At 41.9% G+C, this 72,089-nt stretch overlaps 2 protein-coding genes and 1 non-coding gene across 3 annotated transcripts; all 3 read right to left on the bottom strand.

Annotated features, from left to right (window-relative positions):
* Nucleotides 1-13,735: 13,735 nt before the first annotated feature.
* On the bottom strand, nt 13,736-20,168 carry LOC104654313 (spermatogenesis-associated protein 31D1-like). The gene is given in 9 exon segments (XM_030920089.1): nt 13,736-13,990; nt 13,992-14,130; nt 14,132-16,105; nt 16,107-17,351; nt 17,353-17,689; nt 17,692-18,230; nt 18,521-18,591; nt 19,175-19,219; nt 19,983-20,168. Coding segments are annotated over 9 exon segments (4,743 nt in total). The 3' UTR covers nt 13,736-13,783.
* A 10,765-nt stretch (nt 20,169-30,933) lies between these two features.
* Nucleotides 30,934-35,502, bottom strand: LOC104654315 (spermatogenesis-associated protein 31D3-like). The gene is given in 6 exon segments (XM_010353440.2): nt 30,934-32,909; nt 32,912-33,636; nt 33,913-33,973; nt 34,529-34,574; nt 35,313-35,432; nt 35,434-35,502. Coding segments are annotated over 6 exon segments (2,997 nt in total).
* Nucleotides 35,503-64,055: 28,553 nt separating this feature from the next.
* LOC115894083 lies at nt 64,056-64,123 on the bottom strand. The gene has a single exon (XR_004054131.1). It is a non-coding gene; the product is annotated as a small nucleolar RNA SNORD95 (small nucleolar RNA).
* Nucleotides 64,124-72,089: the final 7,966 nt, after the last annotated feature.

The raw sequence follows: 72,089 nt of genomic DNA, 5'->3' as shown, positions 1-72,089 counted from the left end.
CAACAAAGGAATAAATGAAGGTAAAATAAAACTTTCATTGTTCTTATTCTTAATTGCCGTAATAAGAACAACGCCAAAAACAACATTTTTGTGATTATAGTATCATGGATGAGTAAAATGAATGACAATAATATTATAAGTGAGAGGAAGAAAGAATTGGAAACCTTTTATTTTAAGGTACCTGTGCTACTACACTGTGAAACAGTATAGTGTTATTTGAAAGTGAATTAAGATTGGCTGTAAATGCAATATATTACAAACTAGGGCAACCACTAATTTTTTAAGAAATGTAATTTATGGCTGGGCGTAGTGGCTCATACCTGTAATCCCAGCACTTTAGGAGGCCAAAGCAGGAGGATCACTTTAACCTAGGAGTTCAAGACCAACCTAGGCAACATAGTGAGACTCCAACTCTGCAAAAAGATTTTTTAAAAATTAGCTGGGTGTGATGGCACATTCCTGTTATCCCAGCTACTTGGGAGGCTGCGTGGGAGGATTTTGTGAGCCCAAGAGGTAAAGGCTGCAGTGAGTCATTACCATCCCACTGTACTCCATCCTGGACAACAGAGCTAGACCCTATATAAAAAATAGTCAAATATAATTTATAAGCTAAGAGGAAAGAGAATAATTGAATCGTATAAAATGCTTGTTTTAAAAAAATCCTCAAATCATTAAGGAAGTTGGTAAAAGGAACAAAGGAACTACAAAACAGAAATTAATAAAATGGTCATAGTAAGTCCTTACATATCAATAATTATTTTAAATGTGAATCTCCCATCAAAAGACATAGAGTGCCTGGGTATTAAAAGAAAGATATAACTGGCCAGGCACGGTGGCTCATGCCTGTAATCCCAACACTTTGGGAGGCCGAGGCAGGTGGATCACCTGAGGTTGGGAGTTCATGACCAGCCTGACCAACATGGAGAAACCCCGTCTCTACTAAAAATACAAAATTAGCTGGGCATGGTGGCACATGCCTGTAATCCCAGCTACTTGGGAGGTTGAGGCAGGAGAATAGCTTGAACCCGGGAGGCAGAGGTTGTGGTGCGCCAAGATCGCGCCACTGTGCTCCTGCCTAGGCAACAAGAGTGAAACTCCATCTCAAAAATAAATAAATTAATTAATAATATTAATATATAACTCTTATGCTGCCTATAAGAGATTCATTTTAGCTTTAAGAATACACATAAACTGAAAGTAAAGAGGTGGAAAAAGATATTTCATGCAAATGGTAACTGGAAGAGAGCAGGAGTGGCTATACTATATCAGACAAAATAGATATAACGTATACCAAAAGAAAATGAAATCACTACCTTGTAGAGATAGCTACACTCCCATGTTCATTGCAACATTACTCACAATAGCCAAGATATAGGAACAACCAAAGTGTTCATCAGGTAATGAATAACGGAATTGTGAGATATATATATCAGCCTTTAAAAAGAAGATCCTGTCATTTGCAACAATGTGGATGAACCTGGAGGGCTTATGCTAAATGAAATAAGTCAAGACACACAATGAAAAATACTATATGGTCTCACTTGTATGTGGAATCTTTTTTATAAAAAGTCCAATATAAAGAAACAGAGTAGAATAGTGGTTACTGGGGTGGGAGCAGTGGGAGTGAAGGAAGGAAGTGGGGAAGAAGTAGGTACAAAGTTGTAGTTATGTAGGATAAAAAAAGTCTGGAAACTTGATAATGTACAGCATGATTTTAGTTAATATTGTATTGTATGCTGGAAGCTTGCTAAAAGAGTAGATTTTAGATGCTCTTGCCACAGAAAAAGTAACAGATGACTATGTTAATTGGCTTGACTGTAGTAATCATTTCACTATGTTTATGAAAACATCATGTTTTACACCTTAAATATAAATAATTAAAAATAAATAGTATAAAATTCTTGTTTAAAACCATAGAAGGCAAAAAAGTGAGGAAGAAAAAAGGAAAGAACTGGTACAATGAATAGTAAGCAGTTGCAGAAATGGTAGATATTAATCCAACTGTATTTTAAAAATTACTTTAGTATAGTTTGAAGTCAGGTAGCATGATGCCTCCAGCTTTGTTCTTATGACTTAGGATTGTCATGGCAATGCGGGCTCTTTTTTGGTTCCATATGAACTTTAAAGCCATTTTTTCCAATTCTGTGAAGAAACTCATTGGTAGCTTGATGGGGATGGCATTGAATCTATAAATAACCTTGGGCAGTATGGCCATTTTCACGATATTGATTCTTCCTATCCATGAGCATGGTATGTTCTTCCATTTGTTAGTGTCCTCTTTTATTTCACTGAGCAGTGGTTTGTAGTTCTCCTTGAAGAGGTCCTTGACATCCCTTGTAAGTTGGATTCCTAGGTATTTTATTCTCTTTGAAGCAATTGTGAATGGAATTTCATTCATGATTTGGCTCTCTGTTTGTCTGTTACTGGTATATAAGAATGCTTGTGATTTTTGCACATTAATTTTGTATCCTGAGACTTTGCTGAAGTTGCTTATCAGCTTAAGGAGATTTTGGGCTGAGACGATGGGGTTTTCTAAATATACAATCATGTCATCTGCAAACAGGGACAATTTGACTTCTTCATTTCCTAACTGGATACCCTTGATTTCTTTCTCTTGCCTGATTGCCCTAGCCAGAACTTCCAACACTATGTTGAATAGGAGTGGTGAGAGAGGGCATCCCTGTCTTGTGCCAGTTTTCAAAGGGAATTTTTCCAGTTTTTGCCCATTCAGTATGATATTGGCTGTGGGTTTGTCATAAATAGCTCTTATTATTTTGAGGTACGTTCCATCAATACCGAATTTATTGAGCGTTTTTAGCATGAAGCGCTGTTGAATTTTGTCAAAAGCCTTTTCTGCATCTATTGAGATAATCATGTGGTTCTTGTCTTTGGTTCTGTTTATATGCTGGATTACGTTTATTGATTTGTGAATGTTGAACCAGCCTTGCATCCCAGGGATGAAGCCCACTTGATCATGGTGGATAAGCTTTTTGATGTGCTGCTGAATCCGGTTTGCCAGTATTTTATTGAGGATTTTTGCATCGATGTTCATCAGGGATATTGGTCTAAAATTCTCTTTTTTTGTTGTGTCTCTGCCAGGCTTTGGTATCAGGCTACAGTAACCAAAACAGCATGGTACTGGTACCAAAACAGACATATAGACCAATGGAACAGAACAGAGTCCTCAGAAATAATACCACACATCTACAGCCATCTGATCTTTGACAAACCTGAGAGAAACAAGAAATGGGGAAAGGATTCCCTATTTAATAAATGGTGCTGGGAAAATTGGCTAGCCATAAGTAGAACGCTGAAACTGGATCCTTTCCTTACTCCTTATACGAAAATTAATTCAAGATGGATTAGAGACTTAAATGTTAGACCTAATACCATAAAAACCCTAGAAGAAAACCTAGGTAGTACCATTCAGGACATAGGCATGGGCAAGGACTTCATGTCTAAAACACCTAAAGCAATGGCAGCAAAAGCCAAAATTGACAAATGGGATCTAATTAACTAAAGAGCTTCTGCACAGCAAAAGAAACTACCATCAGAGTGAACAGGCAACCTACAGAATGGGAGAAAATTTTTGCAATCTACTCATCTGACAAAGGGCTAATATCCAGAATCTACAAAGAACTCAAACAAATTTACAAGAAAAAAACAAACAACCCCATCAAAAAGTGGGCAAAGGATATGAACAGACATTTCTCAAAAGAAGACATTCATACAGCCAACAGATACATGAAAAAATGCTCATCATCACTGGCCATCAGAGAAATGCAAATCAAAACCACAATGAGATACCATCTCACACCAGTTAGAATGGCAATCATTAAAAAGTCAGGAAACAGCAGGTGCTGGAGAGGATGTGGAGAAATAGGAACACTTTTACACTGTTGGTGGGATTGTAAACTAGTTCAACCATTATGGAAAACAGTATGGCGATTCCTCAAGGATCTAGAACTAGATGTACCATATGACCCAGCCATCCCACTACTGGGTATATACCCAAAGGATTATAAATCATGCTGCTATAAAGACACATGCACACGCATGTTTATTGCGGCACTATTCACAATAGCAAAGACTTGGAATCAACCCAAATGTCCATCTGTGACACACTGGATTAAGAAAATGTGGCACATATACACCATGGAATATTATGCAGCCATAAAAAAGAATGACTTTGCGTCCTTTGTAGGGACATGGATGCAGCTGGAAACCATCATTCTTAGCAAACTATCACAAGAACAGAAAACCAAGCACAGCATGTTCTCACTCATAGGTGGGAACTGAACAATGACATCACTTGGACTCGGGAAGGGGAACATCACACATCGGGGCCTATCATGGGAGGGGGGAGGGGGGAGGGATTGCATTGGGAGTTATACCTGATATAAATGACGAATTGCTGGGTGCTGACGTTATGCACATGTACCCTAGAACTTAAAGTATAATTTTAAAAAAATTACTTTAAACTGTAAATGGCCTAAATTAACCAATTAAAACACAAACTGTCAGGGTAGATTAAAAAATAAGACCCAACTATGAGTTGTCCACAAGATACCCATTTATTTTATTTATTTATTTATTTATTTATTTATTTATTTATTTATTTATTTTGAGACAGAGTTTTGCTCTTGTCGCCCAGACTGGAGTGCAATGGCGTGATCTTGATTCACTGCAACCTCCATCTCCCGGGTTCAAGTGATTCTCCTGCCTCAGCCCCAACAAGTAGCTGGGATTACAGGCACCTGCCACCATGCCCAGCTAATTTTTTTATTTTTAGTAGACACAGGGTTTCACCATGTTGGCCAGGGTGGTCTCAAACTCCTGACCTCAGGTGATTCACCTGCCTCGGCCCCCTAAAGTGCTGGGATTACCCCTCAGGTAAGCGACCATGACCGGCCCACAAGATAGCCATCTAATATATAAAGGCACAGATAGATTAAAAGCAAAGGGATGGAGATAACCATACCATAATAACAGTAATCAGAAGAAAATAAAGGTAGCTATATTAATTTAAAACAAATCCGATTTCAGCACAAGGAAAATTGTCAGGGATAAAGATGGGCATTACATGGTAACAAAGGGGTCAATTTTCCAAGAAGCCATAATAATTCTTAATGTGTACACATCTAACAACAATAGTGTCAAAATATATGAGGCAAAAAGTGGTAGAACTGCAAGGAAAAATAGATAAATCCACTATTATTATGGGAGACTTCAAAATGTCTCTATTAGTAATTGACAGATAAAGCAGAAAATTTGTGAAGATATAGTTGATTGGAACACCAGTATTAATCAGCTTGATCTAATTGACATATATTGAATACTTCATTCAACAGCATTCTGTTCAAGCTCACATGGAACATTAACTAAGGTAGATCACATTCTGGGCCATAAAGCACACCTTAATAACTATAAAAGAAATTATATAATGTCTACTCTTAGACCATAATGTAGCAAAACTAGAAATCAATAACTTAAAGATATCTGGAAAATCCCAAAATACATGAAGATTAAACAACATACATGGGCAAAGAAGAAGTATCAAGAGAAATTTTAAAATATTTTAAACTAAATGCAAATGGAAAAATCAAAATTTGCTGCAAAATCAAAATTTCGGCAAAAACAGTGTTTAGAAGGAAATTTCTAGCATTAAATACACATGTTAGAAAAGAATAAAGACCTAAAATCTCTGTGCAGCTCTGGCTCACTTAACTGACAGATGTCTGTTTCCAAAATATTGGAAAACACAGATTCCTCTTTCGGTAGCACAGAGATAGAAGGAGGAACCCCATCCCACACAGGAAGGCAAGGATAAGAATACCCAGAAAGTCAAGCTGGAGCTCAGCCATGGTGCAGTAAGGCTTCTGAGACAAAGAAGGTAATCTTCATTATCAGAAGCTGAGTACTGAGTCACTATTCCAGATCAGAGTTCCAGGCCCATATCATGGAGCTTTAACACAGACACCAGAAGTTCTTGAGGGTGGAGCAGGGACAACAAATGGAAGATGAACCCACAGTTCTTCCCCTTATCATCTAGCCCAACTGATCTGTCCATTTCCCTGGGTCCCTTTAGGTCTTCCATGTTACCCTCCAACTGCACCCTTTCATGATACTATATGTTTACATTAGTAAAATTTTCTATTTATTCCTATTGCCTTTTACTGCTTCATGATCCCCCTTTGGAACCCACTATCTTTGAAAGTGATGTGGCCATGGATTTACTCCTTCAAGATCTACTCTGTCCTCAACTATAACCTCCCCACAAACACAATGGCTTTTTTTTTTTTTCACGTGTACAAAACCAGGAATATACTCAGCAGCAACCTATCCTCTCCATATTTCTTCAAAAAGATCCATGTTTACCAAAAGCCATTAAAGAACAGAGTAACCTGTACAACAAAGAGGGAGACAAAGGCACAGCCCATCTATGGCAAAAACCTTGGAACTCTTTTAGTAATTTTTTCTCCTCAAATCTCTTTTAGGCTATTGGCCCCTAAGGGCTCTCAAATCTAGCTGCCTCTAGCTATACAGTATTCTATTCTAGGCACCTGCTTTCTTCTCTCTACCAAACCCCCTCTCTTCTTCCCAGCATTTTAAAATTCTGCCTCAATTTCACAGAGAAACTGTGCTGAACCACAACCCACATAACCAAATCTATCCTGATTTAGGAAGCAGATTTATCCTTAGTGTAATATAGCCTATAATGAGCACAATTGAAACTTAGCATAGCATTTTGTTTTGAATTACACCTATGATTACTTCTTTTATGAAAGTTTTTATGATTTTTTTCCATCTACTTTCTAACTTTTCACCCCAATTCCTTTTGGCTCCTCTATACTTTTTAAAACAATGTCAATTTTTTTGTGGCATATACACATTTATCTCTTCATGTTAGCCAATCATTTAACAGTTACAACCCTTGAAGCTTCTCTACTTAGATTATGAACTGCTGAAATTAAGCCCTGTGTCATTGCCTTACGCTGCTTGCCTAAATTCCCTCATTGAGTCTGATGATTCCATCTTGGCCCCAGGTACCCAATCCTTTTCATCTGATGAGGGCTTACTGCTGATGACAGCTTTGCCTGTCTTCTCCTGTATCCACAGCTTCTCCATTTTCTCTACCCAAAAGGAGATAAACTTTAAGCCTGCCTCCTCACGTCTACCCTCCCTTGACTACAGGAGGTCTCTCTGTTGAGAAATATATCTCTATATAGCATTGCATCTCTGATGGTTTTTGTTGTTTTGTATGTTTGGTTTCATTCTGTTTATTTATAATGTCTGGTCCTAACAGCCTGTATGGTCCCTAGAAGTCAGAAATATAAAAATGTCTTTTAAAGTCAGAGCAAGATAAGCTCCACCATAAACTTTCTAAGAAGATGGGATTATAAAAATTACACATTGAATATATTCTTCAAAAAGGGTGATGCCATAAAAAAAAAACTGTTGAGAAACTTCTCTAGGTTAGAGACAAAAACACTTGAGAACTAAATGCGATACATAATTCTAGGCTGGATCCTGTAGTGTAGGTTACTTTTAAGCCACAAAGGATATTACTGACAAAAATGGAATATGGATAAGAGATTAGTTAAAAGTTTTACACCAATGCTTAATTTACTGAAGGGGATAATTGACTATGTACAAGAATATTCTTTTCTTAAGAAATACACAATGAAATAGTCAAGGAGAAAGTGGATGATGTATGAAATGTATTCTCAGATGTCCAGGAATTCATGTGTGTGTGTGTGTGTGTGTGTGTGTGTGTGTGTGTGTGTGTGGAGAGAGAGAGAGAAGAGAGGAGGTAGGAGGGAGGGAGATTGGAGAGCGATCACAATGGGTCAAAATGTGAATAGGCAAATCTGGATAAAGGTTATACTGTTGTGATAGGGTTTGGATGTTTCATTCCCTCCAAATCTCATGTTAAAGTATGACCACCAGTGTTGGAGGTGGGTCTAGCGGGAGGTGTTTGTGTCAAAGGGCTGGGTCCCTCATGAATGGCAATAAATGAGTTCTCTATGAGTTCATATGAGATCTGGTTGTTTAAAAGAATGTGCCACCTCCCCCACCCTCTCTCTTGATCCTTCTCCCACCATGTGACATGCTGGCTCTAGTCTTCCTTCCGCCATGACTGAAAATCTTCTGAGGCCCTCTCCAGAAACAGAAGTTGGCGCCACCTTTCTTGTATAGCCTGAAGAACTGTGAGCCAAAATAAAATTCTTTTTGTTATGAATTACCCAGCCTCAAGTATTTCTTTATGGCAATGCAAATGTAGCAATATATTGTTGTTTACCATCCATGCAACTCTTCTGCAAGTTTAATTACATTAAACTCCAAATAAATACATTTTTAAATGAACCATTGACTATATTTTTATATAACGTTTGAGATTTTTGTCTTTGATTCCCACAGTTGCCACCACCACACCTAGACCTAGTAGTGTACAAAGTTGGCATGGTGTACTAATACACCAAAGTAGTATGCTATGCCAACTTTAAAACACTTGTTTCGGGTTCTGTTCCAGGCAAGAACCTGGGATTCCCTTTCCACATTTGAAGCATGCTAACATTTCAACAGGGTTTTACAATATATTGAAAAAGAACTCCTCCAAAAAAATTTTTTTAATTATGTGTAAAAAATTTATACACTGTGATATGGTTTGGCTGTATCCCCACCCAAATCTCATTTTTTTTTTTTTTTGGAGATGGAGTCTCACTCTGTCGCCCAGGCTGGAGTGCAGTGGCATGATCTCGGCTCACTGCAAGTTCCACCTCCCAGGTTCATGCCATTCTCCTGCCTCAGTCTCCCAAGTAGCTGGGACTTCAGGCGCCCGCCACCACGCCTGGCTAATTTTTTGTATTTTTTAGTAGAGACAGGGTTTCACCATGTTAGTCAGGATGGTCTCGATCTCCTGACCTCGTGATCTGCCCGCCTTGGCCTCCCAAAGTGCTGGGATTACAGGCGTGAGCTACCACGCCCAGCCCCAAATCTCATCTTGAACTGTAGTTCTCATAATTCCCATGTGTTGTGGGAGGGACCTGGTGGGAGATCACTGAATCATGGGGGCAGTTTCCCCCATACTGTTCTCATGGTAGTGAATAAGTCTCACAATAGCTGACTGTTTTATAAGGGGTTTCCCCTTTCACTTGACTGTCATTCTGTCTTGTCCATTTCCATGTAAAATGTGCCTTTCACCTTCTGCCATGATTGTGAGGCCTCCAAGCCACATGGAACTGTGAGTCCATTAAACCTCTTTTTCTTTATAAATTACCCAGTCTCAGGTATGTCTTTATCTGCACCATGAGAACAGACAATGTAAAACAAAAAAGAATCAAAATTTCAATGAACCTTGTTTATGGCATATAACTCCTAATTTCTTGTTTGATTCCATCATGTCACTTGTATCCTGCAGTTTTGTGGTGTGATGTGGTTTGACTCTGTGTCCCCTCCCAAATCTCATGTTGAATTGTAACCTCCAGTGTTGGGGGAAGATCCAGTGGGAGGTGATTGGATCATGGGGGCAGTTTTTTCCATTGCTGTTCTCGTGATAGCAAGTTTTCACAAGATCTGATTGTCTGAAAGTGTATAGTACTTCCTCCTTAGCTTTCTTTCTCCTGTGCCATATAAAGACATGCTTGCTTTCCCTTTGCCTTCAGACATGATTGTAAGTTTCCTGAGGCCTCCCCAGCCATGCCTCCTGAACAATTTGTGGAACTATGAGTAAATGAAACATCTTTTCTTTATAAATTACCCAGTCTCAGGTAGTTCTTTAAAGCAGTGTGAAAATGGACTAATACATGATGTGAATTGGTTTGCAGGCACTAAGTCAATTACCTGTCCTCTACCAGATTTCCACCTTCCAAAAATGGGTTGACCCTTTTTGTTGTATCCTCTCCTGTCCCTGTCATGTCAAGCATTTATTTTTTAAATCCTTCAGTTTTTAAAGCAGTTTTATTGAAATACAGTTCACATACCATATAAGTCACCCATTTTAAGTGTGTAATTCAGTGATTTTTATATTCACAGAGTTGTGCATCCATCACTAGTCATTTTAAAAACATTTTTATGACTTCAAAAAGAAACCATGTATCCTTTAGCTATTACACTTCTTGCACCTCATTAACCTAGTTCTAAATATACTTTATTTCTGTGTAAATGTCTCTATTCTGGACATCGGAATGGAATCATTGTGGTTGTTTGTGACTGACCTTTCACTCAGCATAAAATTTTCAAGGTTTATCTATGTTGTACCATGTGTCAATACTTTATTCCTTTTTATGGCTGGATAATAATCTGTTATATGGATATACCACATTTTGTTTATACATTCATTAGTTGATGGACATTTGAGTTGTTACCATCTTTTGGCTATTTGAATAATGCTGTGATGAACCTTTGTGTACAAGTTTCTTTGCATGCACATATTTTCATTTCTTTTGGTATATACTTAGGAGTGGATTTGCTGGGTTACATGCCAATATTTTGAGGAACTGCCTGTTTTCCAAAGCAGCTGTACCATTTCACATCCCCACTCTCAGTGTATGAGGCTTCCAATTTCCCCAAATTATCTAAAACACTTTTCTATTTTATTCCAGCCATCCTAGTGGGCGTGAAGTGCTATCTCATAGTGATTTTTATTTGTATTTTTCTGATGATTAATGATGTCAAGCATCTTTTCATATACTCTTTTACACTTAATCACACTATGGGAAGGAGGGTAGATAAACATTTATATTTGATTCAATTTATATAACTGGAAACATGAAAACTCATTTTAAATATGTTATAGAAAAAAATTTCTTTTAAATATTTGAAAACACTTATATGGCAATCTCAAGTTTCAGCAACATACACTGTTTTCTACTGTTATTTTCATGTTATAGTTACTGTGTAATTAAGGGACTGCAAAATTGTGCACTGAATTTGCTTTGTAAGGTTGCTTCTTGTGTGGACTGTGGGTAGAAATTCAAATGACTACTTGGGATTGACTTAAAGGAGAAGTTTAAGGAGAACTGATTGCCAAGGCCGCTAAAGCTCAATGTGTTTGTCACCAATGCTGTGTACATCTGTTGTACATAAGTGTGTTCCTCGTGTGATCCGTATCAAGGGAATGTGACAACATTGACATATGGCACATGGCATATCTTCTAAGAGATGAATGGCAAGATGTTTAAATGGACTTTTGCACTTTAATCATAGTGTAAAAGATGGGATTCATTATCCATACCAAATGATAATTGTGAAATTTAGGTGGTGGGTACTTGGGGAGTTAAATTGTTGTACCTGCTCTTGTATGTGTTTAACCATCTCTTCAATGAAAGGATCGAAGAAATAAAACATGCTCAGCGCCTCATGAAGAGAAGGAAGCAACACTAAGGACAGCTGGTGCTTTGTCTACTTTGCTAAATCAGCTTTCTCTCCTCCACCAGGTTTTCATCCTCCAAAAATGTGTGAACTTCTTTTGGTGTATCCTCTTGCATTCTTATTATCCTCAAGCACTTCTTCTTTTAAATCCTTTAAGTTTTATTGCAATATAGTACACATACTACAAAATTCACCCATTTAAAGCATATACTGTGTACCTATTACAAAACAAGAATGGATCAGTCCATCAAGACTAAAGTTTAGCTACCACTCAATAGAGACATTTCAGGAAGTATAATTCCTCTGAAGATAAAAACCTTGGAAGGTGGCCGAGAGCAGTGGTTCACACCTATAATCCCAGCACTTTGAGAGGCCAAGGCAGGCAGATCATTTGAGGTCAGGAGTTCGAGACCAGCCTGGCCAACATGGTGAAACCTTGGCTCTACTAAAAAAAAAAAAAAAAAAAAACGGCATCGTGGCATGTACCTTTAATCCCAGCTATTCAGTAGGCTGAGGCAGGAGAATCACTTGAACCCAGTAGGTGGAGGATGCAGTGAGCCAGGAATATGCCACTGCACACCAGTCTGGGCGATTGAGCAAGACTCTGCCTCCAAAAACAGAGGTGTTTCTGATGATAACTTTTAGATGTTTTTGATGATCTTGGGTGTGGCAGTAACTAAACAGGATTAGAGGTAGAGTCATTCCATCTCTAAGATGGAATGACAGAGGAATTAAGAGACCAGGTTATTGGGAAGCCTATCCACATGGATGATTGGACGCTCCATGTATTCTCCACCTCCTTAAGTTCTTTGCCCTGGACTTCATCCCAATTTTGTCCTTCTTAAGGCCTTCACGAAATCTGAATTATTTCTGCAATCCTAAGCTTCAGACACAACGGGGTCAGTGGCCTAAGCATGGACAGGAAAAGAGAAGGATGGTGAGGGAGCTGTAGTGGACATCTGTTTTGTTTTGTTTTGCTTTAGTTTTCACACCAAGCATTCACAATTTTTTCTGGAAAACCTACCTCAACTGCCCTCTAGAAAACTCACCTCATTTATTAGTCCCAGTCTGTATAAGTGGAGTTGCCTTCTCTTCAGGCCCCTAATATTTTAAGGGTGTATATATGCACACTCTTAGCCATAAGGAGCATTCTGTAAAGATTCATAGCCAACCTCCAAATGTCTGTAACCCTCATGCATAATCAAGGACTCACCTCTGGACCATGAGCTGCAGGTGTTCTACATAATATCTATTATATTCCACTAAGCCCATGAAGATCATAGGTGACACCTCCACCCTGATAGGTGCACCATATACACTAAGGGGAGATCTTGCATGTTGCCATCAATGTGGCTAGAAAGAAGGCACAAAGATCACCTTCCCTAAAGAGAGGGATGCCATGCTTCACAACATCCCTGCAGATACTGTTTTCATCCTGAAACAATAGCCCCATGGACACTTCTGCCAAAATGGCATCTGTCAACAGCACCCTGGTAAACCTCAAGGGAGTGGTGCCTAGATCCAGATTGACAAAGGGTTGTGATATGGGCATGATGGGACATAAACCTTTTTCCACTACCATGGTCATCCTTTCCTAGCTTCACTTTTTTCTTACTTTCTCATTCATTCTAAGGCATCTTTGCCTTACCCTCAGCTCTATTTTACCCTAGGAGGTAGGTGGTTGCCTGGTCAACATTCCTGCCACAGACAGCTAGGTGATCTTTTTGCTCCGTAAAAATGCCATCAATCCAGGCAGCCTGGAGATATACACAGGGAGGGGAACTACTTCCCCAAGTGACTTATTAGTAGAAAGACCTCAACATTGAGGTCAAAATATGCTTCGCTAAATCATGAGGATGCCCTGCTTTTCAAACTCTTAAGCAGCATCCACAGTGTTCCTGACACCCTACCCCAACCAGCAATACCCCAAACACTCCCACCAATTTATATGATCCTGTGATCAGTGACAACTTTTTTTAAATAGTGATTAAACCACTATTTCTGAAAAATGTGCCTTTCCTTGACCCTCTCTTCAGATCAGAAGGCCTGCCTTCCTTACTGTTCTAAAGGACATGAAGCCGTGAGTGGAGAGGAAGGTGCAGGCTGCCATACGGTATCGGTAAGTCTCAAGCAAAGAGATAGAAAAGAGCTCATCTCCTCAGACTTCACCAGGGAGAGAAGGGGCTTTTGGAGGCACATGATACTCTTTCCTCCAGAAGAGCTCCAGGGGATTAGTCACCTTATAAAAGTCAACTGAGGGACTCAGTAAGAGCTCAGCTAACTCTTACCTTTCCATAACCACAAGCTTCGGTTACCCAAAACTTATTCCCCCCAACACAATACACATAAAAGACATCCTTCCTATTAGTACATTTATTGGGGAGAATCAAGATTCCCAACAAGGAGTGAATTATTTTGTAGGGGGAAATTTTCCTCCCTGGAAATGTTTCGGAAGCATTTTCTGTCCAGTTAGTAAAGGCACATCACTGAACACACTGCTTTTAGCACTGGTCGGGAGGGCTGGACACACCAGGCTGACCAGACGCCGACAAATGGGGTTTGGATGTGGCATAGGCTTCCTATGGGGCATGGACTGGGGATGCCTTTGACACAATCAATATCTTCCCCTTAAATGCCTCAACTTTCTCAGGCTGTCTGTCCTTGTCTGTGATCTGTCTAATCCTTGTAGGATAATTCTGGCCAACAAAGATAGCTTGTTGGCTGTAAGATTTGGTACATGTCACTTTGCAGGAGGGAGCAGGGATAGCCCAGGACAGGCTCTGCTCTGACCTGCACTTCTGGGTTGTGCTGAGCTTTCCCAAGCTCCACTGGGAAGGAAAGGGGCTCTTGGGGACAGGTGACATCTATCCCACACCTATGCCCCAGCTTCTCCTCTAGGGAATCCCTAGTGTCTTTCCTAATTTTCTGACCTTCAGTGGTCCCAATAAAGGCAGCTCTTCTTGTAGCTCGACCTCTATTCTGCACAGATGATGACAGGGAACTACCCTTTGCCCGGGAACTTTCTTGTTCTTCATATGCTATGCTGGGTTTATTAAACCGCTGCAAAAAGGTCTTCATCCATTTTCTGAAAAGGTTTTCAGGAGGAGGCTGTGTTTTCAAGGTTGGGGAAGATTTGCTCCCAAGCAACTCCTTTGATGTCTTGTTATGAATAGCGTGTCTCTTTCTCCTGAGTTGGGATGTCCCCAACCCTGCATCCCCTCCACCAACCTCTCCTCCCTTGGGTCTTAGAGGACTCACTCTCTTTGTAGCTAATGAAAAATTCTTAACTTGGCATTTCTGTAAGACATGCATAGGGACCCTGGGCTCCTGCTGCTGTGCCACACGGATCCCTCTGTCCTCCAAGTGAACATGCAGCACCTGGGAAGTGTCCATGTCCCAACTTGAGATGCCCTGGGGATGAGTCAGTAAGTCCTTGGAACTCAAGTTCTCGAAGGCAATAGATGTGTCAGTGAAATGGCTCTGAGGTTGGCTATCCTTCCTCTGGACCAACTTTAACTGGCTCAGCATCTGATTTTTAAGATATGATGATTTAGGATCTTGGGGAACTGATACCCTTGGTGGGAAAATTTCAGTTTCATGAGATGTGCTTGTTTTCACATTTGTCACTGAGCAGCTTCCTGACTTGCTGGATGTCAAGTTGTTCCTAGTTTGTGATTGAAGAGCACAGATCTCCTCTTCCTTGAAAATCTCCTTCGACCCATTGGTGACAGGAAAGGTCTCTCTACTGCCCTGAAGCCTGTTAACATTATTACTGGCACTCTCTCTCTTATCCCTTGACTCATGGCCAACTCCAGCTTGCATTATGGGCAGCTCTGCGCTGCATCTACTGGCCGGTACAGTCTGTCTCTGACTGGCTTCGTCTATGATGCTGTGTGTGGGAGGCAGAAAAGTCTGTCTGCCATCCTCAGTTGTCAGGACACTTTCTATAAGATCATTGTCAGTATCAGCGAATTCTCTTTTCAGGGTCTCCTGCTTTTCTTGATCAACAGGTGAGGTGACCAGCTGAGGATGACCCAGGATGGAGAATGAGCTTGTGGTTTCTAACTTTTCTCCTTGATAATCTGTAGTGCCTCTTCTAAGGGCTGGGGAGGCCCCATCTTTGGAATCTGTCTCTATAAGGTCATGATCAGTATCAGAAAATTGACTTCCAAGAGTCTGCGGTTTTTCTTTGCCAACAGGTGAGGTGACAGGATGAGGACAATCGAGGACAGGAACTGAGCTTGTTGTTCCCAGTTTTCCTCCTTGAAAAGTGCTTTGTCTATTAGACTTAGAGACCCCATCTTTGGAATCTCCCCGAGAAATAAAGCTGGCTGAGGAGGGAAGGTCAAAATGGGAAAAGGAATTGGAAAGGTCCTCTTTCGATTTGAAGATTTCTATGGATTCAAGGACCTTGCGGGGAAGGCCCCACAGCATCCTCATGCGAAAAGATTTAATATGGGCTTCCAACACCTTTTGTTTGTTGGAACTAAGGAAAGAAATCTCCTGCGAAGTTTCAACGCAGTGGTCCTCACTCACCAATGCTGCCATATTTCGATGTTTTATTTGGCTGTGGGACTCCTCAGCAAGAGACATTGTCTGCTTGACTGAATGCCATGAACTATGCACAGTCCCAGGCATTCGACCCTCATTGATTTCCTCAGATTTCTTGCTCAAATGTACTGTCAGGACATTTTCAAGTTGTTTCTGACCTAGGCTCTCGCCTGAATGATTCCGACAGATGCATCATATGAGTGTCCAGGTCTCTCTCAGAGTTAGACCTCAGATCCTCATCTGAAGATGTCTCTGGATCATGCAACAGATAAATTTTTGGACCAGTCTCCTGGCTGTACCCCTGAAAATTCCCCACATTCTCCAGGGAAAGCATATTTGAACTCCTCTCATGGAAGGTTCTAGGGATGATTGATCCAAACTTCTTTGTAACATTGAGGCTCTGACCCTCAACCGAAGAGCTATGTAAGGGTCCTTGAATGCTCTCTGACATAGATAGCTCCGAAATTTTGCTCTGAGGACGTAGCAATGACAGAGACTCATGGATTCTACGGGGTAGGCCCCATCTGTGCTGGATGAGCCTCTTTCGAATGTGTTGCTCTAGTTTCTTCCTTACCTCAGAGCTCAGTGGAAAATCTCCAGGAATGATGGAGATGGGAACATGAACCTTGAAGGACTTTCTGACCAATGTAAGATTGGGAGCTGGAGGACAAAAGTCTTCCTGGGATTTTTGAACCACAGAGGGTAAACCCCACACACTTTCCTGCAACACGTTACACTCCAGATGATTAATTTCAGATGGCGTAAGAGACTGTGCCTCATTTTGGGGTCTATGAAAACACAGTCCACAGATCCTAATCAGGAATGGAGGACTAGGGAGTAGGGCTGGGAGTGGAGATTGATGTTGAGCCTGGGACTGGACCTCAGTGAGATGTGGGGACTGACCTCAGGTCAGGGTTTGAGGCAAGGGTAGAGCTTGGGTATTGGGCAAGGACAGAGGTTGGGGAGGGGGAAGTACTGGGGATTTATGGAATATAGATGTATTTGTAATGCCATTGAAGAATACAAACATGGAGGAACAGCCACGTTGGACAAGAACATTAGGATGCAGAGACTTGCTGTGCAGAGATGGGAGGCCCCAGAAGAGCTACACATATTTTTGTTCTAAATGGTCCTCAAAGCACTTAGAATATGGGGGCTGCTGATGGATGTGCTGCCCCTCTAGTTTGCCTTTACTGGCCCCAAAAGGAAAGAATTCTGCCATGTCATGCTTATCAGCAATTGAGGCTAACACTTTCCGTGAAGAATTTAGTTGGTAGTTTTGTCTAAGTTGTGTTGGGAAAGATCCTGGTTTCTTTCCATTTTCTTTCCACATCAGGAAATCACACCTTTTTTTGACTTGTCTCTCCAGGAGTGCCAGAATGTCATGACTGACAAAAGAGATGTTAACAGGCTGTATGACGTTGGCCAGAGTGCCCCCCTAAAGAGGCCTCAGAAGAATGAAGGGTAAGAAGCTCCTCCATGAAATCAGATGGCACAAAATTGAAGGAAAAAGAGCCCTTGGCATGAGGCTGCCACCAGGAGAATTCTGAAGATGTAGGGCATGAATGGTCAATGCCTTTGATTATTGGGGCATAGGTGGATGTCCCACCAGAGCCACCTAGAGATAACATCTCTGCAAAAGGCTTCAAAATGGTGAGTCTTGATTTCGACTGAGTCACTGAGCAGTCTTCCAGTGGTAAAGCAGATGGGATTGGTGGTTTGTGACGATGAGCACATGAATCAGTGGGATTCATAGCCTGGGAATATCTTGGCATTGGGTAGAGTCAAGTGAAAAGATGGTTTTCAGAGACAAACTGGCCACAGGGTGGAGATTGGGCTCCACTCTCTGAATGTGATGTGGTGGCAGAAGGGGAAAGGGAAGCTGTTGGGGTGGGGAATGGTCTACGGGGAACTTGGAATCCAGGGGAGAAACAGGCTGTGGTGGCGGAGGGTCCCTCAGTGGTGAGGGTGAAAACAAGTCAGCTAAGGAGGTGATCAAGTCAGGTGAGAGAATTAACTGGGGTGGTGGAGACAGCTTAGGCCGAGGGGACAATATTAGGTCTTCTGTAGGGGTTGCTGAGGGGGTGGAAGACAGAGTGAACGATGACTCAGTCGCAGAACCTGCAGAATCCAAAGGGGACACAGAGGGAGCAGCATCTTTCAGGGACTCCCAAGACAGCAGTCGCTGGATATCAGCAGTTGCTCTGTTACACACCTGACAGTCGGGGTCTGGGCATAACAGTCGACGAAAGTGGGTGGTATCATGATGCTGGCCCAGGGGACTGCAGGAAACAGGAGGTCCAAAGCTGCAGCCAGGACCAAAACAAGGAAAGGAGGGTCTGTTAGCTTGGCAGGGGTGGGGCCCCCTGAATCCTGCTACCCGCTTTGCATCGCCCCCCACCCATGACCTCACCATATATGAGGTCATATGACCTCACTATAGCCACTCCCCAAAGCATTCATTCACATACCAGTTCCTATGGCTACCCACTCCCAAAACTACAGCAGGCTACAAGGAATCCCTGAAATGAATAGAACGTGCTAGGAAAAAAAAAGGAGGGGGTGGGAACAGGACATAAGGGGAACAATTAATCACCTTTTCAGAATAGAAAGTAGCTTCTTTTCCTCTTCTGCTTCCCTCTGGAAACTTTTCTGGTCTGGGAAACCAGAAGAGTATGTTATATGCAATGAACGTAGAGGCACAGGGCTCATACAGAAGTCACTCTGTGGAAGACCCTTGGGATATTAAACTCTGATAGCCCCAAGAATCAGTAGAAAAGGGCAAATAGTCATTGATAATTTTCACAAGTTCACATGTGTATGTGGAATCATTAGTAAACTTTCACATACATTACCCTATGTGATGCTCAAAAGCACCACGTGAAACACATCAGTGGTTACCTCCAGGAGGAATCCGAGCATTGAGGAAGTCAAAGTACTTATGCAAAGTTCTGAGGCAGAAGTTCTGACTCCAAGTCAACCGGTAGTCCTTCCTTGATATCTCAGTTGGCCACCAGTTGGGCAACACCCATTGGGCAGGTCCATCACTTGTCATGCACATGAATGGGCAGAGCAGGGCCTATGAGTAGTGTCTCGTGTCTGATTGCTTTCCCATGAGCCTGTCTTCTGAGGGCTCTGTTTTCTGAGACTGTCTAGTAACTGACATTCTAAGAAATCATGGGACTGAGTTCCTCATGAAAGAGACAGGAAGGGTCACCCTGAAGCTCAGATAGAGGAGGCTGGCATTACCTTTAAATGTCACACTTTTCCTTCTCCTCCTGGCTCTGCCCTGATGCTGAGAACAAAAGAAAGATAATGACAGACTGGGACTCACTTCTCTCACACTCTATGAAACTCATTCATTCATTCATTCATTCATTCATTCATTCATTCATTATACAAGAATGATATGACTCCCTAATTAATAGAAATATGTTCTTTTTATCAATTTTTAAAGGTGATAAAATATTTCCCATTTTCCCTTCTCTGAAAACTGAAAGATGATTTCTTCTGTGAGAGCCACACTTGATGTGCTGAGTTAGAAGTCCTCATCCAGGGCTCAGAGTCCAACAGTCACATCTGTACTGCCTCACAGGACAAGTGTCCCAGAGACAGAGCTCTGGCTCCAGCCTCTGCTCAGAGACTCTCAGCATTACTCCCCTGGTCAGCCCAACATGAAGGAAGGCTTTGTTGAATGACAGGTGACATGGGAATGTGACTCATGATCAAATTTCAGCAGAGACTGTTCTCCTTCAGAGAGCCCACACTCTCTAAATAATCCCATGTGGGACCACAGAATTACTGTGTTTGGGATTTTATCCTGGAACTCTACACCACAGCCAGATAGGTAGTCTATGAGCTACAGATGGAAACCTTAGTCCTCCTGAACCCCTATGTCTGCCAAACCTCTGCCACAGAAGAGTGAAGATCTATCCTCTCTTCAGACTTCCCATGTAAGACATGTCTCTGAACCAACCAAACTTATTTAGAAATGTGGGAATAGGATTGGGAAACAACAACAGTGCATCTCTCTTGGGTGTTCACCCACAGTTCCTTACCTTTTGGATGTCATTATTTTTTTCGGTGGCTGACGAATACAGGGTCAATACCACGTAGAACAAGTACAGTATAAACAACCCCAACCCACTCAAGCAGATGAAGTTGGGGTCAATATCCAAGCAGTGTGAGTCAGGGCTCAGCCCTGTCTCAGTATAGCTGTTCAGAAAACAGAGGATATTCTCCATGGTCTGAATAGCTCGGCTGCCTGAAGCAACTGAGCACTGAGGGTGCCCAGGCTTAACTATAAACCCAGGCCTGCATCACAGAGCATGGAAGAGTCACAGAGCGTTTCTGAGGGTGGAGGGAGCAACAAAAGGAGGGTGTGTCCACAGCCCCAACCCCACCAGCCAGCCGACTCTCCTGGGCTCTCTGGGTCCCTTTGCCCTATCCTGCCACTCCATTTCCCAAGTCCATCCTTTTTCATGTCATATATTTATCTTAGTGGAATTTTCAGTTTGTTCCAACAGTAAACTAGGCATTACCCAAGTCCCGCTTTGCTGTTTGGAACCCTTAACTTGGACCCCACCAAGTACACTCCCTTGAAAGCCTGAAATACTGCCTAGAATATTTGTTGTACCCAGGCATTGCCACTCTCAGGATCACATATGTCCTCAAATCCGTCTTATCTGCAGAATGTTTTGCCTTACATAGACACAGATATAAAACTTAAATTTCCTTTCTACTTTGTTTTGTGAATGTCGAACATTACATTCTTTGTTTTGAAGTCAACCTTTACTATTTCCAATCAGAGAGACTGACTCAAATGATTAAAACTAATGTTCTCAAGGGAAAGAAGCTCACTGCCCAATTTGGGTTTTTCAGAAAAGAAGATTTTTATTGTAAATAAACCAACAAGGAGACAGGAGTCCAGTTCAGACCTGTCCTGTGTGCTAGCTTTCATGCAGTCATTTTATGAGAAAAGGTTTAGAGAATGGCCTCTGGACTTAATAGTTGGTTGGTGGAAGGAAAGGGGAGGTCTGAATGTCCTCGGCATGCACAGTTTTGTTTAACGCTGCCTCATGTATCACGTGTGCACATTCGTGGGGAGTTGGTTGAAACGTGGCAAAAATTTGGGCTGTGACGGTGGCCAGCTTGTTCTGTGTAAACTCCAGTTGGCCTTAATAGTTTTAATCCATTTTAGCCAGATTTTAAATCTCAGAAGCAGGGAGAGTTTTTGCACTTTAGCAAGTTACTGTTGTTGTTGTTGTTTGATCTGCTATCCTGTAAACTGATTAATTTCATTAGTCATGGGTTTCTTCAACTCTCTGGGGCATGGTTTCACTAATAATGCATTATTTAACATCCACAAAATGAAAATAAGTGTACAATAAATGTATATCATTGAAACTTCGAGGGACCTTAGGGGTAAATTTATAGAACTTATTTTTCTGAAGTTAGTGAAGTTTAAACTGTTCAAGCACTTTTGGAACATATTCTATACACAAACACACATACACATCAATCTAAAAGGAAGAAATTAATGGAAAATTATTATAAGTAGGGAGTTCATTTGGGTCAAGCTTGAGGATTGTGACCTGGGAACACAGATGCAAGTCAGCCTGAATATACACTCCAATTAGCAGTAAATACAAGTGGGTTTTTAAAGTTGAAAAAGGGAACAAGTAGTGGATTGACACAAAGTTGTAATCAGGAATTCTCATTGGTTTACAGAAGCAACATTGCTTAGTGATTGCCTATATATTGTTAAGCTATAGGGGGTGGTTTGTAGTGTCAGGTGTGGCATTACTGGGTTACTATATAGCTCCATGTGGCAATGGCAAGCAATTTCAAGAGATGAATACATAGCTCAAGGAGGAGATACGGCTGTGATTTCTGTCTAATTTTAATGTCCCACTAGGCCTGATAATTTAAGAGGACTCACAGTCCTCAGATAAATGTTATTTTCTTAACAAACACACCCACACACCAATCCTGTGACAAATCAATCAATATCTTCAAATCCAGAATCAATTCGTTCCTCCTTTTATTTCAATCCCTTATTTGTCATTTTGACCCACATTTTCTAACTCTACCTCAAACACAGACAGTCCCAACCCTCTACATCAATTTGGTAACAAGTATGCAACTCCCTTAATCCAGGGATTAGTTACAGTGTCCTAAGCTGTTGTGATCTAAGAGACCAAAACAGATGCCCCTTTATCAACTAAGACAGACCCTAAGGTTAAGGAAACAAAGTTACCTGTGGGTGGAGGGTTCAGGGCCTGGATGGCAGATTCCTGACTTTCTATGACTAAACTCCCTCTAACCAAACCAGCTCTCAGCTCTGATCGGACAGAGGACCGGCCTTACAAACCTTCTTTTCTGATAAGCTACTAATATTAGAGGTTGCCAGTTTCTACCAGCTACAGACGCTGCACACAAACCGCCTGTGTCCTGTAGTTCACCTTATGATGTAAAGGGCCAAATTCTACCTCATTTTAGCGCTAAACCCCATTCCAAAGTGAACGTGGGATGTACGTTACATACATTTACTCATTATGGTGTGCTCGGCACCCGCATAAATATGTATAGCTTTTCCCCCAAACTTGTTGAATATGTATGAATATGAATATAAAACCCAACCTGTCCTTCCCCTATTCCAACAGAGAGCATCTTCAGTCCACGTTGGATGCTTTCCCTTCCTGGCTTGCAAACTGATGAGAGCAATTAGGCTCTCCTTTCTACTATTTAGCCATCTTGGTGGTCTTTTGGATGATACTACTGATGCCATCAGTCTTTGGTAGCAGAGTGGGACCCACGCGTGTCAAAGCCTTAGAGCAGAATGGAGTCTTAGGCAACCTCACCTGATTACACTGTGGGCCTTGTAAATGTGATCTTTTCCTGAGTGCCTTGGCATCTAAAAATACGTGAGAACGTCTGTTCTCTATTCTACATAATCACCCCTGCAAATATCCAAATACCAACTACCTGTCATACTTTATTCAGGTGACTCTTATCAGGTTTAAATGATCCCAATATCACCCACCCCTGACCCATCTTCCTACACATTCTTTTCTAAACTCTTTATCATGACAGCTGTCCTCTGAACTGGCTCTTAACTTCTCATGTCTTTCTTAAACTATTGTGAAAGCAAACAAATGTGGCATGAAAAGGACTCTATACTTCTATATTTGAGTCCTTGCAGATGAACTGTAACCTAGCCTAGTAGTTAGACAAATTGAAAACCTAACTCAATAGTATGGACCTGTAACAATAGCTGAGTGCTGGCCAATCCCAGCGGCCATAATTCAACCACTCACAGACTGCTGAATGTTCAAACTGTGTTCAAATAAAGCAAATGCCAAGCTTTAACCAAGCTCACTCTTTCTGTACCTCACTTCCGATTCATTTTACCTTTTTTGTCCATAAATTGGTTCTAACCACGAGGCACCCCTGGAGTCTCTGTGAATCTGCTGTGATTCTGGGGGCTAACCAATTCACAAATCTTTCATGCTCAGTTAAACTCCTTTAAATTTAATTACTCTTAATTAAAAGTTTATTTTAATACTATAAAGCTCCTTATTAGACACCCATGGGCCACCAGTGTTACTGATATCTTTGGAAAGGTTAACAGCTTTCAACTCAGGCCAGGTCTCCTTTCATTTATGCAGGAGCAGGTAACCTGCTTTGAGGATAAAATCTGCCAAGAGATGCCCCTTCCTCTTCTCTTTGATATGTAGCCTCAGCCAAGTTTTCATCTAATAAATATTTACTGCTGGAAACTAGGAGACACAAGCACCTGTAAGCCACGGGCTCTGCCCTTGACCTCTTGTGCCTATTTTATCAGTGAATGAAACCAAAGCCCAGAGAGGGTAAGTGACTTCTCTAAATCAGACAGTAGTAAATATCAGAGCCCTGATGAATAAATTGTCTACATTCATAATGCTTTTATTTTACACATATTAATATGTAATTTCTTAAAGTAAAAAGTATGCCCTAATACTAAAGTAGTTGTATGGTTAAGAATATTCACTTTGTCCGTTAAATGCTGACAAAATTGGAAAGTAAGGGAAAAGCTATTTTTGGTACTCTATCACCATTAGATAACTTTTCCTTTCCACTCTTAGCATCAATGTCTTCATAGTTTTTTTCCCTAGCCCCCTCTTAAAATCTGTTTTCAAGAATCATATTACTTATGACTTCCAGTAATGTATAAAATAAAAGTTCAAAATGCCATCTCTCCCAGGAAAACATTTCACATATTGTACATACATCTACCTCCAAGCCTTCCAGTAAGCTCCTACCAAAGCATTTTAGGCAGCCTTTGAGAGGTGGCAGAGGTGGCTTCTGGTAGGATGAGACTGTCTCACCATTGGCCCCATGACATCCTCCCAATTTACCTACATTGCTGCCCCGAAGGCTGTTCTTGGATTTCACACTGTGCTTGGTTTTATTATCTCCACGGAGGAGTCTTTTCCAAAAGCTCTTAGAGTAATATGCCACCACTTGAGGATGCTCAGTATAGATAAACTATTCGTTTAGGACTTTCATATGTTCCCAATTTCCTAGGAAGTTTCCTCAATGCTCATGCCCTCACATCCTGACCACTGTCCCTAGGATAAGGGACAGTGGTCAGAAGGGGAGGTTACAGTGAGATGAGATTACACCACTATACTCTAGCCTGGGCGACAGAGTGAGACTCTGTCTAAAAAAAAATAAAAATCATAGAACAGTAGCTATAAAATGTTCTTCATACATTCACACAACAAATATTTATTGAACTTTACTACGTAGTATTCCTACTACTGTAAAAATATCAGTAAAATAAAACATTGCCTCTGCCCTTGAACAGGTCATAGTTCAGGAAGTGAGACCTGCAAACAAGTATAATAAAATACGCTACAAAAAGCTGTAAAACAAGCAAAAATAATACACAATGGGAAGACAGATAAAGAAGTAAAATTCTTCTGCCAGGAGGAAGGGAAAACAGGGTTCAGGGAATACTTCAGAGAGTTGATGCCAACTCTCTGATGTTGGGCCTTGTGAGATATTAACAACCTCCTCCTCCTCCTGCTGCTCCTCCTCCTCCTCCTCTTCTTCTTTTTAATTGACTTTTATTTTTTACAGAGGTTTTATGTCAACAGGAAAAGTAAGTGGGAAACTTCCCACATACCATCTATCCCCACACAGGCACAGCCTCCCCAACTGTCAACATCCCATACTAGAGTGGTACATTTGTTACAATTGACGAACGTACAATTACACATCACTATTACCCAAAGTCCATAGTTTACATTAACAGTCACTCTTGATGTTGCACATACTGTGGGTTTTGATAAATGTATAATGACACGTGTCCACTATTGTAATATCATATAGAATAGTTCACTGCCCTAAAAATCCTCTGTGCTCTGTTTCTTCATCCCTCCCTCCCCACTAGCCCCTGACAACCATTGCCCTTTTTACTGCCTTCATAGTTTTGCCCATTTTCGAATGTCATACAGTTAGAATCATACAGCCTTTTCAGATTGTATTCTTTCACTTAATAATACACATTTAGGTTTCCTCCTTTTTTGTGTTTTGCCAGTTTATTTCTTTTCAATGGCATATGATGTTCCATTTTTGGATATACAAAAAAAAGTTTACTTACCTACTGAAAGACATTTCTGTTGCTTCTGATTTGGACAATTATGACTAAAGCTGCTATACAAACTTTCTTTTTAAAAAAATTTTTATTGAAACATAATTTATTTACTATACAATTCACTCACCGAAAGTATACCACTCAACAGCTTTGAGCATATTCACAGTGTTGTGCATGCATCACCACAATCAATTTTAGAACATTTTCATCACCCCAGAAAGAAACTCTGCTTCACTTAGCCTTCACCCTTCAATATTTGCATTCCTCTCTATGTTACCAGTAATCTACTTTCTGTCTCTAGCTATTTTTCATTTCTAGACATTTCATCTAAATGGAATCATACAATATGTGGATTTTTGTGTCTGGCTTCTTACCATGATGTTTTCAAAGTCCATTCATGTTGTACCATGTATCAATACTTCATTTCTTTTTATGGACAAATGACACCCCATTGTATGGATATATCACATTTTGTTTATCCATCGATTTAGTTGGTGAACATTTGAATTGTTTTCACTTTGGGGCTATAATGCTGCTGATACAGGAGTTAAGAAGAAATTACCTAGGCAGATAATAAGGGTATGGGAGTCCTCAGTAATCTTTTCTTTTTAAAGAGAAGCAGCCCCAAATCATTTTCTAACAAAGAGCAGCCTGTAAGTTCAAGCTGCAGACATAGACAAGCAAGCTGGGAGCTTGCACAGATGAATGCTGGCAGGAACTAGGGGACTAGACATGTTCAAGATGGTGGCTCCATCTTCTTTTCTCTGTCAGCCACATGTACAGTAAGGAGCAGACAAGATGGCGCCGATCAACTGGAAAGCCCATTTGTGTAATAAGATTTGGTTGGGTCAATCAGCCTTGGCTCGTACACTATGTAAACATCATACCTGATTGAACCAATCTGTGAGCCCTATGGAAGTTAGACCACTGCCTCCTCAAACCTGACTACAAAATTTGGTGCATTCGCTGCCAGCCAGTCTTTTCCACTTGGAGACTCTTCTTGGTCTATAGAGAGAACTGTTTCTCTTTCTCTTATCTTCTGCCTATTAAACCTCTGCTCCTAAACTCCCCATGTGTGTCTGTGTTCTAAATTTTCCTGGCACAGGATGATGAATGCCAGGGCATATACCCCAGATAATGTAGCCCCTTCAAACTGGGGGCTCATGTCTGATACCAAGGTACAACCTTCATCGACATGCTGAGTAGAGGAGCAGACTCCAACTCTGTCCTTTCATTTCAAGGCTCTCGGCCTTCATTTTAGAACCAAATCAAACCAAATACTGGGCCCCCTTCAGCCATTTTAAAACAATTAGCATAGCTTCCAGCCTTACAAGACTTAGGGGATAGGCTTACAGAGAGGAACACGGAGAATCCCCCAACATCGACGAGTGACTGATTCTCCACCTCCACAAGTTCTTTGCCCTAGGTTTCATCCCAATTTTGTCCTTCTTAAAGTCTTCACGAAATCTGAATTATTGCTGCAATCCCAAGCTTCAGACACTTCAGGGTCAGTGGCATAAGCATAGGCAGGTACAGAGAAGGATGGTTGAGTGAGGGAACTGTAGTGGACATGTTTTGATTTGTTTTGTTTTGCTTATGTTTTGATACTAAGCATTCATAAATTTTTCTGGAAAACCTACTCAAGTGCCCTCTAGAAAACAAATCTCATAATTGATTAGGCACGGTGGCTCACGCCTGTACCCCAGGACTTTGTGAGGTCGAGGCAGACGGATCACGAGGTCAGGAGATCCAGACCACCCTGGCTAACATAGTGAAACCCCATCTCTACTAAAGATACAAAAAAGTTAGCCAGGTGTGGTGGCGGGCGCCTGTAGTTCCATCTACTCGGGAGGCTGAGGCAGGAGAATGGCATGAACCTGGAGGCAGAGCTTGCAGTGAGCCGAGATTGCACCACTGCACTCCAGCCTGGGTGACAGAGCGAGACTCCGTCTCAAAAAAAAAAAAAAAAAAAAAAAAAAGATAATGTTTTAGTCCATAATGAACAGCCCCATGTACACTTCTGCCAAAATGGCATCTGTGAGCTCTGCAGCACCATGGTAATCCTCAAGGGGGCGGTGCCTAGGTCCCGACTGAGAAAGGATCGTGATATGGGCATGAAAGGCATAAACCTTTTTCCACCAGCAGCCTCATCCTTTCCTAGTTTCACTTTTTTCTTACTTTCTCATTCATTCTAAAGCATCTTTTCCTTACTCTCAGCTATATTTTACCTAGGTGGTTGCCCGGTCAACATTCCTGCCACAGACAGCTAGGTGATCTTTTTGCCCATTAAAAATGTCATCAATCCAGGCAGCCTGGAGATATACACAGGGAGGGGAGCTACTTCCCAAAAGTGACTTTTTAGTAAAAAGATCTCAATATCGAGGTCAAAATATGCTTCCCCAAATCATGAGGATGCCCTGCTTGTCAAATTCTTAAGCAGCATTCACAGTGTTCCTGATACCCTACCCCAACCAGCAATACCCCAAACACTCCCACCAACTTGTATGACAACTTTTTTAAAATCGTGATTAAACCACTGTTTCTGAAAAATTTATCTGTCCTTGACCCTCTCTTCAGATATGGAAGCCTGTCTTCCTTATTGCTCTAAAGGAGATGAAGCAGTGAATGGGGAGGAAGGTACAGGCTGCCGTACAATATCAGTAAGTCTCAAGCAAAAAGGTAGAAAAGAGCTCATCTCCTCAGACTTCATCAGGGAGAGAAGGGACTTTTGGAGGCACATGATAATTATTCCTCCACAAGAGCTCCAAGGGATTGGCCACCTTTTAGAAGTCAAAGGAGGCCGGGTGCAGTGACTTACACCTGTAATCCCAGCACTTTGGGAGGCCGAGGCGGGTGGATCACGAGGTCAGGGTATTGAGACCATCCTGGCTAACATGGTGAAACCCCGTCTCTACTAAAAATACAAAAAAATTAGCCGGGCGTGGTGGCAGGCGCCTGTAGTCCCAGCTACTCAGGAGGCTGAGGCAGAAGAATGACATGAAGGAGGCGGAGCTTGCAATGAATGGAGATTGTGCCACTGCACTCCAGCCTGGTGAACAAGCGAGACTCCGTCTCAAAAAAAAAAAAAAAAGAAGTCAAAGGAGGCAGTCCGTAAGAGCTGAGCTAACTCCTACCTTTCCCTAACCACAAGCTTGTGTTCCCCAAAACCTATGCCCCCCAACACAATACACAGAGAAAATATTATTCTTACTAGAATATTTATTGGGGGGAATCAAGATTCTCAACAAGAAGTGAATTATTGTGGGGGGGAATTTTCCTCCCTGGAAATGCTTCGGAAGCATTTTCTGTCCAGTTAGTAAAGGCACATCACTGAACACAGTGCTTTTAGCACTGGTCGGGACGGCTGGACACACCAGACTGACCTGATGCCGGCAAGTGGGGTTTGGATGTGGCACAGGCTTCCTGTGGGGCATGGGTTGGGGATGCCTTTGACACAATATCTTCCCCTTAAAAGCCTTAACTTTCTGGGGCTATCTGTTCTTGTCTATGATCTGTGTAATCATTGTAGGATAATTCTGGCCAACAAAGATAGCTTGTTGGCTATAAGATTTTGTACATGTCAGTTTGCAGGAGGGAGCCATGTAGTTACAGGGATAGCCCAGGACAGGCTCTGCTCTGACCTGCACTTCTGGGTTGTGCTGAGCTTTCCCAAGCTCCACTGGGAAGACAAGGGGCTCTTGAGGACAGGTGATATCTATCCCATGCCTATGCCCCAGCTTCTCTCTAGGAACTTCCCAGTGTCTTTCCTAATTTTCTGAGCTTCAGTAGTCCCAGTAAAGCCAGCTCTACTTTTAATTTGACCTCTATTCTGCACAGATGATGACAGGGAGGTACCCTTTTCCCAGGAACTTTATTGTTCTTCATATGTTATGCTGGGATTATTAAACTGCTGCAAAAAGGTCTTCATCCATTTTCTGAAAAGGTTTTCAGGAGGAGGCTGTGTTTTCAAGGTTGGGGAAGATTTGCTCCCAAGCACCTCCTCTGATGTCTTGCTTTGAACAGGATGGCCCTTTCTCCTCGGTCGGGATGTCCCCAGTCCAGCATCCTGGACACCAAGCTCTCCTCCTTTGGGTCTTGGCAGGCTCACTGTCTTTGTAGTGTTTGTGGGAAATTCTTTTTTTTTTTTTTTTTTTTTTTTTTTTTTTTTTTTTTTTTTTTTTGAGGCAGAGTCTCACTCTGTCACCCAGGCTGGAGTGCAGTGGCGTGATCTCAGCTCACCGAAACCTCCGCCTGCTGGGTTCAAGCAATTCTCCTGCCTCAGCTTCTGGAGTAGCTGGCACTACAGGAATGTGCCACCATGCCTGGCTAACTTTTTTTCATATTTTTAGTACAGACGGGGTTTCACCATGCTGGCCAGGCCGGTCTCAAACTCCTGACTTTGTGATTCACACGCTTCAGCCTCTCAAAATGCTGGAATTACAGCATGAGTCACTGTGCCCAGCCACTTGTGGGAAATTCTTATCTGGACATTCTGTAAGACATGCTTAGGGACCGTGGGCTCCTGCTACTGTTCCTCGCGTATCCCTCTGTCCTCCAAGTGGACATGCACCACCTGGGAAGTTGACATGTTCTCACTGTAGATGCCCTGAGCATGAGTCAGTAAGTCCTTGGAAACTAAGTTATCTAATGCAAGGGACATGTCAGTGAAACGGCTTTGAACTTGGCTATGCTCCCTCTGGGCCAATTTAAACTTTAACTCGCTCAACATCTGATTTTAAGGTATGATGACACAGGATCTCGGGGAACTGATATTCTTGGTGGGAAACTTTCCGTTGTAGAAGTGCTTATTTATGTATTTATCACTGAGCAGCTTCCTGACTTGCTGGTTGTCAAGTAGTTTTAGATGGTGTTTGAAGAGCACAGAGCTCCTCTGCCTTGAACATCTCTTTAGACCCATTGGTGACAGAAAATGTCTTTCTGCTGCCCTGCAGCCTTTCTTCATTATTACTGGAACACTCTCTCTTAAGCCTTCCCGTACAGCGAGCCCTTGCTTGCCTTATCGGCAGCTTTTGGCTGCATCTACTGGCTAGTACAGTCTGTTTCTGACTGACTTTGCCTATGAGGCTGTGTGGTGGGTGGGGCAGAAAAGTCTGTCTGCCATCCTCAACTGTCTGGACTTTCTGTAAGCTCATGGTCAGTATCAGAGAATTCTCTTCTCAGGGCTCCCTGCCTTTCTTTGTTGACAGGTGAGATGATGCAGTGAGGATGACCCAGGATGGGGAATGAGCTTCTTATTTCTAACTTTTCTCCCTGAAAATCTGTAGTGCTTCTTCTGAGGGGTGTGGAGGCCCCATCTTTGGAATCTGTCTCCATAAGGTCATGGTCAGTATCAGAAAATTGTCTTCTCAGGGTCCTCTGCTTTCTTTGCCGACAGGTGAGGTGACAGGGTGAGGACAATCCAGGACCGGAACTGAGCTTGTTGTTCCCAACTTTTCTCCTTGAAAACCTTCTTCTAAGGGGGGTTGAAGACCCCATTTTTGGAATCTACACCAGAAATGGAGGAGGCTGAGGAGGGAAGGTCGAAATGGGAAAAGGAATTGGAAAGATCCTCTTTCAAAGTTAAAGATTTCTATAGATTCATGGACTTTGCGGGGAAGGCCCCACAGCATCCTCATATGGAAAGATTTAATATGGGCTTCCAACACCTTTTGGTCATTGGAACTAAGGAATAAAATCTCCTGGGAAGTATCAACGCGGTGGTCCTCACCCAGCAATGCTGCCAAATTTCGATGTTTTATTTGACTGTGGGATTTCTCAGCAAGAGACATTGTCTGCTTGACTGAATGCCATGAACTATGCACAGTCCCAGGCATTCGACCCTCATTGATTTCCTCAAATTTCTTGCTCAAATGTACTGTCAGGGCATTTTCAAGTTGTTTCTGACCTAGGCTCTCCCCTGAATGATTCCCTGACAGATGCATCATATGAGTGTCCAGGTCTCTCTCAGAGTTAGACCTCAGATCCTCATCTGAAGATGTCTCTGGATCATGCAACAGATGATCTTTTGGGCCATTTTCCTGGCTGTATCCCCGATAATCCAGGGAAAGCATATTTGAGCTCCCCTCATGGAAGGTTCTAGGGATGCTTGATCCGAATTTCTTTAGAATATTGCAGCCCTGACTCTCAACCAAAGAGCTATGTAAGGGTCCATGATTGTTCTCTAACTCAGATATCTCCGAAATTTTTTTCTGAGGATGCAGCATTGACAGAGACTCATGGATTATGCGAGGCAGGCCCCAATTGCTCTGGATGAGTCTTTTTCGAAGTTGGTGCTCTGGTTTCTTCCTTAGCTCACAGCTGAATGGAAAATATCCAGGAATAATGGATATGGGAACATGGGCCTTAAAGGGCTGCCTAAACAATGCAAGACTGGGAGCTGGAGGACAAAAGTCTTCCTGAGATTTTTGAACCAAAGAAGGTAAACCCCACACACTTTCCTGCACTTTCTGCAACACATTCCACTCCAGATGGCTAATTTCAGATGGCATAAGAGACTGTGCCTCATTCTGGGATCTATGAAAACACACTCCACAGATCCTAATCAGGAATAGAGGACTAGGTAGTAGGGCTGGGAGTGGAAATTGATGTTGAGCCCTGGACTGGATCTGAGTGAGATGTGGGGACTGACCCCAGAGCAGGGTTTGAGGCAAGGGTAGAAGTTGGGTACTAAGCAAGGATAGAGGTTGGGGAGGGGGAAGTACTGGAGATTCTTGGGATATAGATGTATTTGTAATGCCATTGAAGAATACAAACATGGAGTAATGACCATGTTGGACAAGAACGGTAGGGTGCAGAGACTAACTGTGCAGAAGTGGGAGACCCCAGAAGAGCTGCACATATTTTTGCTCTAACTGGTCCTCAACGCACTTAGAATATGGGGGCTGCTGGTGGATGTGCAGCTGTTCTAGTTTGTCTTTACTGGCCCAAAAACGAAGTGAGGCTGCCAAGTCATGCTTATCTGCAATTGAGGCTAACATTTTCCGTGAAGAATTTAGTTGACAGTTTGGTCTACAGGATTTTGGAAAAGATCCTGCTTTGTTTTCATTTTCTTTCCACATCAGGAAATCACCCCTTTTTTTGACTTGTCTCTTCAGGAGTTCCAGAATGTCATGGCTGAGAAATGATAGGTTAATAGGCTGTATGAGGTTGGCCACAGAGTGCCCCCCTATAGTGGCATCAGAATAGTGAAGGGTAAGAAGCTCTTGCGTGAAATCAGATGGTGCAATAGTGGAGGGAAACAAGTCCTTGCCATGAGGCTGCCACCAGTAGAATTCTGAAGATGCAGGGCATGAATGGTCAATGCTCTGATTGTTGGGGCATATTCTGTCCCACCAGAGCTACCTAGAGATAACGTCTCTGGAAAAGGCTTCAATATTGTAGGACTTGCTTTAGACTGAGTTACAGTGCAGTCCTGCTGTGGTAAAGCAGTTGGGGTTGGTGGTTCATGATGACAAGCACATGAATCAGTTGGATTCATGGCCTGGGAAGCATTTGGCAAGGGGTTCATATCTTGGGAGAGGGTGAAGTCAAATGAAAAAATGGTGTTCAGAGACAAACTGGCCTCAGGATGGAGATTGGGCTCCACTCTCTGAATGTGATATGATGGGAGAAGGGGAGAGGGAAGCTGTTGGGGTGGGGAATGGTCCACGAGGAACTTGGAATCCAGGGAAGAAACAGGCTGTGGTAGCAGAGGGTGCCTCAGAGGTGAGGGTGAAAATAAGTCAGCTAAGGGGGTGATTGGGTCATGTGAGAGAATTAAGGGGGACAGTAGAGAGGGCTTAAGCCGAGGAGACAATATTAGGTCTTCTGGAGGAATTGCTGAGGGGGCAGAAGACAGAGTGAATGATGACTCAGTCACAGAAGCTGAAGAAGCCAAAGGGGACACACAGGGAGCAGCATCTTTCAGGGACTCCCAAGACAGCAGTCGCTGGATATCAGCAGTTGCTCTGTTACACACCTGACAGTCAGGGTCTGGGCATAACAGTCGACGAAAGCGGATGGTATCATGATGCTAGTCCAGGTGACTGCAGGAAGCAGGAGGTCCAAAGCTGCAGCCAGGATCAGAACAAGGAAAGGAGGGTCTGTTAGCTTGGCAGGGGTGGGGCCCCCTGAATCCTGCTACCAGCTTCACATTGCCCCCCGCCCATGACCTCACTACGTCTTCTGTAGCCTCTCCCCAGTGCATTCAATTCACATACCCATTCCTGTGGGGACCCACTTGCACAGCTACAGCAGGCTACAAGGAATCCCTGAAGTGAATAGAACATGCAAAAAAAAAAAAAAAGAGGGAGGAGGAACAGGACAGAAGGGGAATGATTAATCACCTTTGCAGAATAGAAAGCAGCTTCCTTTCCTCTTCTGCTTCCCTCTGGAAACTTTTCCAGTCTGGGAAAACAGAAGTCACTCTGTGGAAGACCCTTGGGATTTTAAACTCTGATAGCCCCAAGAATCAGTACAAGGGGGCAAATAGACATTGATAATATTCACAGGTTCACTTGTGTATGTGGCATCATTAGTAAAGTCCTTTCATATACATTACCCCATGTGATGCTCAAAACCACCACGTGAAACACAGACATCAGTGGTTACCTCCAGGAGGAATCCAAGCATCAAGGAAGTCAAAGTACTTATGCAGAGTTGTGAGACAGAAACTCTGACTCCAAGCCAACCAGTAGTCCTTCCTTGATATCTAACTTGGCCACCTATTGGGCAACACCCATTACTCAGGTCCATCACTCTGTCATGCCCATGAAGGGGCAGAGCAGGGCCTGTGAGCATTGTCTCAGGTCTGATTGCTTTCCCATGAGCCTGTCTTCTGAGGGCTCTGTTTTCTGAAACTGTATCTAGTAACTGACATTCTAAGAAATCATGGGACTGAGTCCTCATGAAAGAGACAGGAAGGGTCACCCTTGAAGCTCAGATAGAGCAGGTTGGCATTACCTTTAAATGTCCCACCTTTCCTTCTCCTCCTGGCTCTGCCTTGATGCTGAGAAAAAAGAAACATAATGACGGGCTGGGACTCACTTCTCTCACTCCTCTAGGAAGCACATTCATTCATTATACAAGAATAACATGACTCTGTAATTAATAGAAAAGTGTTCCTGTTATCAATTTTTGAAGGTGATAAAATATTTCTAATTTTTCCTTCTGTGAAAAACTCAAGAGGATTTTGTCTATGAGAGCCACACTTGATGTGCTCAGTTAGCAGTCCTCAAGGAGGGCACAGACTCAGAGGCCAACAGTCACATCTGTGCTCCCTCACAGGACAAGTGTCCCGCAGACAGAACTCTGGCTGCAGCCTCTGCTCAGAGACTCTCAGCATTACTCCCCTGATCAGCCCAACACGAAAGAAAATTTGGTCAAGTGACAGGTGACATGGGAATGTGACTCATGATCAAACTTTAGGAGAAACTGTTCTCTTTCAGAGAGCCCACATTTTCTAAATAATCCAATCCAGGACCACAGAATTACAGTATTTGGGATTTTATCCTGGAACTCTCCACCACAGCCAGACAGGTAGTCTATGAGCTATAGACGGAAACCTTAGTCCTCCTGAACCCCTAAGTCTGCCCAACCTCTTCCATAGAAGAGTGAAGTTCTATCCTCTCTTCAGACTTCCCATCTAAGACATGTCTCTGAACCAACCAAACTTATTTAAAAATGTGGGAATAGGATTGGGAAACAACAGGGCATCTCTCTTGGGTGTTCACCCACAGTTCCTTACCTTTTGGATGTCATTATTTTTCCCACGTGTTGACAAACACAGCATCGATACCACATAGAAAAAGTACAGCATAAACAACCCCAACCCACTCAAGTAGATGCAGTTGTGGTCAATATCCATCCAAGCAAGGTGAGTCAGGGCTCAGCCCTGCGTCAGTATAGCTGTTTAGAAAACAGAGGATATTCTCCATGCTTTGAATAGCATGACTTCCGAAGGTAACTGAGTATTGTGGGTGCCCGGTCTTAACGATAGGCCCAGGCCTGCATCACAGAGCATAGAAGAGTCACAGAGGGTTTCTGAGGGTGGGGGTAGCAACAAGAGAAAGGTGTGTCCACAGCCCTGCCTTTTACCAGCCCAGCTGACTCCACCCCTCCTGGGCCCTCTAGGACTCTCTGTCCTACCCTGCCACTCCATTTCCCAACTCCATGCTTTCTTCATGTCATACACTTAGTGGAATTTTCCGTTGGTTCCAACAGTAAACCAGGTATTATCTGAGTCCCCCTTTACTGTTTGGAGCCTTTAACTTGGGTCCCACCAACTACACTGCCTTGAAAGCCTGAAATACTGCCTGGAATATTTGCTGTACCCAGGCTTTGCTACTCTCAGGATCACATATGTCCTCAAATCCGTCTTATCTACAGAATGTTTTTGCCTTACATTAACCCAGATATGAAACTTAAATTTCCTTTATACTTACTTCATTTTGTGAATGTTGAACATTACATATTTTGTTTCGAAGTCAGCCTTTGCTATTTCCAATCAGAGGGACTGTCTCAAATGATTAAAACTAATGTCATCAAGGAAAAGAAGCTCACTGCCCAATTTGGGTTTTTGAGAAAAGAAGATTTTTATTGTAAATTAACCAACAAGGAGCTAGGAGTCCAGCTCAAATCTGTCCCGTGTGCTGGCTTTCATGCAGTCATTTTATTAGAAAAGGTCTAGTGGGTGGCCTCTGGGGTTAGTAGGTGATTGGCGGAAGGAAAGAGGTCTGGGACATCCTCAGGCATGCACAGTTTTGTTTAACGCTACCTCATGGATTGCATGTGTACATTTTAGGGGAGTTAGTTTGAAACATGGTAGAAATTTGATCTGTGACTTCAGCAAGCTTGTTCTGTGTCAACTCCAGTTGGTCTTATTAGTTTTAATCCATTTTAGCCAGTTTTTTAATCTCACAAGCAGAGACAATTTTGGCGTTTTAGCAAGCTGTTGTTTAATCTGCTATCCTGTAAACTGATGATTTTTGTCAGTCATTGGTTTCGTAACTCTCTGGAACGTTGTTTAACTAATAATTCATTATTTAACATCTACAAAACTAAAACAAGTATAAAATAAATGTATATAATTAAAACTTCAAGGATTCTTGGGGGTGAATTTATAACACTCATTTTTCTGAAGTTAGTGACGTTTAAATTGTTCAAAGCCTTTTGGAACATGTTCTGTACACACAGATACACATCGACCTAAAATGAAGAAGTTGAGGCAAAATTAATATAAATAGAGAATTCATTTGGGTCAAGCTTGAGGATCGCAACCTGGGAACACAGAGGCAAGTCACCCTAAATATAAACTGTAATTAGCAGCAGTTACAAGTGGGTTTTTTGAAAGTCAAAAAAGGGGACAAGGAGTGGGGTGATACAAAGTTGTTATCAGGAATTCTCATTGGTTTACAGAAATGATTAGTGATTGGCTCTACATTGTTAAGCTATAGGGGGTGGGTTATAGTGTCAAATGTGGTATTATTTGGTTAATGTCTAGCTACATGTGGCAATAGCAAGCAGCTTCAAGAGATGAATACATAGCTCAAGGAGGAAGTAGGGCCATGTTTGCTGTCTCATTTTAATGTCTCTCTAGGCCTGATAACTTAAAAGGACTCACATTCCTCAGATAAAAGTTCCTTTCTTTACAAACACACACACATACCCATCATGTGACAAATCAATCAGTATTTTCAAATCCAGAATCGATTATTTCCTCCTTTTATTTCAATCTCTTATTTGTCATTTGGACCCACATTTTCTAACTCTACCTCAAATACAGACAGTCCCAGCCCTCTACATCAATTTCATAACAAGTCTGTGACTCCCTTCAACCAGATATACGTTACAGTATGCTAAGCTATTGTGATGTGCCCTGTGCTGTAGCTCGGTAGCTAAGGTAGTGCCCTTTCACACTGGCAGTCAGATTCGATTCCCTACTTAGAAAGTAAGTTCTTTCTGGTTTAATATCTGCATGACCTTGTATAGTCTCTGCTCCTCCACGGGCTATCTTAAATTTTCCTTTCTCTGAGCACCTGGGAGGTTACTTTTGGTAAAGTTCAAAAGCCAGAAATATCAGCCATTTGGCCTGGCTAAAATAAGGTAATAAGAAATTTTAAAAGACTTTATTAAAGAATACTGTGGTTAAAAGTCGGCTTACTTAAAAGTAGATATTTAAGCTCTAAAAGCCTGGGCTCCTTGGGAAAAACAGGAGGCACCAGAGACAGAGACCCCTTACATGGCCCTGTTCTTCCAAGGACTCCACCATAAAGCCAGTAAGCAATTAAGAAACTTAAAAACTGGCAAATGAAAAATCTTACAACTACTGTAGTAATCTTCTTCTTTCTGTCTGTCTGTGTAATTATACATGTGTTATGTGTAATGTTTATATAAAAGAGCTCTAATTAATTGGCTTAAGCAAATACAAGCACTTAAATCAAATATTTTGAAAGCAAAATAAAAACTGTAATACCTTTTAGTTGGTGTGACTTTAGTAATCTTTGGGAAATAAAAACAGCTTTAAAGATTATTAATAAAATAAAGACATTTTGGCCTGGCGCAGTGGCTCACGGCTGTACTCCCCGCACTTTGGGAGGCCGAGGCGGGCAGATCACAAGGTCAGGAGATGGAGACCATCCTGGCTTACACAGTGAAACCCCATCTCTACTAAAAATACAAAAAAATTAGCCAGGCATGGTGGCAGGTGCCTGTAGTCCCAGCTACTCGGGAGACTGAGGAGGGAGAATGGTGTGAACCCAGGAGACGGAGTTTGCAATGAGCCGAGATCATGCCCCTGCACTCCAGCCTGGGCAACAGAGAGAGACTCCATCTCAAAAATAAATAAATAAAGACATATTGTCTAAACTATGCACGTTGGATATTAGGTTTGCTAAATGCTTTAAGGTCATAAGCTACTTTGACTTTTGAAAATTGTTCAATTTATTTTGGAGATGTTATATTCTAAATAAGGCTTGGGGATTTATGGAATTAACCATGCCCCTTAGCTATGCAAAGAAGGTTATAAAGAAAAGAGATTTTATATAAGAAAGGATGTCATATGGTAAATTCTTGTCCTGAAGTAAAATGACTGGTTGTTTAAAAAGAGGGATATTTAGGGCAAGTCAGAAAGTCTAAATATGTTATACATGGTCTGTGTAAGTCATGAAAGAATTTATGAAAAAGCATTTATGCCAGAAATGTTTAGGGCACGTCAGAAAGTCTAAATATGTTGTACATTGTCTGTGTAAGTCATGAAAGAATTTATGCCAGAAACATTGTACAATTTAAAGGTGATTAGGCCTCCTGAATGCTTCATAAAATACCACTATGACTCTTAACTGGACAGCTTGCCTTGCATGTTTTACAGCTTGGTAAGGCCTGAGACACGTGGAGTTAGATGTTGGAAAGAGTCAGGCCTTATCTGCATTTCTGTCTGGGTCCTAGGATCCACACCTAGTACATAATTGAAATCCCTTACTTACCAAGGTTTTCACCAAAAGTAAAAGTCGCTAAGAGTTAACATTGTAATATGTAATTGAGACTGCTGAAAAAATAGGTTTAGATTCAAGGTGTGTAAGGAGAATGAAATGTGTTTTTTGTAAGAGATTATATGAAGGTATGAGAATGTAAATTTTTGCCTAGGTTAGAGGGTCAAAGGATTGTTTTAAATTAAATAAAGCTAAAGGTTTGAACAAGTTGTGGAAAGTTTATGAAAAATTGTTTGTAAGAGATTCTATGTGTGAACAAATTGGCTAAAGTTAAAATGGCATTTTTCAGCTTTTTCCATAAATTAGACATTGGAATTAAAGCACAACAGAATTTTCTTAGAACATTGTTCTGCTCTGAGAAAAAAAAAAAAATTGTAAAGGATTATAAAAGGCTTATAAAAATCTTACTTTATGGTCAAATTAGTTAAAACTGAATAGATTCATAAAATGTTATTAAAAACTAGCTTTAACATTAAAAATACAGTAATGAAAACATAAAATTTGGATTTTCTCTTTTAAAAAGGATTTTTATGTAATATTAAAGGATGAAAGTTTTTTGTTTACCTTTTAAGTAAACTACAAAGGACAAAGCGGGGAAGGGAAGGAAAGAAGAGAGAATCAGCCTCATGCAATCTTCATTGGGTCTTGTTTGGGAAGCTGAGTCTCTATCAGAATGATGTTTCTCCTTTGAAAAAAGTTTTCAGTTATCTTTTTGGCTAAATGAATGACTTATGGTAACCTAAGATTCTATTTTATAATAGCCAATGTTTTAAACCTGTGGTATTTAACAAACCTTTCAAAATCAAGCTCTAGACTATCATGCTAAATCAGTCAATACTAAAATTGTTTAAATATACAATTTGAATGAACTCCATGGTCTAAGTCAAATTACCTATGATAACCCATTAGTTGTCAGTGCTATGTACCCACACTGGAGAAACAAGAGGTATTCAAGAGGACATAAGTCCATCGTTAAGCATGGACTCATGAAGAAACAGGACAGCTGCCTTGTCCTTCCTGAGTCCTTAAAGCTTTTGTTATTAAAGGCTCTGCATTCCATGACTCATCATGGAAAAGATAAAATAACCCAAATTGAATATATTGATGTGATGACTTGTAAATTGCAGAAATAGCTTAAAACCAATGTTTGGTTCCATATTCCTGGGAAGACAATCAAAGCTTCAGGTACATTTGGCTACTTGATGGGCCATATAAACATTTATAAAGGGATTTCATTCAATTGTCATTTTCAATGCATGTTTTCTCGTTGTATAAAAGCCTTCCCATGCAAGAGGGCTGATGTCACAACAGTAGATTATTATGCTACAGTGTATTTTCACCAGGTAAAGAAAGGTTTTTATGGTTCACTGAGGACAATCCCTTCACAATCTAGAACCTGAAGATTGGATATTCCGAGACTATCAGAGAAAGACTGTCCTTGCCATCCACACTACAGCAAAACTGGAGCCTTGAACCTTGGGTTCATAATCTCACAACTGAGAAGGGTTCCGCCACACTCCTGGAACTGTATATCCATTGGAACCCTTAAGGTAAAACTAACCAGGACACTTTCTCCCCAGAAGAAGATGGCATCCCTGATGTGAACAGCTTTTCCCAAGATCACGGATCAAGAATTCCACAATCACGAGACTCTTGTCTTTGAATACTTTTTCTGTGTTTATGCCTCTATGAACAATAGAAATGAAAAAGAGGTCTATTATGTAAACTTACAGGGTATAATTTTATTTGCGAATGATTTTGCAGCCAGCCTTATATGTGAATAAAATTGTACTTTAATAGATAGAAGATGAAGGCCCAATGTAGGTGAGAAAGGTTAGTGGTTCATACATTGCTTCATAATCAGTCAAAACTCCTTTTAACATACATCATGGATTAAAGAGAACATTGCCAGGAGGCCTTCACTCTTCTAGAAGGACATCATTTGTTAGTTTCTTTTTCTGTGACTTAGAATAAAAGAAACAATAATTAGAAATGTCTCCCTCATAATAGGTTCTACAGCAAATTCTACTTTAAAGGCTATCATTACACAACAGACTTTAAATTCTCTCCTGAAAGTTATGCTAGATAATAGAACCGGCTAAACAGAAAAGTGCCTGTGCAGCTGCTGAAACTTGTGGCCTATGGAGAAACACATCAAATTTAGATTATAAAAATTCAGTTTCGGGGGATTAATGGAAAATCCACTTGGTCACGTGAGTAGACTCTTCAGCTAGGTCATTCTTTAATCTATTTAATTTTATGTCGTTTGGTTTATGGGGGCCCTGGGTAAGGGTCACACTCCAAACTCTTGGTATTATCCTCCCAGTAGTCCTAACAGTCTCCCTGGTGTGGTGTATTCTCTCAAAAGTTTTAAATGTTTGCATGCAGCCATCTCTAGAACACCAAATGTTCTCTCTTCAACTGGAATGGAAAAGGTGAAAGAAATGTGTGACTACGAGGACACCATAACCTATGAATAACATGCTGAGACCAGAAACCAAAGTGATGGTAACTGAGAGTGGCACTAAGGCCCTAAGTGTTGGTCACATTCTCACTTACGTGAGAACCTGGCCAAAGAGGGGGAAATTTTTTTAAAATAAAATTGTGGGAAGCCATTATTTTGGATTGAGCTCATGCACTTGGCCCCAACAAACCAAACCAAATGAAAATGAAGTCACTCATGCTAAATGTGACATAATCAAACTAAACCTTTAAAAAAAAATTGATCCTATAGCAGACAGGGTTTTGCTTTTATCCTGTAAACAGGGTGCTCCAGTGTAAGGCGGTACCCTACACTCAGTCTTTATTCTCTCCTTGCAAAACCCACTGTTTTTCTCTTTCCCAGTGGTTTCAAAACCATATAAGTACATTTACAATCGTGATAGTAACATCAATCTCTCAAAATTGAGAAAATGACCAAAAGGGGGGAATTTTTAAAGCAAACTAAATATGGCCTGAGAAGGACTCCACATTTCTATATTTGAGTCCTCGTAGATGAACTGTAATCTAGCTTAATAGTCAGAAAAATTGAAAACCTAGCTCAATAGTATGCACCTGTAACAACAGCTGAGTGTTGGCCAATCCCAGCGGACATACTTCAACCACTCATAGCCTGCTGAACATTCAAACTGCATTCAAATAAGGCAAATGCCAAGCTATAACCAATCTCTTTGTTTCTGTACCTCACTTCCAATTCCTGTGTGTCATTTTACCTTTTTTGTCTATAAATTTGTTCTAACCACAGGCACCCCTGGAGTCTCTGTAAATCTGCTGTGATTCTGGAGGCTGCCGGATTCATGAATCATTCATTGCTCAATTAAATTCCTTTAAATTTAATTTGGCTGAAGTGTTTCTTTTATCAAAGTAGAGAGTTCATTTGGGTCAAGCTTGAGGATTGCAACCTGGGAACACAGATGCAAGTCGCCCTAAATATACACTCCAATTAGCAGCAGTTACAAGTGGGTTTTTAAAAGTCAAAAAAAGGGGACAAGGAGTGGGCTGATACAAAGTTGTTATCAGGAATTCTCATTGGTTTACAGAAATGACATTGGTTAGTGATTGGCTATACACTGTTAAGCTATAGGGTGTGGGTTATAGTGTCAGGTGTGGCATTATTTGGTTAATGTATAGCTCCATGTGGCAATAGCAAGCAGTTTCAAGAGATGAATAAATACCTCAAGGAGGAAGTAGGACCATGATTCCTGCCTCATTATGATGTCTCTCTAAGCCTGATCATTTAAGAGGACTCACGGTCCTCAGATAAAAGTTATTTTCTTTACAAACACACCCACACACCCATCCTGTGACAAATCAATCAGTATTTTCAAATCCAGAATCAATTAGTTCCTCCTTTTATTTCAATCCCTTATTTGTCATTTTGACCCCACATTTTCTAACTCTACCTCAAATACAGACAGTCCCAACCCTCTACATCAATTTGGTAACAAGTATGCAACTCTCTTAAACCAGGGATAGGTTACAGTGCCCTAAGCTATTGTGATCTAAGAGACCAAAATAGATGCCCCTTTATCAACTAAGACAGACCCTAAGGTTAAGGAAACAAAGTTACCTATGGGTGGAGGGTTCAGGGCCTGGATGGCAGATTCCTGACTTTCTATAACTAAACTCCCTCTAACCAAACAGCTCTCAGCTCTGATCGGACAGAGGACCGGCCTTACAAACCTTCTTTTCTGATAAGCTACTAATATTAGAGATTGCCAGTATCTGCCAGCTACAGACGCTGCACACAAACCGCCTGTGTCCTGTAGTTCATCTTATGATGTAAAGGGCCAAATTCTACCTCATTTTAGTGCTAAACCCCATTCCAAAGTGAACATGGGATGTATATTATGTATGTTCACTCATTATAGTGTGCCCGGCTCCAACAATAATATGTATAGCTTTTCCCCCAAACTTGAATATGTAGGAATATGAATATAGAACCCAACCTGTCCTTCCCCTATTCCAACAGAGAGCGCCTTCAGTACACACTGGATGCTCTCCCTTCCTGGCTTGCAAACTGATGACGGCAGTTAGGCTCTCCTTTCTACTATTTAGCCATCTTGGTAGTCTTTTGGATGATACTACTGATGCCATCAGTCTTTGGTAGCAGAGTGGGACCCAGGCATGTCAAAGCCTTAGAGCAGAATGGAGTCTTAGGCAACCTCACCTGATTACACTGTGGGCCTTGTAAATGTGATCTTTTCCTGGGTGCCTTGGCATCCAAAAAAAACTTGAGAACATCTGCTCTATATTCTATATAATCACTTCTGCAAATGTCCAAATACCAACTACCTGTCATACTTTATTCGGGCTCCTCTTGTCAGATTTAAATGATCCCAATATCCCCCATCCCTGACCCATCTTCCTACACATTCTTTTCTAAACTCTTTATCATGACGGCTGTCCTCTGAACTGGCTCTTAACTTCTCATGTCTTTCTTAAACTATGAAGCCCTTTATTTGACACCCATGGGCCACCACTGCTACTTGATCTCTTCTGAAGGGGTAAGACAGCCTTCAACTCAGGCCAGGTCTCCTTTCAATTATACAGGAGCAGGTAACCTGCCTTGAGGATAAAATCTGCCAAGAGATGCCCCTTTCTCCTCTCTTTGATATGCAGCCTCAGCCAAGTTTTCGTCTAATAAATATTTACTGCTGGAAACTAGGAGACACAAGCATTTGTAAGCCACGGGCTCTGCCCTTCACCTCCTGGTGCAGTTAGAGCAATTAGTTCTACACAGCTCAAGAGCTATACAAACATACAGAAGAGTTTCTCCCACCCCCAGCAGTTACAATCGCCAAGCGATCTCTGGAACAGATCAGATACTGTGGGTCATAACTCCTCAGACACATCATGCTCTTTAGCAAAAAATCCCTGCACGTGCACCCTCTCCAATTTTCTGATACAAATTAATAATTCTTTGAGAAGATGGTCAAAGAACAACTTCTCTCTTTTAAAATGTCATTCATTGGCTGGATGTCTTTACAAACGTATGTGTACCCACCGTTGAAAGCTTCAAGAAGTTTCAGTAAAAAGGCTTTTTTACTGAATTCCCTTTCTGAACCTGGTAGAAGCTCCTTCAAAATTTAAAGGAACAAGAGACTAGAGATATATTTATTTTCTTTTTTTGTACCATCAACAGTAAATTCCATTGACACTGAGTGGCAGTGCTTCACACCACTTATCCTTTCTGCACTAGCACCAACTATAAACAATAAATTTGTCTACTTTATAAAGAATTCTGCTTCCAGCCATCTCAGTGCATTTTCACAACCTATGAGGTTAGCAGGTCAGGTATTGTGCCTGTTTTTGTTTTTTTCTCTTTTAATTTGTTTTTAGTGTAACAGGCACTTAGATTTTCTCTGAATATTATGCCTGTTTTATCAATGAATGCAACCAAAGCTCAGAGAGGGTAAGTGACTTCTCTAGATCAGACAGCAAGTAAATATTAGAGCCCTGATGAATAAATTATCTACATTCTCAATGCTTCTACTTTAAACAATATTAACACGTAATTTTGTAAAATTTAAAGTATCCCCTAATCCTAAAATTAAAGCAGTTGTATAGCTAAGAATATTCACTTTGCCCATTAAATGCTAACAAATTTGAGAAGTAACGAAAAGCTATTTTTGGTACTCTGTCACCTCTTAGGTAACTTTTTCTTTCCACACTTAGCATCGTTGTCTTTATAGTGTTTTTTTTTTTTCTATCCTTGCTTTCAAGAACTATATTACATATGACTCCCAGTAATGTATAAAATTAAAGTTTAAAATGTCATCCCTCCCAGGAAAACATTTCACACATTCTACATACATCTACCTCCAAGCCTTGTAATAAGCTCTTACCAGAGGATTTTAGGCAGCCTTTGGGAGGTGGCAGAGGTGGCTTCTAGTAGAGTGGGACTGTCTCACCACTACCCCATGACATCCTCCCAATTTACCTACATCGCCACCCAGAGTCTGTTCTTGGATTTCACACTGCACTTGGTTATATTGTCTCCAAGGAGGAGTCTTTTCCAAAAACTCTACTACAGTAATATGCTGCCATTTGAGGATACTCAGTAGACACGGCAATGAAGTTACATTTTGTCTAAGCTTGTTGCTCTCTGAGATTTTTGTAGTACAACCAACCATATTAGAATCTCTACGAAATGAGAGCTTTGGGGTCTAAATGCACTTTTCATCAAGTCTCTGGGTGCCTCACTTTGCCCTCCTGCCAACACTCTCAAACTTAGCCCTTGAAATCAGCCAGCATGATGACGTGTAATAACATTTAAGAGTAATGAACACCTAGCCAGGCGCGGTGGTTCACGCCTGTAATCCCAGCACTTTGGGAGGCCGAGGAGGGCAGATCACAAGGTCAGGAGATGGAGACTATCCTGGCTAACACAGTGAAACCGTGTCTCTACTAAAAATATAAAAAATTAGCCGGGCATGGTGGCGGGCGCCTGTAGTCCCAGCTACTCGGGAGGCTGAGGCAGGAGAATGGCGTGAACCCGGGAGGCGGAGCTTGCAGTGAGCCGAGATCGCACCACTGCGCTCCAGCCTGGCGACGGAGCGAGACTCCAACTCAAAAAAAAAAAAAAAAAAAAAGAAGTAATAAACACCTTATATTTTTGAGGTTCTATTCTTAGTAAGTCAGAAAAGGGTGTTGAAAGGGGAAAGGCAATCCACACAGAGAACATGAACAAATCTACAATATCTAGAAAAGTGCATGTCTGGTCAAACTAAAGCATAAGATATGTGCCTGAGCATGAGCCTAGCAAAAAAATCGGCTGAAAAAGTAGAAGGGGACTCAATTGTGGAAGACTTTAAATGACAAGGTAAGAAGCTTGACCTTTGTACTGAGGGCTGTGGGAAGCCAACTTTTCTATACCATAAGCACAGCACACTCAGCTCTGTGTTTTGGAAAGATGACTGGCAAATAGAAGCTGGTGAGAGTTCATGGGGAAACATACAAACTAATTACTGTATCACATAATACTCTTTCTCCAGGCAATGATATAAAACCAGATGAATTCTGGTTTATACAAAAATGTTAACTTATGGGCTTTTATTTCTCCACAATAGAGAAGTAGATCCAGCTTCTCACTTTCTCTCCCTTGGATCTGCCTTCTTAGTATTCACTCATTCTCAGCCCATGTCTCTGGTGGCCAAAGACGGCATCCAGCCAAGAGAAAGGAGAATCATTGTCCTGGCATTCCCAAGTAAAGTCCCAACTTTGAGGGTCCAGGACCAGCTTAGGTTATAAGAATACTCCTGAAATAATCACTGGTAACCAGAAAGCACTAATGGTCTAGCTAAGTCAGGCTACTCAAAGCGTGATCTGTGGACCAGTCCCTGTCCACACATTTTGTGACTATGTGTGACAAGATGAATATAGAAATTGAGAGTGGTTAGAAATTTTACTGCAATTTGACAGGGCAATTCAATCTGATAATAAAAATGTGAGGCTTATATTCTGTATGTCTTTTTTTGTGTGTCTTTTTTTTTTTTTTTTTTTTTTTTTTTTGAGACTGAGTCTTGCTCTGTCACCCAGGCTGGAGTGCAGTGGCACGATCTCGGCTCACTGCAAGCTCCGCCTCCTGGGTTCACACCATTCTCCTGCCTCAGCCTCCCAAGTAGCTGGGGCTACAGGCACCCGCCATGACGCCTGGCTAATTATTTGTATTTTTAGTAGAGACGTGTTAGCCAGGATGGTCTCGATCTCCTGACCTCATCATCCACCCTTCTCGGCCTCCCAAAGTGCACGGACCACAGGCATCAGCCACCACGCCCAGTCTTGTATGTCATTTTCTTCATTGATTCATTTTTGTTGTATTTTACACAAGTATCAATCCACAGTGGATGCAGGGGTGGGGAGTCCTTCACCATAGATAGTTTTAGAATCTGTGGTTTAATGTACATGCTCCACTGTGAAACCTTGGTGTATGGTTAATTTTATGAGTTAACATGAGGGAAAGAAGAATTTGTTCCTTTTTTCTACCTTCCTGCCTGAGTTGGGGCATCAATCTTTTCCTACCCTCAGACTGAGACTTATACCATGGGGCCCTTTGGTTCTCAGGCCATAGCTTATATATATCTTACTGGTTCTGTTTTTCTGGAGAACACTGACTAATACAGTAAGGATGCGTCAGGATCTTGGAAGCACATGGTGAGAACTCTGGGGAAACCTTTCCCTCTGGCTATGAGAAAGGACTAAAACAAATGTCCACTATAATCCTGGGGCCTAATTTGGAGAGGGAAAGGACTCTCCCAGCCTTATTTTCTCCCTCCTATTTTCTTGTGCTTTCCTCCACAATGACCCATCCTTAGTCCAAGTCTGGTAAAAATTTACTCTGCAAAAGCTTTGGCTATGGCCATTATAATAAGCTAAACATTACATGGCCATTCACCCACCTTCCCATTGGAACTGTATTGCTGGAATGAAAGTATCCAAATGGCTCTCCTAAGCCATTAAGAGCAAAACAACTCTGAGCTAGACTAACACAAGGTAATTACTAAATTGAGTCAAATTCCTTTGCTATGTTCTTGGCACTGAGGTATGGAAACTCCAGAGTCCTATAAGAGGTCTGAAGAAAAAAAAAATGTTCAAGACAAATTTTGGAGATTGGAGTTTCTCATTAAAAGTACGTTTTAGGAAATCGTTTTAGGTTAACCTGCTAAAGCAGTTGTATGGGGAAGAAATGTGTGCAGCTCTTTGGAAACTTGAGGTTTTCATTTCTCTTTTGAAATAAAATGGAAACAATAAAAACACAATTAAAATAAAATTTAAAAAAAAACAGAATCTAAGAGTATTTTGTTTCTTTTTCTAATTAAAGCTCTGCAATTAAAGTTTCACTGGAGAGCAACCTGTGTTTTTAATCTCACTGTCCATGAAGGGCTAATACGGACAACAGGAGGTGAGATGTCTGCTACACTCTTGGAAGTGACCTTGGAGAACTTTCCAGTCCGACTGAGAAACCTCGTCTGCTTTCTCACTTTACAAATTGGAAACTGAGGCCAAGACAGCTTTAATTCTTTTCTCCTTAATTCATTGTTGCATGCACATGTGCACGTGTGTCTGTATGTGTGTTTTCTCTCAGGGACCTTGGAAACTGGATGTCTGCACAGTTTTAACATAATTTCAACACAGAATATGAGATTTCTTCCTTTCCAAGGCCCTAAATCACCTGCCAGGACCAAGACGAGGGCTCAAAAAGCATCAAGTTTTATCTAGTGTTGCCTTGAAATACATAATTTTTGCCTAAGTAAACTTCACAAACAATTAAGATGGTAATGCTTTTTGTGAAAATCTAACTAAAATCTAGCTGAAAACGTATGCAAATCCAACTGAAATGTGACTTACATCACTCAAGATTCTCATACCTAGAAAGACGTAAGATCAGCTTGGGAAGGTAAGTTCACCTCATGTGCCAATTCTAATAATGGTGGCTATCTGGGCACATTTTAAGGATTCTGAGGGTCTGTGTGAAAAAAAAATGCAGTGATCTGTTAGCGACATCTGGTAGGAGAAGGGAGGAAAGGGGTCAGACTGATAATAAACTTGCTATGTATTTGCCACCTTTGGCTTGGATATTAAGGAAACTACCCAAGATTACCTTTTCTGAGCCCTTTCCAATGCTTCCTCAAACAAGGTATTAAATACATCAATTTAAAAAAATTACATTCCAGTCATTTCTCAAATTTACACATGTAGGCAAAGTCAACAAAGAGCATTCAAACAAGGGTAGAAAAAGTACAGAGTGCAGGCTACATTGCTTCCCAAACACTTCCTTTTTTTCATGTAATAACAAATTGCAAAACAGAATTTGCCTGCTGGAAGAGTGAGTGGAGAATACAACTATCCTCAGCATCCTGGCTTAGCTATTTCTTGGCCATGCTGCCCAGCACCTGACACGGGGGCGTCCTTAGAAATACTTTTGGGAGATTAGGCATGAAAATTCTCTTTGTAAAGCAAAAGTTGCATTGGTCTCTTCCCACCCCTGGATTGCTGGAATGAGAACACAGGCAACCCTTTGGAGGGCACCAAGAGCAGAGTCTGCCCTGTTGACACAGATATTTCTGAGAATCAATCTAAAATTGTCGTTATTAAAAAAATCATTCAGCCAGGCACGATGGCTCGCACCTGTAATCCCAGCACTTTGAGAGTCCAAGGTGGGTGGATCACTTGAGGTCAGGAGTTCGAGACCAGCCTCTGCAACATGGTAAACCTTGTCTCTACTAAAAATACAAAAATTAGCCAGGTGTGGTGGCATATGCCTGTAGTCCTAGCTGCTTGGGAGGCTGAGGTGGGAGGATCATTTAAGTCCAGGAGACGGAGGTTGAAGTGAGCTGAGATCATACCACTGCATTCCAGCCTGGTCAACAGAGCTAAAGTCTGTCTCAAAAAATTAATTAATTGATTAATTAAATTTTAAAATCACCCAGTGGCTGGTTTTCAATGATTCTTTCCTGTGATATTTAAGATTTTGAGGGGGCACCCATGATTATGTTTACAGTTCGATTAGGTTCCTTTCCTTCATTTGAACCTGAGCTCTTCTTTCTAACAAGACATAGTGTGATATGCACTGAAGATACAAAGGGAAATAGGAGATAGTCTGTGCTTTCAAGGAGTTCAAGCCTAATTAATGGCCAAAGAATATATAGAAACATATCTTAGTCCAATATCAGCAAATATTTTCCGTAAAGGGTCAGATAGTCAAAGCTGTCAGTGCTGTGGGTCATCGGACTCTGTGGCAACTACTCAGCTCTGATGCTGTAGCATAAAAGCAGCCACAGCCAGTCCTTTAAACAAATGGCATGGCTAATTTCTAATAAAAATGTATTTACAGAGAAATTCTGCTAGCCAGATTTGAACTACTGCTTACTGTCCCCTGACTTAAGACTCTACTTGGTGAATCATAGAACTTGAGCATCTCTCAGGGGAAGAGGTTAAAAAATGGGCAGATCAGTTTTTGGTTAGTGTGGAGGCTTGAATAACGACATATTTATCCATAGGTGGTGATTTTTTAATTTATTGAAATCCCAAAGAAGATCTATGACATCTCTGGTGAATCTGTGAGAAAATAACGTAGTTACATTTCCTAATAGAATGGTTTTATTCATTTAAAAACTATTTTTAATACAAGATTTGCCATGTCACCAATTGATTCAATGAGGCACAATTGCCAAACTTCAAAGTAATGTAGAAATCCACAGGGCACAGTGGGGAACACCCTAAAGGGAAATAAGAAAAATCATCATGGAAAGCATACAGTGGAAATGTGCCCCCATCATGCAGAGAGTGAAAATTTCAAATTATCATGGAATAATCTGGAAAAACCACTCTCACCCCAAAACCTCAGCAGGGACTCTCCCCATTCATCTCCCTTCCAACAACTAGGAATTTGCTGAGCAATGGGACAAATAAAGCAGTCTGGAGAATTTGGTGGAAGACAAGAAAGCACTATTTTAATATTAGCTGTACTGATATTCTAATGAAATCCTTACCTTATACAAATAACTTGTTCCTGAAAAGTGAATTTCAGATGTCAGTTGAAACACAAAGGCTTGCCGGGCGCGGTGGCTCAAGCCTGTAATCCCAGCACTTTGGGAGGCCGAGACGGGCGGATCACGAGGTCAGGAGATCGAGACCATCCTGGCTAACACGGTGAAACCCCGTCTCTACTAAAAAATACAAAAAACTAGCCGGGCGTGGTGGCGGGCGCCTGTAGTCCCAGCTACTCGGGAGGCTGAGGCAGGAGAATGGCGTGAACCCGGGAGGTGGAGCTTGCAGTGAGCTGAAGTGAGCTGAGATCCGGTCACTGCACCACTCCAGCCCGGGCGGCAGAGCGAGACTCCATCTCAAAAAAAGAAAAAAAAAAAAAAAAAACTAGCCGGGCAAGGTGGCGGGCACCTGTAGTCCCAGCTACTCAGGAGGCTGAAGCAGGAGAATGGCATAAACCCAGGAGGCGGAGCTTGCAGTGAGCTGAGATCCAGCCACTGCACTCCAGCCGGGGCGGCAGAGCCAGCCTCCGTCTCAAAAAAAAAAAAAAAAAAGAAAAAGAAAAAAACACAAAGCCTTATTGCATAGTGAGGTGCAGAAGTCCTTCTGCTGACCGCCTGGTCATGGACAGAGGCCTGGGACCAGTGACGCCCTGTGTCCCTGCGTGTGTTAGTTCATTCTGGGTCACAGCCATGAAGTGTCACCAGTATCCAATGAAGTCAGCTGTGCGCTCTGTTTTCCACTCACTTCCACGGCTTCTGCCTCCTGCCATAAAACCAGTGAGTGTCGTGGTGCAGGCAAACCCTGCAGCCTGCTGAGCTGAGAGGAGGCCACAGCCCCAGAGAGCTATGCAGCAGGCACTGGGACACCCCCACCCCACCTGGTCCTGCCCCCGCATGGAGCCCCCGTGATTAGTAGTCCCTACGGATCATATAGACCCATCCAACACACTCCTGAACATTGGCTGTGGGCTATGGCTCACTGACACCCTGCACAGGTATTTAACCTCCCCCTTCCTTATATCAGATGTTGAGTGATCAGGTCTGTGGCCCAGTCTCATTAAAGGCTTGTGATTAACCATGAAAAGAAGGAAGAAAAAGGAGAGGAGAGGAGAGGAGAAGAGAGGAGAGGAGAGGAGAGGAGAGGAGAGGAGAGGAGAGGAGAGGAGAGGAGAGGAGAGGAGAGGAGAGGAGAGGAGAGGAGAGGGGAGGGGAGGGGAGGGGAGGGGAGGGGAGGGGAGGGGAGGGGAGGGGAGGGGAGGAAGGCAGGAAGGGAGGAAGAAAGTATGGGAGAGAGGAAGGAAGGAAGGGAGGGAGAGAGAAAGGGAGGGAAGGGGAGGGGAGGGGAGGAGAGGGGAGAAGGAAGAAAGGAAGGAAATGCAAAGACTTTGTGTAGACGGTGCCATCAGCTCAGCTTATATAACAAAGCAGCTCACATCCCAAAGTTCATCACACTTTTCCTCATCATATGATTAAATTTCATAGTGTCCTGGAGATTAGAGAGACAAGCGCTCTGTTTTACTGTGAAACCTAATTCCGGACAGATTCAGTGACGGTCAATGGCAGAATCATTGCCAACATTCACAAAATGACACTCATTTCTGGCCACCAACTAACTTCACTTCCATATCACAGATGTGCCTGCTCTAACCCAAGTGTGTGTTTGTGTGTGTATTCTTAATATCCTTAATATTTAGAGCTTATGAAAATATCCCAAAGATGTCAGCTGACAAATTTAGTACATCTTTTACCCGACATTAGTATTTATATTTTCAAAGGGGATTTTTTAAAGACCAAAGAGTCTTTCAAGGCCTGAATAATGATTTTGTAATGGCAAAACTTCAAACATCGTGAGCAATAAAATAACTTAATTGAACAAGGGAAGTGGGCTCTTCTGCAACTAACCCTGGCTATTAGTTTCCCAAACACTTCAGAAACATTTTTTTTTCAATCAAGTTATTAATGGATAACCAGCTGTCCATCCACCATGTTAATTTCTCACCATTTTCACACAAATTGTATAGCATAGCTAGCTATCCAATGGATTTGGTTAACTAAGTTCTTTTTTTTTTTTTTTTTTTTGAGACAGGATCTTGCTCTGTCACCCAGGCTGGAGTACAGTGGTGAAATCACAGCTCACTGCAGCCTCAAACTCCCTGACTCAAGTGATCCTCCTGCCTCAGCCTCACAAGTAGCTGTCACTACAGGCACATGCCACCACATCCAACTAATTTTTGTTGTTGGTTTTTTTTTTTTTTTTAATGTAGAGACAGGTTTTGCTATGTTGCCCAGGCTGGTTTTGAACTCCTCAGCTCAAGCAGTCCACCTGCTTCTGCCTCCCAAAGGGCTGAGATTACAGGCATGATTCATAGTGCCCAGCCAACTAAGTTTCTTTCTAAGTGTGTTTATATAAAACCTCACTCTCAAGAATCTGAAATAGAACAGGCAGCACACATTTCTTGGTCCCCCACCCTACTTGCTGTATAGTATGAAATGCTGGGAACTCTAAGAAATGTAAGCTATGGTTCCCGTCCTAAAGAATCTGGCGTGGTCAACACAAAAATAAGCAATAGAGCAAATTATCATTTGGCCAATGTAATTCTCACGAAAATGTAACAGCACATGTACCAAAACCATTCCAATTTTTACTGGTTTCTCTCTGCATTTAAGATAAAGGCAGGCCGGGCGCGGTGGCTCATACCTGTAATCCCAGCACTTTGGGAGGCCGAGGCAGGCGGATCACCAGGTCAGGAGATCTAGACCATCCTGGCTAACACAGTGAAACTCCGTCTCTACTAAAAATACAAAAAATTGGCCGGGCATGGTGGCGGGCGCCTGTAGTCCCAGCTACTCCGGAGGCTGAGGCAGGAGAATGGCGTAAACCCGGGAGGCGGAGCTTGCAGTGAGCCGAGATGGCGCCACTGCACTCCAGCCTGGGCGACAGAGCGAGACTCCGTCTCGAAAACAACAACAACAACAAAAAAGATAAAGACAAAGCTTCCTAAAAGGGCCTGTGAGAATCTGTGTGCTCTGGGAAACAGTCTTTCTTCTGGACATAGGTCTACTTGCTGTCTCTGCTCCAGACACACTGTCTTAAGGTTCCCAGTCTGACTATGCTCCCTTCCACCCCAGGGCTTTCAGCAGACTGTTTCCTGGGCCTGGAAGGCTCTGCACTCCCCTTTTCCCTAGACCATTTCTTTTCATCAGCAGCACTCACCCCACACTCTATACACTTCCACTGTCCCCAGTGCGTGTCCTTCTTGGCACCATTTCACTGCAGCAAATCTTTCATTCATTATATAATTAGTTTATATTTGTATCTATTCAGGCTGAAGTTAACCCAAGAAAAGAAAAAGAAAAAAAAATGTTAAGTAAAAAATAGGCATCTCTCCACTTACATGCTTAGCATATAAATAAATGGACCCATGAATGAATGAATACCTGGAGTTACATAAATAAACCCATAACGTTTTCATTTTTATTTTATTTATTTGTTTTTTTATTATTATTATTTTTGAGAAGGAGTCTCTCTCTGTCGCCCAGGCTGGAGTGCAGTGGTGCCATCTCGGCTCACTGCAAGCTCCGTCTCCCGGGTTCGAGCCATTCTCCTGCCTCAGTCTCCCGAGTAGCTGGGACTACAGGCACCCGCCACCACGAAAGGCTGATTTTTTGTATTTTTAGTAGAGACGGGGTTTTGCTGTGTTAGCCAGGATGGTCTCGATTTCCTGACCTCGTGATCCGCCTGCCTTGGCCTCCCAAAGTGCTGGGATTACAGGCGTGAGCCACCACGCCAGGCCCATTTTTATTTCAATAGCTTTTATTTCAATAAGGGTACAGGTGTCTTTAGTTACATGGACAAATTCTTTAGTGGTGATTTCTAAGATTTTGGTGCACCTGTCCCCAAAGTAGTGTACACAGAACCCAATATGCAGTATTTTATCCCTCACCCTTCTCCAACCCTTCCCTGCTGAGTCCCCAAAGTCCATTATATCATTCCGATACCTTTGAATCTTCATAGCTTAGCTCCCACTTATAAGGGAGAATATGTGATACTGGGTTTTCCATTCCAGAATTACTTAACTTAGAATAATGGCCTCCAGCTCCATTTAAGATGCTGCAAAAAATATTATTTCATTCCTTTTCAGGGCTAAGTAGTATTCTACGGTGTATATGTACTATATTTTGTTTTACCCATTCATTGCTTGATAGGCCCTTAGATTGGTTCCATATCATTGTAATTGCAAATTGTGCTACTATAAACATATGTGTACATGTGTCTTTTTCATATGACTTTTTTCCTTTGAATTAACCCATATCTTTTTATCTGATAGTAATCATTCAATAAAGTTATTAAGCCTAAAGTTTGCTCAGCAAATATCTCTAAAATTGCCACTGTATACTCTGCTAGTCACTGGAATATAAAGATGAAGGCATTGTCCCTACGCATGCTGCCTACTGAGAGACACAGACAAGAAAACAAATAATTACGATACACCCTGCATTCTAGACAAGAGAAATCCAAAGTGTCAGGAGACAGAGGCAAGAATTAACTCCTCCTGGAGGAGCTGCAGAAGACTTCCTTTTATTTTATTTTCAGTTTTATTTATTTTTTGTTTTCCATTTCTTATTTTCGATTCAGTGGGTACATGTGCCGCTTTATTACATGGTTATATTACTTGATACTAAGGTGTAGGGTATAAATGATTTCATTACCCAGAGAGTGAACATAGTACCCAACAGGAAGTTCTTCAGCCCCTTCCCCATCGCTTCCACCCTCCTTCTGGAGTCCTCAGTGTCTATTGTTCTCATCTGCGTCCCATTGTGTCCATGAGTACCCAATGTTCGGCTCCCTCTTACAGGTAAGAACCTGCAGCATTTGGATTTCTGTTTCTGTGTTAATTCACTTAGGATAATAGCCTCCAGCTGCATCCACATTGCTGAAAAGAACTTGATTTTGTTCTTGTTATGGCTGCATAGTATTCCATGGTGTATATGTCCCACATTTTTTTTTTTTTTTTTTTGAGATGGAGTCTTGCTCTGTCACCCAGGCTGGAGTGCAGTGGCATGATCTCTCACCACCACCTCTGCCCCCCGGGTTCAAGTGATTCTCCTGCCTCAGCCTCCCGAGTAGCTGGGTCAACAGGTGTGCACCACCATGCCCAGCTAATGTTTGTATTTTTAGTAGAGACGAGGTTTCACTATGTTGGCCAGGCTGGTCTCGAACTCCTGACCTCGTGATCCGCCCGCCTTGACTTCCCAAAGTGCTGGGATTATAACCGTGGTTTGTTTATCCAGTCCACCATTGATGGACACCCAGGTTGACTCCATGTTTTTGTTACTATGAATAGTGCTGCAATGAATATATGAGTGCATGTGTCTTTTTAGTAGAATGATTTATTTTCCTCTGGGTATATATTCAGAAATGGGATTGCTGGGTCAAATGATAGCTCTACTTTCAGTTCTTTGACAAATCTCCAAATTGATTCCGCAGTGGCTTAACTATTAGGTTGGTGCAAAAGTAACTGAGGTTTGTGCCATCACAGTAAAACTGCAGTTACTTTTGCACTTACCTATAATTTATATTCCCACCAACAGTGGATAAGCGTTCCCTTTTCCCCACAGCCTTGACAGCGTCCGTTGTGTTTACTTTTCACTAATAGCCGTTCTGCCAGATGTGAGATGGTATCTCATTCTAGTTTTGATTTGAATCTCTCTGATGATTAGTGATGCTGAGCATTTTTTTATATTTTTGTTGACCATATGTATGTCTTCTTTTAAGAAGTATCTGTCCATGTCCTTTGCCTACTTTTTAATGGATTTATGGTTTTTTTTGTGTGTTGATTTAAGTTTTTTATAGATTCTGGATATTAATCCTTTATCAGATGCATAGTTAGAGAATTTTCTGCCATTTTGTCGGTTGTCTGTTTACTCTTTTGATAGTTATTTTTTTTCTTTTTCTTTTTCTTTTTTTCTGTGCAGAAGCTCTTTAGTTTAATTAGGTCTCAGTTGTCAATTTTTATTTTTGCTGCAATTGCTTTTGAGGACTTGGTCATAAATTATTTGCCAAGGCTGATGTCCAGAGGGGATTTCTTAGATCTTATTCTAGAAACTTTATAGTTTGAGGTCTTACATTTGTCTTTAATCCATCTTGAGTTAATTTTTGTCTACGGTGATAGGTAGGGGTCCAGTTTCATGTTTCTGCATATGCTTAGCCAGCTTTCCCTAAGGAAATGATGTATGAACTCTTGAAGAAGAAACAGAAGTGCAATGGGCTGAATAGTGAGAGAAGGCAGTCTATGCAGAAAATGCAATATTGGAAACGTAAAAAGGTTTGAAGAGCATGATATAGGGTGGACTAGCAAATCACTTCGTGCCACTGTGACTCAGTGTGTAGAATGGATATGACTTGAAATGGAATGCAAATTGTTGACAGAGGTGAAATGATGAGGACACGATAAATTAGAGGTAAGAATAAGACAACCAGGTGGGGCTGAATGGTAATTAGTGGGAGGCAGACATTAGAGGTTTGAGAAAGTGGTAAGAAAGAGAGAAATACTCCAAGGCAATGATGGTGGATATTTGGAAATCAGGGACTCCCGGTCTCTGACCACTTTTTCAAAATCATACTTCATAGGGTAGTGCTTCCAACACTTCTCTAATGACAAAAATCACATGGTTGTTAAAAATACATGTTCCAGGGACGTATCTCAATCTTACTGAATTAGCATCTCCAAAGGAAAAACCTGGAAATCTGTATGTTTAACCAACACTGCAGGTAACCCATATTATCAGGGAAGCTTGAGAAATATGTTCAAAGGGAATTCCCTTTTCTCTTACAGATGTGACTCACCATCCTGTTCCCCAGCACTGCCCACTCCCCTGTCAGGGACAATGGCTAACAAAAACATCCACTTCAACCATTAACATAATGACCCTTATTTCTAATATGACAATAAAATATGACTAGACTAGCACACAGAAAGTACCGGTCATTGGGATAATTATGCACACTACTGGAGGAAATTTTCAGCTAATTATGCTCAAAAGGCAGAGAAGCTGGGCACAGTGGCTGACGCCTGTAATTCCAGCACTTTGGGACGCCGAGGCAGGTGGATCAGTTGAGCCCAGGAGTTTGAGACCAGCCTGGTCAACATGGCGAAACCCCATCTCTACTGAAAATACAAAAATTAGCCGGGCATGGTAGCACATGCCTGTAATCCCAGCTACTCGGGAGGCTGAGGTGGGAGGATTGTTTAAGCCTGGGAAGCGGAGGTTGCAGTGAGTCAAGATCATGCCACTGCACTCCAGACTGGGTGACAGAGTGAGACCCTGTCTCAAAAAAAAAAAAAAAAAAGAAAGAAAGAAGAGTAGAGAATATGCTGTCTGAGCAGAAAGAGGAGGGCCCATGCACTTCTGCCATTAGCATGGTAGCTATGGGTGACTTCTAAGGTCTCCAAACCTATTTGCTTCTCACCAGTTGATCAATTCATCAGCTGACGTCCCACGTGCTGGGCAGTTGGCTATAGAGTAATTGAAATTCTTTCAACACTTAGTTGTTGGGCTTCTTACTGACAGAGAATGGAGAAATGGTATATACCACATAACATGGCTCATTCTGAGGCCATCACACCCCCTACACGGAAGAACAAAACAAAACTAAAATCCCTTTCTGTGCTGTTGAGGTATTAGTGTTCAGAATTGGAGGTGGTGATACTGTAATCACCCGAATAGCAAACCTTCATTTAGCCCACACACTTTTCCTGTGACCAACTGGGTCACCACTTGACTATCCACAACTACAGATATAAATGGAAACTTGGTATTGCGAGCCTGAACTATTTCTAATGGAAAGCTGCTGCCCTCCCTGGGAATCCAGCTGGGTGACCGCCTCCAACCTCAGAACTCACTGAAAAGCAATGCGGTGAATTCTCCTGTTGTTTATACAATTTCCTTCATGGTTTTAGCTAAGTAATTTCACAGCTGTGTGCCTCAGTTTCCTCATCTGTGATTCATCACAAATGCAATCTTTTTAACTTGTTTTATATAATATTATAAAAATAAGATTTTTTTGTTTTGTTGTTGTTGCTGTTGTTGTTGTTTTGTTTTGTTTTTTGAGATGGAGTGTCACTCTGTCGCCCAGGCTAGAGTGCAGTAGGGCAATCTCGGCTCACTGCAACCTCTGTGTCCCGGATTCAAGCAATTCTCTGTCTCAGCCTCCCATGTAGCTGAGATTACAAGCTCCCACCACCACGCCGGGCTAAGCTTTGTATTTTTAGTGGAGACGGGGTTTTACCATCTTGGCCAGGCTGGTCTTAAACTCCTGACCTCATGATCCGCCTGCCTTGACCTCCCAAAGTGCTGGGATTACAGGCGTGAGCCACCGTGCCTGGCCTAAAAGTTGTTTTTAGGAGCTTGTTTGACAAAATTACTTTGCTGGTATTAAACTACATTTAAACAGAAGTATCTTTTTCCAGGGAACAAATATGTACAATATATCGAGGGTTTTTTTTTCTCCTTTTTTTTTTTTTGAGATAGAGTCTTGCTCTGTCACCAGTCTGGGCTGGAGTGCAGTGGTGCAGTCTTGGCTCACTGCAACCTCTGCCTCCTGAGTTCAAGCAATTCTACCACCTCAGCCTCTTGAGTTGTTGGGACTACAGGCGTGCACCACCATGCCCAGCTAATTTTTGTATTTTTGGTAGAGATGACATTTCACCATGTTGGCCAGGATGGTCTCAATCTCTTGACCTCGTGATCCGCCCACCTCGGCCTCCCAAAGTGCTGGGATTACAAGGTGAGCCACCACACCGGGCCTTTTTTCTTATTTTTAAATCGAACTCAGTCAAGCTACACTTACAACAGGTACCCTATCTGAGGCAGTAGCAAATCGCTGGGGAGGTGAAACCTTTGTTCAAATGTACAACAGCTGAGAGATAAATACTACTAAGTCTATATTTTATCTTTCTTTCCTGATGATGTTTGAATGTGAGATAAGGTACTCTTAATGAAAAAGAACTTGTTTTCCAAAATGTTGTACTACTGATTTGGCAAAAGAGGTTTTGGGGAAGGAAAGCAATGAAAATGAAGAGGGAAAAAGAGTAGTTCCTGGGTGTTACTGAACTATACACAGATTTCTGAAAACATCAGAAATTGTATTTGGTAGATCATATGGATGTATTTAAATGAGGATTCCAGGAAATGCCGGGCACTGCTTTCTAAATGACCACCTCTAAATTTTATTGATATTATGCCCACTCACAAAATGACTCATGGGGTGTTCCAAGGTTTCTTGCCCTTTGATCCACAGAAGAATTTCTCAAAGTGTGTTTACAATGGATGATGATAGGGATTATATAGAGAGAATAAAATAGGAGAGTCATGCCTAGAACTTGAGTACATACGGACACTTGATTTACGACAAAAATGAAACCACACGCAGTGGAGAAAGAAAGGTCATTACAATGAATGGTGCTGGAACAGCGAGACATACACAAGGGGCAAACTTGTATTGAATAAAATATTGTTGGATACAAAATAATTCACACTGTGTGTTTGGCATCTCGTAGTATAGAGCAGTGCTTTTCAAAGGTGGTTCATGGACCACTTGATCCAAGTCACCGGGGTTATAGTTAAAGATGCAGATTCTTGAGCCTGAGACTCATTGATTCTGTAGGAGTGAAACCTAACAATCTGCATTTTTGTTAAACTCCCTTAGATGATTTTCTTTCTTTTCCTTTCTTTTCTTTCTTTCTTTTTTTTTTTTTTTTTTTTTTTTTGAGATGGAATCTCCCTCTGTCTCCCAGGCTGGAGTGCAGTGGCGCAATCTCCACTCACTGCAAGTTCCGCCTCCTGGGTTCATGCCATTCTCCTGCCTCAGCCTCCCGAGTTGCTGGGACTACAGGCACCCACCACCACGCCAGGCTAAGTTTTCATATTTTTAGTAGAGACGGGGTTTCACCGTGTTAGCCGGGATGGTCTCAATCTTCTGACCTCGTGATCCACCCACCTCAGCTCCCAAAGTGCTGGAATTACAGGCGTGAGCCACCATGCCCAGCCTAAACTCCCTTAGATGATTTTCAGTACACTAAAGCTGCAGCTTCATCAGCACAGTGTTTTTTGTTTTTGTTTTTGTTTTGTTTGTTGTTGTTGTTGTTTTTGAGACAGGGTCTCACTCTGTTGCCCAGGCTGGAGTGCAGTGGCTGGATCTCACCTCATTGTAACCTCTCCCCACTGAGTTCAAGCAATTCTCCTGCCTCAGCCTCCTGAGTAGCTGGGATTACAGGCACACGCCACCACACCTGGCTCATTTTCATATTTTTAGTAGAGACAGGGCTTTACCATGTTGCCCAGGCAAGTCTCGAACTCCTGGTCTCAGGTGATCCACCTGCCTCAACCTCCCAAAATGCTGGGATTATAGGCATGAGCCACCACGCCCGACTGGCACAGTGTTTTTCATTTAGGAAAGCAACCATCGGAATCCCACCTTTGCCACATATAGGCATATTTACTAATCCATCTATATTTCAATTTTTTCACCAAGAAAGCAATGATAATTTACAAACTCATAGGCTAGTTATGATGATTAAGTGACATGCTACATAGACAGTGCTTAGCATAGTCCCAGTTTATACTAAGTACTCAGTAAATCATTAAAATTACTTTTCATATCCAAAAACTTACTAGAAATGAAGTGTGTTAAATCACTTACAAAAATTTTCCCTTGTCAAATTTTGACTTTGTGTTGGTGTTCCTGAATTATTACTATATCTAAAGGGCAAGTATATCAACAGATAAGTGGAGAGTATTTGATTTTGAAGACTTGTTCAAGAGTTTTCAAGATCAAACCAGGAGGTACTACCTGGAGAACATAAGTATTCATTCACACATGTCACCAAAGAAACCAAGATCCTATTCAAATGATGCAACTTCAGGGTTTGTGCATGTGCTGCAGCTCCGGACATCTGCCCAGTGACCCACGTGAGCTAAATAAGCTTGGTGATCAATGCAATAGCTGGAAAATTATGATATTCCAGTTACTGTACTAGATGCTGAGCACTGAGTAAAAAGATATGGTCCTTCTCCTCAAGTAACGCATAGTCTATGAGATTTTGCAGCATATCATCTTCATATCTGCATGTATTTCTTTTGTGTGTGTGTGTGTGTGATACACAATCTTGCTCTGTCACCCAGGCTGGAGTGCGGTGGTGTGTTCTCAACTCACTGCAACCTCTGCCTCCTGGGTTCAAGCAATTCTCTTCTCCTGCCTCAGCCTCCCAGGTAGCTGGGACTGCAGGCGCACGCCACCATACCCAGCTAGTTTTTGTATTTTTAGTAGAAACAGGGTTTCATCATGTTGGCCAGGCTGGTCTTGAACTCTTGACCTCATGATCCACCTGCCTTGGCCTCCCAAAGAGCTAGGATTACAGTCATGAGCCACCGCACCTGGCCTGCTTGTATTTCTCAACCAATTTTTTGTTGTTGTTAAATAGCTTAAAAACTAGGAAAGATTTAGTTTTATGGACCGGGTATTTATGGCTATTCCTTCTGAATTGGGGATAAGAGAAAGATATTAAACAAGTGCACCTCTCTTCCTCTCTTCCTGTCTTCAAAAGCAAATAATTTTCTTTGGAACTTTGAAGACATTGTTACATTTTCTTCTGGCATCCAGCACTGCTGATAGTGTGATGAAATGAAGGAAGGGAGCTACTCTGGTAGGGTGAAAGCTACCTTGGTAACTTCTCTGACCTGAACAATTCTCTGTTTGCTCTTCAGTACTGCAGGATTAAATATCTGTGCTGGGAAGTGGACAGCAAGCTCTAGAAAGTAATGGGCAAAGAGTTTAGGAGTCTGGGCCCAACTGTACCAAGATAGTCAAAGCCAGAGAGGCCTAAGATTCAAAAAAGACATTTGCAGAGATACTTTGTATTAGTTTTTAGCGCTGCCATATCAAAGTTCCACAAGCTAGGTGACTTAAAACAACAAAATTTAGGCCGGCCGTGGTGGCTCACGCCTATAATCCCAGCACTTCAGGAGACCGAGGCGGGTGGATCATGAGGTCAGGAGATTGAGACCATCCTGGCTAACACGGTGAAACCCCTTCTCTACTAAAACTACAAAAAATTAGCCGGGTGTGGTGGCGGGCACCTGTAGTTCCAGCTACTCGGGAGGCTGAGGCAGGAGAATGGCGTGAACCCAGGAGGCAGAGTTTGCAGTGAGCCAAGATCGTGTCACTGCACTCCAGCCTGGGTGACAGAGCGAGACTCCATCTCAAAAAAAAAAAAAAAAAAAAAAATTTCTCTCATCACTCTGGAGGCTAGAAATCCAGCATAAAGGTGTCAGCAGGTGCATGCCCCCTCTGAAGGCTCTAAAGAAGAAACTGTTCCTTCCTCTCTTCTAGCTTCTGATAGTTGCTGGGAAACTTGGCTTTCCTTGGCTTCTGGCTACATCACTCCAATCTCTGCCTCCATAGTCAATGGCGGTGACGCTGCTGTGTTCTCTCCACTTCCAAGGACACCAGTCATTTAATTTAGGGCCCTAATTCAGGACATTCACCTAAATTTAACTAATTATATCTACAAGGATTCTATTTCTAAACAAGATACATCCTGAGGCTCCAGGAGGACATAAATTTTGGGGGGACACTGTTGTTCAACCCAGTACGGTCTCAGAAGAGCATGGACTTTAGAAAAAGAAGGTGATAGGGTTAGTTGGAATCCAGGCAGGTAGCAAATGAAGCAAAGACCAGACACAAAACCAGCTACACACTTGGCACTCCAGCATCCCTGAACCACACAGGACTGGCTCTCCAATGATTCCACCTTCACTTGCAGGGCCAGTTTATCCGTTACACACAGTAGGCACAAAGCCAAGGTCCCATGATGCATTTAGAAACCCATGAAAATGTTTTAATCTCTTTCAAAATCTAAAAATAAATAAACAAATATAATCCAACCTGGATTATATTCATATGTATATCAATGCAGTCATAAAATTTATTTTTAATGCTTTTTTATGCAGTGGTTCAGAAACAGCCTCTGGGTTTCAGCACAGGCATTCAGATGGAATGTTGGGGTCATCACCACCCTAATTTTTTTTTTTTTTCCGAGATGGAGTTTCTCTCTTATTGCACAGGCTGGAGTGCAGTGGCGCTATCTCGGCTCACTGCAACCTCTGCCTCCTGGGTTAAGCGATTCTCCTGTCTCAGTCTCCCAAGTAGCTGGGATTACAGGCTCACACTACCACTCCCGGCTAATTTTGTATTTTTAGTACAGATGCGGTTTCACCATGTTGGCCAGGCTGATCTCCAACTCCTGACCTCGGGTGATCTGCTCACCTCGGCCTCCCAAAGTGCTAGAATTACAGGTGTGAGCCACCATGCCCAGCCCACCAACCTAATTTTTTTTTTTTTTTTTTTTTTTTTAAGACAGAGTCTCCCTCTGTCACCCAGGCTAGAGTGCAGTGGTGCAATCTCGGCTCACTGCAAGCTCCTCCTCCTGGGTTCACCCCATTCTCCTGCGTCAGTCTCCCAAAGAGCTGGGACTACAGGCGCCTGCCACCATGCCTGGCTAAGTTTTTGTATTTTTTTAGTAGAAACGGGGTTTCACCGTGTTAGCCAGGATGGTCTCAATCTCCTGATCTCATGATCCACCGGCCTTGGCCTCCCAAAGTGCTAGGATTACTGGCATGAGCCACCACGCCCAGCCCCACCACTTTAATTTTTAATATATTGTTTAATGAAGGAAGGAGCCCTTAGAAGGCAAAAGTGCCCAGAGCACACAAAAATCATCACACAGCCGTGTTCACCAGTACACATGCTCATACATTTGGCCTAGAGAAGCTAGAGAGTCTGCATGGGCTTTCACTCATCCCTGGTCTCGGGGTGGTCCATAGCCAATCACTGGTGATGGCAGGGGTATCACAGCCCAGCATCTTTGCTGACGGGGAGAGTAACCTGTATGGGTATAATTCACTTTTCTTAGTGCCCCATCAAATCACATCATTGCCTTGCTTCTTCCCCTGCCTTATACTGTATCCCTCCTACCTTTGCGGCATTCCCTCACTAAACCACTTGCCTAAGACTTCCCATCTCAATCTCTGCTTCTAGGAAACATGACGCTTTGGATCTCCATGACAAGCATTAACACTGGCAAAAATTATCTAATAAACACTCATATTGAATGAGTAAAGTTAGAGAGACATGGAAGCAAGTATGAAAGACCTAGCCAGGCCTTTACATGGACTGAACTGATCATAAAAGAAACTTCAGTTCTTGGCCAGGTGCAGTGGCTCACACCTGTAATCCCAGCACTTTGGGAGGTCAAGATGGGTGGATCACTCGAGGTCAGGAGTTCAAGACCAGCCTCGCCAACATGGTAAAACCGTCTCTACTGAAAATACAAAAATTAGCCAGGTGTGGTGGCACATTCTTGTGCTACTTGGGAGGCTGAGGCAGGAGAATCACTTGAACCCAGGAGGCAGAAGTTGCAGTGAGCCAAGATCCCACTACTGCACTCCAGCCTGGGTGACAGAGTGAGACTCCATCTCAAAAAAAAAGAAGAAGAAAGAAAAGAAACTTCAGTTATTGACAAATTATAGACTAGAGATGTAGAGAAAAGATAATGACGTTGATTCTTGAACAAGATCACAAGATAATGAATTTGCTCATAAACATGAGGGCAAATCTACCAATTAGACCTGAGGAACAACGCCTACTGTGTGTCCAGCACTGTGTAAGTTAGTTTCATATGTACCAACAGACTAAGATAATAGTAAGCTGTCAAAAGTGATTTAGGTTTCCTTGGATTCTCTCAGACTTGGTTGGCCCCAGAGCTGGGGACAAGATGAGTTTGCAAGCATGTACTATGAGGTTGGTTCAGATGAATTTTTGTGAACAATCGTCTGTTGATGAAAGGACTGCCTTTGAAGACAGTATCCTTGGTGATCTTAAGAGTATGGTCCTCTGAAGCCAGTGTTCAACAAGATGTAAAAATGAGAAGATTTCATGCCATGGAATTTCTCTCATAGATATGGTTTTTTGTAATTTTAGCAGTTCCTCTCAACCTTTGCAGCAGTTTTGGAGCCGAGCAGATGGCAAGGGAGGGCTTCACTAAGTGGTGAAGTTTCAGCTGCAAAGGCAATTCCTAGAATGACAATTCAGAAACTCATTTCCCCCAACACTCATCATATTGGCAGAGCGTTAGTGAATCTCTTTAGAAAAACAAGAAGGAGGCAATGCATCAGAATAAGGCAGCCTATGTTTGGTTAGGTTATGTGCAGGCAAACATTACTGAGTCCAATTATTTCCTTGCATTTGCAATTCCCAAGGCAACAGGCCAGTCTTGTTTGTAAATTAAATAATATCCAAAATAGCTAAAGCTTAGGATCTTAAATATAAGGCACCTCCAGCACATGGAGCAACTGCTAAATGCATCCAAAACCAGAGGATGACAGTTTCAGCTAAGTTGTTCCAACCCTGGCTGGCATTAAGGACCCCTACAGTTTCCAGCTATATATCATAAGGAAACAGCAAGTTTGTAGAAAGAGCATAATCTGCACTCAAATCCTGCCTCTGATACTAAATAACTATATGATCTTAAAAAAATTACTTTTCCTCTCTGAGCCTCTTTCCACAAATGGTGGTGAGGTGGGGGAGGGGATAATTGCAATCTCAAAGGCTTATTGTAAGAATTCAGTGTGATAATATACACGAAAGAAACTAGCAAATCGCAGATCTTAAACTGGTATCCATTTTTCTTCATTTCTATTCTGCCTAGCTCGGCAGAAGTTTGTCAAAATAGCTATTGCTCTTTCAAACTGCTTCAGCTTTGGACTCATCCATAATTTTTTCTTTATCTTCAGACAACTTTAATTATAATGGTTTGCTTTTCTTAAAATTTCATAGCCCATATTCTTTGTGAATGAGACAGTGAGGTTTGGCTTTTGGGACTTTAGTTTTGATCCTTTACAACATGCATATAACAAAAACAATAAATGTATTTTATATTCTGAAGCTATAAATGTATCCTTTTTTTAATGAGGCCTGTTTGTTTCAATTAAGCCTAAATTACTCAAGCACAACAAAGAAGTTATCGATTGAGATTATTTCTGTGGCAAGTAACAGAAAAGCTGTTCAACCGGCTTAAACAATTAAGGGAATTTACTGGCTCCTGTAACTGAAAAGTCCACAGGACTTTTCACGGCTTGATCCAGGGATGGTTTGGTCCAGGCTCTGGCTCAATTTTTCCTGCAATCCTCTCAGTTTTTGCCTGCCTCTAAATGTTGGCTTTGTTCTCAGGCTGGCCTCATAAAACGACTGCTAACAGCATTCGTGGTGGTTTCTCATTCGCATCCAACACAGGTAAGGCCAAGGCCAGTTTTTAGGACCGCCATACAAAAGCCCCAAGCTTCACTCTGATTGGACTACCCTGATCCTATTTCTCCCATCCAAGCACTTCCCAGGCCCAACCCTGCTTAACTTCTGAGATCAGGCATGTGCCGGGTGATACGGCCATGGATTCTGATCCTATTTCTGTAGCTAGGGAAGTGCCATCCTCTGATTGACTTAAATCTGTATCAATCCCTATGACAAGGAAATGGAATTATTCTCAGTGATCTAGAAAATCAGGTCCCTCTTCTGGATCTGAATATGAGGTCCACTCCTAAACATCATGGCTGTCACTCAAGGGAACTGAAATGGGTATTAGAAGAATAATTTCAATAATTTAATTACAATTAAAAAATAATTTTGGCTGGGCCAGGTGGCTCACGCCTGTAATCCCAGCACTTTGGGAGCCCAAGGAGGGCAGATCACGAGGTCAGGAGATCGAAACCATCCTGACTAACACGGTGAAACCCCGTCTCTACTAAAAATACAAAAAATTAGCCGGGCGTGGTTTATTTTTGTTATTATTGTGGTTTATTATTATTATTATTATTATTTTAGCAATTTAGTGCAGGGCTCCTAAATGCCTTTCCTTCACTTTAAAATTATTGCTTAGGCTGGGCGCAGTAGCCCACGCCTGTAATCACAGCACTTTGGGAGGCCGAGGTGGGTGGATCACAAGGTCAGGAGTTTGAGACCAGCCTGGCCAATATTGTGAAACCCCATCTCTACTAAAAATACAAAAATTAGCTGGGCATGGTGGTGGGTGCCTGTAGTCTCACCTACTCGGGAGGCTGAGGCAGGAGAATCGCTTGAACCCAGGAGGTGGAGGTTGCAGTGAGCCAAGATTGCGCCACTGCACTCCAGCCTGGGTGACAGAGCAAGACTCTGTCTTAAAAAAAAAAAAAAAAAAAAAATCACTTATTTCACTATATTAGACTCTTTCCAAATAAAATATTAGGCTTTAACATCCAAAGGCAGCCATAAACTAAGAGTCAACTAATGCAAGGCAAGATGTTAGGAGGAATTTCAAGACATCTAAGTTAGGAGTCTTTCTTGTTCTTTTCTCCTCTCCACTTCTCCTTGTTTTTCTTTCGCTCAATTTTGCTGATCATCTTTTCTTTTTCTCACTTTCTTCCTTCCATTTATATAGTCCTGTTTCCTTCTCTCAATATGCATTTTAATATATGCAAACATAACAGAATGTAAGATTAGACATTTTCTGATCTCTCACAATTTTAGCTACAGTCTCAAAGCTGTTGACACAGGTGACAGAGTCCTCCTACAGAGGCATGGACAAACCCTCTCAGGAATTACTAAGAGGGGGCCAAACTTATCCATCGCAGTTCTCTCCAGCAGCCTATAAAAAAGAAAACTGGAGATTCATTAGGAAGAAAGTTTTCAAAGTTGAATTTTTATGTAGAGATGAGATGGATGGTCTCTTCCTGAGCCAAGAGAGGTAGGCTTTTAAGTGGATCACTCATAGAGTGCTGGTGCTTGTCAGAAGCTGGTATCTTATTCTTAAACTGGATATTTATCAAGAGCCACAATCTTGGAGTATAGGTGAGACAGGAGAGGAAGGGAAAGTAAAAGAACAGATACTGCCTATCCTTCCCACTGCTGAACCCAAGCTTTGCATCAGGATTTTGTTGGGCAGAAGGTGGGAGGTTGGACGAAACTTTTAAGTTGTATGAAGGATGAAAGATTTATTTAGGTTGAACTGGGCTTCCAAGTACCTGAAAACATCACTCTCTACTGATATAAAATAACCTTGCTAGGCCAGGCGCAGAGACTCACACCTGTAATCCCAGCACTTTGAGAGGCCAAGGCGGGCAGATTACCTGAGGTCAGGAGTTCAAGACCGGCCTGGCCAACATGGTGAAACCCCCCTCTACTAAAAATACAAAAAAATCAGCCAGGTATGGTGGCGTGTGCCTATAGTCCCCAGGAGGTGGAGGTTGCAGTATGCTGAGATGGCACCACTGCACTCTAGCCTGGATGACAGAGTGAAACTCAAAAAAAAAGAAAGAAACAAAAAACACAAAACCTTGCTGAAGCTGCTTTCCAGACGTGAGGAAGAAAAATCCAAAAGAATATTATTTTACACTCGTTGTGGAAACACTTTTTAAAGTTTTACATTACTGTTTTAAATTTCTAAATCACAAGTCATCAAGCATTACATTTTTTATGTAAAGAAAATGCAGTTTCCTAATTGCACCCTACTAAATTCAGCTTATTTAATAAGCTTAACATATAAATGCAACGCATCAATCTGTATCTTCAATATACTTTGTGAGTACACCTAAATAATGCATCAGTTGGGTCTGCAAGAAACCATGCTTTCAAAGAGAGCAATTAAGGAGAGCTCAATGAAGATACTGTTTACAAAGATGTGGGTGGGGCTCTTAAGGAATTAGCAAACCAACCAAAGACAGCAGGAGCCCTAGTAATGCTTAGGCTAGGCAATCCCACCATTTTTTATTGGTTTGCCTGGCAGGATCAGTGGGGTGGGGATGGGTGGGTTGTGGGGTGGAGGGAGTGGTTGCCTCAGAGTGCCTTGGACACCAACAAGCAAGGAAAGTCCGGGAAGTGCTGGGCACAGAGCAGAATAGAGAGCGATAAACAGCTCATTTCAACTGGCAAATGGTGAATATTTAGCACATATATTTCAATTTCTGTTTGGGTATGATGGCTCCTACCTGTGATCTCAGCACTTTGGGAGGCATAGGTGGGAGGCTCACTTGAGACCAGAAGTTCAAGACCAAATTGAGCTATATAGGGAGACCCCATCTCTACAAAAAAAAAAAAGAAAAGAAAGAAATTAGCCAGGGTGGCAGTGTGAGCCTGTGGTCCCAGCTACTTGGGAGGCTGAGGTGGGAGGCTCACTTCAGCCTGGAAGTTGGAGTGCCTGCCACTGCACCCCAGCTTGGGCGACAGAGTAAAACCTTGTCTCTAAAAAAAAAAAAAAAATAGTAGTAAATAATAGATTTCAATTTCTGAATTCTGGCAAATGGAATTTTAATTGATATATGAAATACTCAAATTACTTGAACCTGGTAGGAATTTGCAGAATAAAGTAGAATTTTTCCACTGAGTCCCTTGGTAAGAATGACACTACATTCCCCAAGGAAAGAAAAGTTTAAGCTTAGGTCAATGAAATCAGCCTGCAAAGTGTAGAAAATGCATTTGAACAAAAATATTGCTAGCCTAAAATCTACAGTGAATATGGATAAATATATAACAGAAAATAATCACCAAGGCCGGGCGCAGTGGCTCACACCTGCAATCCCAGCACTTTGGGAGGCCGAGGCGGGCAGATCACCTGAGGTCGGGAGTTTGAGACTAGCCTGACCAACATGGAAAAACTCTGTCTGTACTAAAAATACAAAATTAGCCAGGCATGGCAGCCCACACCTGTAATGCCAGCTACTCAGGAGGCTGAGGCAGGGGAATCACTTGAACCTGGAAGGCAAAGTTTGCAGTGAGTCGAGATCGCACCATTGCACTCCAGCCTGGGCAACAAGAGCGAAACTCTGTCTCAAAAAAAAAAAAAAGAAAAGAAAAGAAAAAAGAAAATCATAATAATAATCACCAAAACAAAATCTCAAAATAAAATTGCTGAAAATTGAAAGTGAAGAAATCACGATCCTACGTAAGACCACAAATGGAGGCCAGAAGCCGGAGACCCGTTTCACCCCACACCAGCGCCTCTGCGTCTAATGTTCAAGTCCTGCCCTCAACAACGTTTTTGCTGTGACAGGCCTTCAGTAGTATGTTTTCTGACATCTGACATCTAAAATCATGCTATTGTAAAATCATCTGTACTCCAAGGAAAACAGGAAGCTTTGTCCTTCTTAGCATCTCAGAAGATCATCTCCTAGGCGCCATTTTTCCTTGACTCCTTGCATTCTCATTTTTGTGAAGGTAAAGTAGGTCACCTAAATGTTGTACATGTTTGTTTTTTCTCTCTGATGCAATAGGGACGTGAGATATGGTCAATTAAACTCTTTCCCCAACCTGCCCCTCCAACTGGTTCCCACATTCCAACCATGAAAGTCTTTCTTTCTAAACTCAGTGAAACTCAGAGTTCTGTGTTTTCTGGACAACTTTCTTCCCTGCCCCCATACTCACACCCACACAGAAGAAGCACATCTTCTCTGACTGTTACTGTCAAGATCCGGCTTAAAAGTCATCTCTTTTCGCAAACTTTCACCAGTCTCACCCCATACTACACCCCCCATCCCCAGAGTGACCAACATAATCAAACATCTCTTCTCTGCTCACCCAGTATTTAGTCCACAAACTTTAGAATGGTACTTATCACCCACATTACAGTTGCTGCTTATGGGACCATCTTCCCCATGAGACTGTGAGCTTTCAGGGGCAGAAACTGTGCCATTTATTTTTACGTCCCCAGTGGCAGAGGGAGAAGGTTCATAATGTATGCTAAAAGAAAGAAAATAAGTCTGAAAAGATTTTCAAGCTGTCTTAAAGGTTTCCTAAACACTGAAAGTCACCCTGTGTACTCTCCTCTGCTCACTGGTTCCTTAGAGCCTGGACAACAAGGCGCTGGCTGACTTCTGGGTTTCCCACTTTGACCCTGGCAAGGACCCCGAAATTGGGTCGAGGCCACCTCCACATTCCTTTAAAACAAACACAAGGAACGGCAT

Source organism: Rhinopithecus roxellana, chromosome 16, assembly GCF_007565055.1.
Source record: "Rhinopithecus roxellana isolate Shanxi Qingling chromosome 16, ASM756505v1, whole genome shotgun sequence".
NCBI classification, from domain to species: domain Eukaryota; kingdom Metazoa; phylum Chordata; class Mammalia; order Primates; family Cercopithecidae; genus Rhinopithecus; species Rhinopithecus roxellana.
The sequence above is the reverse complement of the archived record's forward strand: the minus strand, read 5'-3'. Positions and strand labels throughout refer to the sequence as shown.